This window comes from Lampris incognitus, chromosome 20 (assembly GCF_029633865.1).
Source record: "Lampris incognitus isolate fLamInc1 chromosome 20, fLamInc1.hap2, whole genome shotgun sequence".
Classification (NCBI taxonomy): Eukaryota; Metazoa; Chordata; class Actinopteri; order Lampriformes; family Lampridae; genus Lampris; species Lampris incognitus.
In genome coordinates this window covers 18,198,567-18,253,806 of record NC_079230.1, presented here as the reverse complement: position 1 = coordinate 18,253,806, position 55,240 = coordinate 18,198,567, and the positions used below count along the sequence as shown (strand labels likewise).

Here is a 55,240-nt window from a genome sequence, read left to right as displayed (position 1 = left end):
TGTAAGCATGTAGTATGTATGTACGTGTGTATTGTGCATGCGTGTAAGTATGTATTATACATGTATATACATGTATGCATGTAAGCATGTATGCATGCATGTAAGCATGTATTGTGCATGTATGCATGTAAACATGTATTATGCATGTAAGAATGTATTATATGTATAGATATGTATATATGTAGTGTATATATTATTGTGTCTATGCTTGTGTCTATGTGTGTGCATAAACACACATTTATCTATCTGTGTCTGTCGGTCAGTCGGTTGGTCGTTGGTTGATCGATACATAGATCGATAGATAGATCTACCTCCTTCACTTCTCTTTCTCTTAACTCCCTTCAGTCTCCTTACTTCTCTCCTGATCTTGCTCGACGGATGCCAACACAGTGTTGGACAACCACAAGTACACCACAGTCACGAACCTCATAAGGAGGAAAAGAGAGAGAGATAGAGGGAGAGGAAGAGCAAGTTGGAACAACTGATGTGTGGGTGACAGCGTGAATGACATCTGGTGTGTCTGTAGGGGCCCTTTAAAAGACGATGGCGTGTAAGAGAGAGAAAAATGGAAATGGGGTGAAGAAACTACTGCTGACTCATATTTTTCGCACCCCAGCAGACGAAGCCGATGACTTTTGTCTCTCTGTTTATCCCACTAACTCATAATCTCTCCACAAGATCTACATATACCTCCTCCTGTTCCCCGCTTTTCATTTCCCCTTTGCAGTGGTTCTCTATGGCGGACAAACACACACACACACACACACACACACACACACACACACACACACACACACACACACACACACACACAAAGAGTAGTCCTTGGGGAAGGGACCACAGCCTTGTTTGTCGTCTGTGAGGGGGCTGGGAGCAGATTGGAACGCGCATTGTTTCAAACCAAATGCTCCCCGCAAATATCTCCCCCTCGGAGCTCAGTGAGGGTGGGAGGAGAGGGGGTGGTGGTGGGGCGCTTGAGGAGGGGGGGTGGGTAGCGAGCATTCGGTCACATCGATGTTCGCCAGCAGAAGAAACCAAACACAACTGAGCCTGCGATCCCTGGCTTACACATGTTCTCAGTCTCTTCTCTTGTCTTTGGCCCCGTCTTTCTCACTGACTCACTACCCTCTCCATCTCTCTCTCTTTCTCTCCATCTCTCTCTCTTGCCATCTCTCTCACCATCTCTCTCTCTTTCTCTCCATCTCTCTCTCTCTCTCTCCCTATCTCTCTTGCCATCTCTCTCGCCATCTCTCTCTCACTCTCTCCCTATCTCTCTTGCCATCTCTCTCGCCATCTCTCTCTCCATCTCTTTCACTCTTTCACTCTCTCTCACTCTCTCTTTCTTTCTCTCTGCACATTTGTGTCTTTTGGTTTCTTCACATTTAATGTCATTCGTTTTTGGTTTTCTTTTCTTTCACCTCTCACCTTATTTTTCCTCTCTTTCTCAGAGCCTCGATCTTGCCTCGATCACTCTCTATCTTTCTTGGTCGTACTCCTCTCTGTCTCTCTCTCTGTCTCTGTCTCTCGCTCACTCTCATGCCCTCTCTCACGCACACACCCATACACACACACTTCATTCTTAGTTTCCAATCCCTCGTCTTTTCTTCCTCAACCTTCTGCAACTGTTTTTTCATCATCTGTATCTCTCCTTTTTTATTCCTTTTCTTTTCATTGAGACATTGCTGTCCTTCCATCTCTCTCTCTCTCTCTCTCTCTCTCTCTCTCTCTCTCTCTCTCTCACTCTCTTTCTCCCCCACAGTGAGTCATTGCTGGGACACAAGCTGAACCAATAAACCAATCACAGAGTGGTTCCTCTCTGTTCCATACCGCTAATTTGCATAACTGGTGGGCCTGCAGAGAAAATGATGACTTCTGGGAGAACCCACTCCCTGATGGATGAGAAGAAAAATCTGTGTGTGTGTGCGTGTGTGTGTGCATATGTGAGTCCACATTTGGACAAAGAAGATAGACAAAGAGACAGAAATTTGTGAACAGGTGATTTTAGCATGTGTTTGTGTGTGTTTGTGTGTGTGTGCATGCGTGCGCATATATAGTATGCTGCCGGGTGGTTGTTGGGTGTTTTTTTTTCACCGCTGTGTTTATACATACTTGGATGCATCCGTGCACATACCCATGAGTGTGCACGTGTCTTTAAGTGCCCCTGCTCCGCACACCAACGTTCCAGCTCTCTAAGTCCTCCGACTAGTCTCCCATGACATCAAATGAACCTCACTAGAGGTCTGGGATACAAACCGACATCCCGGTCGCTGCACTGCACAAAGAACACTACAGTACCAGCCCCCCAATACCATACCCGCTCCCCTGCCAAGAATGTGGCAGCGGTAATATTTAAGACGTTCATTTTATGCTCCAGCAGTACATGGGGTGGATCTGGGCATATTTTTCAGCGGGGCTTGTGGCGGGGGTGATCCTACAGGGATTAGGTGACAGTTGGAATAAGAATATACGCATAGCCAGATTTGAAAAACCCCAAAGCTGGCACAGCCTCTGTTGGGTCTCGCGCGTTCAGTGTCAATTGTCATTTTGGGATTTGAAAGTTGAACTTTTCGGGGGAGTTTTTCAAAGAAGTGTTTGCGGATTCTGGCAGCGTTGGCCACCGATTATAGTTGGGTTTTTTTTATCATTCTTTTCTTCATGGCTCGGTCCAACATTTTTCCCTGTTTAACTCAGCTTTTAGCCAAAGTGACTTCCAAGGGTGGAACGATGTCGGTGTCTTGTTCGTGGACGCTTTGGGCGGGACAGATGGCGGTTCGTAGACCCGTGTCTGTGTGGCTGGGGTCGAACGTGTCAGACTGGTTCAGCAGTCACTTCAGACCCACCATGGATGTAAATACAATGTATGGCTTGAACCCCAGGTCTGAATGTCTTACCAGTGGAGGTCATTTTGTGCCGCCGTTTTTTTTTTTTTTACATTTTCCCCCCTTTTTCTCCCCAATTGTACCTGTCCAAGTACCCCCTCCCCTCTGCTGATCCGGGGAGGGCTGCAGACTACCACATGCCTCCTCCGATACATGTGGCGTTGCCAGCCGCCTCTTTTCACCTGACAGTGAGGAGTTTCACCAGGGGGACGCAGCTCATGGCAGGATCACGCTATTCCCCCCAGTTCCCCCTCCCCCCCCGAACAGGCGCCCCAACCAACCAGAGGAGGCGCTAGGGCAGCAACCGGGACACATATCCACATCCGGCTCCCCACCCGCAGACACGGCCAATTGTATCTGTAGGGATGCCCGATCAAGCAAGGACGTACGTACGTGTGTGTGTGTGTGTGTGTGTGTGTGTGTGTGTGTGTGTGTGTGTGTGTGTGTGCATGTCCGTATAAATCTCAGAGGTCACATATCTTCACTAATTGGCCTTTCTTAGAAACAGAGGGCAAAACTGTGTTCTTTATAAATTGTAAAATGGGTTTTTCATGTGGGTTCAGATCGTTGAGCGGACTGTGAGACGCTCAGTTCACAAACGGCGATCAGAACCTTACTAATAACGTAAAATCACCAGAGGTTACAAGTTTCTCCTGTGACAGCAGCATGCATATTTAAATCTGCATTCAATATCTGTCGTCCTCTCAATTTCTTTCTCTTCCTCCCCGTCTCTCCCTTCTTCTTCTCTCTCTACCACCCGCTCCCCACTCTTTCTCTCTCTCTTTTCCATTATAATTAGTTCTCCTCCAGCCCAACTTCAGACCTTGTGGTCGGAAAACTGCATTCCGAAAAAAGAGAGAGAGGGAGAAAAGGAGAGAAAGAGAGAGACTGAGACTAATAGATGAGACAACGAGGGAAGAGGAGAGGGAGAGTGAGGGTAAGTGAAATGTTGAGAGAGAGAGAGAGAGAGAGAGAGAGAGAGAGAGAGAGAGAGAGAGAGAGAGAGAGAGAGAGAGCGTGTAAAAGACTCAATGAGATCCATTGTTCTTTTATAAAAGCAGATAAGAACACCATTACTAGAGGGCAAGTGTTGTCAAAATAGACCTTACACTTTGTATGTGTGTGTGTGTGTTTGTGTGTGTTGACACAAGTTTTTTTTTCTGAACAGTTTAGGTCCTAATACTCTGATTGTGTAGGTTAGGTTGAAAGGCAATGACAGTGATATGATATGCTTAGCTAAATATTTTCCCACAATGCCCAACAATCAAAGGGAGGGGTATCCGCGGGGTTATCATAACTCTTCTGTTATGGTTACTAGCGCTCCACTGTTTGAAAAAGTGCATTCAAAGGGTCATTTGTATACGGTAATGAAAAATAGGAGCGAGTAGGACCCGGTGATGTAAAACGTATGCATAGCAGGCACATCTATAATAAAGCCCCACAAAAAACATAGCATGCTTTAAGCCCTTAAGTGTTAAGATTTTAACTCGGGGTGCTGTATCTTGTCCCAGGGTGATAGCTTAGATATCAATGAATAAATTGGAAAATAAAAGTCTCAATTGTCCTGTCCTGGGGCGTCCAGGTAGCGTAGCGATCTATTCCGTTGCCTACCAACACGGGGATCGCCGGTTCAAATCCCCATGTTACCTTCGGCTTGTTCAGGCATCCCTACAGACACAATTGGCCTTGTCTGTGGGTGGGAAGCCAGATGTGGGTATGTGCACTAGTGCCTCCTCTGGTTGATCAGGGCGCCTGTTCGGGGGGAGGGGGATTGGGGGGGAATAGTGTGATCCCTCCACACTCTACGTCCCCCTGGTGAAACTCCTCACTGTCAGGTGAAAAGAAGCGGCTGGCAACTCCACATGTATCAGAGGAAGCATGTGGTAGTCTGCAGCCCTCCCCGGATCGGCAGAGGGGGTGGAGCAGAGATGGGGTGCAGATTATGTTTTTTTGCCAGCCACCCTCTTAAATGGACACTAACTGATCGTTTTCATTGATTTCCCATCCTCTCATCACCCTCGGGATACGCGATCCGGTTACATGATGTTGAGCTGAGCATACTTTATCAATCGGGTCTATTGATTAGGAGATTAATTTCACCTGGATTCATGATCCCAGGAGAAGCTTGATTCAGGGGAGTAAAAATGGACTTAAGTCAAAAACGTCAACTTGCCTTTTACTAACAAGCTAACGGTAACACCTCACAATATGACAGACAAATATGTGAATCTTGAAAACTTATTTTGATGTCTTGTTTGATTTTGGTTTTTGGTTGTTTTGTTTGCAAACTAGTGGTTCTCTTATCAGAAACAGAATTGGTTATGTAAACATTTGCACATTTGCATTTGACTCATTTATAACAAGTCTCGAACGGAGCAAATATGAAGAGCACTCCTAAATGAAGTATCGGGGTGGCACTTATTAATTACAAATGCATCCATCAGTCTTTTCTTGACAACTCTAAAAAAAACAGTCTAACTTACAAAATATTCGTGTACAAAATTTTTTCAATTCTCAAAATTCGCTGAATGTCAGCTACTGTATTCTAGCAGGGTCAGGTGTGGCTGTACCACCTCATTACCAGAATACACGTTCATGTCTTGCCCGGTGAGACTAGGTGTGGGTGTAAAGTTAGAAATAGTTATCTTTATCTACAGGCAGAAACTAAAATCTGCAATGCCTGTGGTTAAAACAGTGGAAAAAAAATGGACCAGTGAAGCAGGAACTGCAAGACTGTTTTGACTGTACCGATTGGAGTCTATCTGAAGCTGCAACTGACAACCTGGATAAACTAACTGACACTGCGACATCTTACATCAGCTTCTGTGAAGGCGTGTGTGTGCCTGCCAAGACCTTCTGCACATACAACAATAGCAAACTATGGTTCACAGCCAAACTAAGACAACTTCAGCAGGCCAAGCAGGATGCCTACAGTAGTGGGGATGGAGCCCTGTACAAGTAGGCCAGAAATGCACTGACAAAGGAGATCAGAGTGGCTAAAAGAAGCTACACTGAAAAGCTGGTAGTTCCCAGAAACTTGGAATGTCTCCACGGTTTTCACAGGGCTGTTGGATATTGTGAGGGGGAGCAGGGCTGAGGGGTGTCTCCTAAATTCCACTGTCATCGCTGCAGGTTTAAGCATGTTCAGCTCCAAGTTGTTCTGACTGCACCAGAGCACCAGCCGCTCAACCTCCCGCCAATATGCAGACCCGTCGCCATCCTGGATGAGTCTGATGACCATACTGTCATCCGCAAACTTCAGTAGTTTAACAGCTGAATCCTTGGAGGTGCAGTCATTGGTGTAGAGGGAGAAAAGCAGTGGGCAGAGGACACATCCCTGGTATTAGATTTAGGTATTAGATTAGCGACAGTTATATTTAGTGTGGATTTGGTGTGATTAAGTTCAGGTTAACCATCTGGGATGCCAGTGAATAATCATAATAATCCATGTTGAGTGCAAATTGGGGTTACAAGTAGATTTCAACAGATTTCCTCATTAACATTGCTATTCATCTATGTGTTGTATTTTGAGACCTGCAAAGACGTTGTATACATCCAAAGGAGTTGAATCAAGTGCAACTGGACTTGGTATATACGTTGTATACAATTATTCTGTCTGTGAGACTGGGCTGCAGCAGACCAACCTTCCATATGAGAGGCCTGGCATTCAGATCAAGCTCCTTCCCATGGTAAAAAGTTGGTTTCAAGCTCCAGGTTTCTCTCTAATGGAAGAGATATGGTTAATTAGGCACAGTTGCACCTTATTGGCTATTAAATTAATTAAATTGAGTTTCCTTTATTAATCCCCATGGGGAAATTAAGTTACTGCAAATTAACCTATCCTAGCTGTGATCTGTGGAACTAGGAGCAGTGGGCTGATGCCTTCATGCTGTGCCTGGGGACCAACTCCAGTTCTTTTCTCATTGCCTTGGTCAGGGGCACAGACAGGAGTATAAACCCTAACATGGTGGGAAGATGGTGGTGGGAACTCACGTTTGCAGCGGCTTGACCCAGCACTGACTATGCAGCGTCTGTCTATGTCTACGTCTGCATCTAAGTTTGTCATTGTGTGAAGTTTTTATTTTGATCATTTTTTTTTTTGATGGCTGGGAGAGCTGGTGTTGGATCGGCTGAGAGAGCTTGGTCTGCTGTGTCCTGTGGACGGCCCTGCTCGGAGCTTTGCCCAAGAGGAAACACCAAGGCGGTCTTGCGGCGGCCTCGCCTAGCGTCGACTGTGCAGTGGTTTTGTCTGCGTCTGCATTTGTGTCATTGTGTGGAGCGCGGGGGAGGTGTGCCGAAAGTGTCTGGCTGGGAGAGCTGGCGTTGGATCGGCTCTGGGAGCCTGGTCTGCGGCATCCTGTGGGCCCAAGAACTATGGCCTTGCCTGGAGCAGCGCCCAAAGAGGAAGCACCGAGGGCAGTCTGAAAGGATGCGGAAGCGGGGCAGGCTAAGCTAACTGCTACCCCATGCAGACAGGCAGTTCCAACAGTCATCCTGGCTGGCGTTCATTATGCAGACAGTGGAATTGTTTGGACTGTGTTCCACTGACTGGACTGTGTTGTTAACTGTTTGTGTTTTGTTTTTTTGTGGTGTTTTTGGAAATTTGGATATGTTTTTATCATTTGTGTTGCACTACTGTGGGCTGGGTGAAACGAAATTGTTTCTTTTGTGTACTCAAGTACATGATAGAAATGACAATTGTTACGTTCCCCATTAAAGGTCCAGGGGATGAGGGGAAGTAAAGAAAATAAAAAAGTGTCCCGGGGGAATAAGAAAGGTGGGAGGTGGAACCAGGTGTAAAAACAAATAGATTTATTCACAGATATTAACCTTCAGTCAAAATATAGAATGAAAAGGCAACTAAAGATGCTGGCTCTTAACTAACCAGGGTTTAACAAAACAAACTCATCAAAAAAAAAGAAACAAGAACGCTAACGCAGGTTTCACCCTCCTTCTCAAGGAGTATAGAGTCTTGACACGAGCTCACTCTCTGGTTGACAACAATGGCCCACTGGCCGTCTGTCTCTCACTCGTTACCAGCAATGGCCCACTGGCTGTCTCTCTCTCACTCTCATTGCCAACAATGGCCCACTGGCCGTCGCTCTCTCACTCTCGTTACCAACAATGGCCCGCTGGCCCTGTTGGGTGTCTCTCTCCAAGGTATATACCCAGTTGATGAGCAATTGGGGTCACCTGGGCTCAATCAGCAGTTCCACAGAAGGCGGGGCATTACCTGGAGAGGGAAAATTACAGACACGCGGCACTAGGGCCGTAACACCCCCTCCCATAAGAACAAACTCTAGGTTTGTATATGAGAGGGTAATTGTACACAACGCATGGCACTGGGGCCGTAACACAATAAATTGTTCTTGATTCTTGATGCATGTTTCTTTTGATGGTGGTGGAAACCAGAGCACCTGGAGTAAACCCACCGCAGACACAGGGAGAACATGCAAACTCCACACAGAGGACGACCTGGGATGACCCCCCCCCCCCCAAGGTTGGACAACCTTGTGTGAAGCGATTTTCTGTGAAGCGACAGTGCTAACCGCTGGGCCACCTTGCCACCCAAAAAGGCTTATTGAACAGGCTTGCAGAGATGGACAGGAAACTCGGAGTGAAGGGAGTGAGGGAAGACATCCAAGCAAAGTCTCCAATCATGGCCAAATTCAAGCACGTGATGGTGCGATTGGGCCTGAGCCTACATGGTACGAACTTGACCAGTTGAGCCATGAGGAAACCCCAGTAGGACCACCACCCAATAGTCATTGGTTTCAGTTATACATCTGTCGCTATCTTACAATGCTGTAATTGCAACATTCCCTAATCCTGTGTGATTAGTACACATGGCCATTGAAACGCTAGTTAACGGTCACACCCATATTTGCATATGAAATTGGTCATTGGTTTCGGTCGCAACTATTGTACTGTATTGTTTATAAGTGGTGGGGATACCTGCAGTCAGTTTAGACTTAAGATGTCACTTAGTTGAGTGATGAAACGTATCTGTCAATAAAAGTTGTATCCAGATGAACTGATTCAACCTTCTGTGACCCAGTAGGACCACTTCTGATTCTGCTTGTGTAGTCATGTGCTTCAGCTCCCATGAAACATGATTCAGAGAAATGTGCACTGACTTAGCCTGGGTTTGGTGTCTTTCCCAACAAGCCCTCAACAGAATGCAAGGCTGTTGGTGAATGTGGTGGGGATCAAACCTGTAACCTTTAGATGGCGGTGCATTCTGTAACCACTAGGTCAGCTGGCCAACACGTGTATTTGAAATGCACTTAGTATTTATGTCTGAGTTTGCCACTTCAAAATGAGTCCAATATGGACATTGCAGCTCAGCCAGCCGCATGTATGTAAATAGTGCTCAAACATACACCAATACATGTGTGAATGAACACACACACATGTGCACATAAAGACTTTTACATTAGCGGACAGTGTTGCACAGACACAAACAAAAGATGCACATGCCGACAAACACACACAGAATCACAGAAACCCTCAACCTGACCCTTTCCCGGCACTCGATGGATGATGTCATCGACGAGCCTAACCTGATACGGGGCTGATAGTCACCCTGATCAATAATGCAGAATAATGCCCTGAAGGAGGTGCCTGCCTCTGAAACCATACGCTTAGAAGCATGGCAGCGTTTAGGACGAGAGAGCTTCAGTCTGTCTGTTATGCTGGCAGCTTTTCCACACTACAGCAAATGTACGCTTGATAAAGTACTTTGAATCAAAAAAGGGCAGCACACAGCAGTTGTTGTGATGTGTGTGTGTGCGCGCATGTGTGTATGTGGGTGTGCACGTGTGTGAATGTGCAAATATATGTGTGCATTTATTCTTTGAACTCAGTGTAACTCCTGCACCTACTCAGGCAAACCTTAACCAGTTCAACTGTAGTTCATGACATGACCTTACACACACACACTCTTATGGTAATCCCCCCATTTCTTATCTGTCTTTATCCTCCTGTCATCATGGCTGTCACTCTCTCAACTTCCCCGTTTTCGCTCCTTTATTTTTCTTTGCATCAGTTTCATGTCACCGACTTTGATGGCTTCTTCTCCCCCTTTCTTTCGCTTCCATTTTCTCTTTCTCACTTTCTCTTTCTCTCTTGATTTTCTTCGCCCGTTTTTTCTCCCTTGCTGGTTGTCAGGCTCCTCCTCACTTCACCTTTTCACTTCACCTCTTTTACTTTCCCTGTGTTCCTTCTAGTTTTACCCTTCATTCATTTGTCAGACAGACATTTTGCTTGCCCCCCCCAGTGCATGCTGGGAGTGGAAGCGGGAGCGTGGAGTCAGTGTCTGGTCTGCAGAGTGAGTTTTTCTAACTTTCTCTTTTTTTTTGTTTCATGTTGTGTTATGTTATTGCGATGTGTATTTCTATTGGTGAGTTTGTTTTGTTGGTTTTTTGTCGGGCAGCGCTTCACTGCTCGGCGTCATGGATCTTTCCAAACTGACGAGGAAACATGGACTTAAGATCTGTCCAAGTTTCTCCTGTTCGGTGGAGCGGTGTGGGTTAGCGGTGGCGGAGGTTGTTGGGGCAGACGGTGTTAAATTTGCGGCCAGAATGAATGGAGCGGTGGTGATTTTTGTGGCTGAGGTGGAGAAGGCTAACGCCGTCATCACAAACGGCATTGTAATGAATGACACGTATGTGCCGTGCCGGTGCTGCCTCTGGTTTCACCGACCAGGAAGGTGAATTTGTCTAATGTCCCCCTGTTCACCAGAGATGAAGTGTTGGAAAGAGAGCTTTCCAGACATGGTAAAATAGTGTCCCCCAGTAAAAAAAAATCCTGTCTGGGGGTAAGTCTCCCTCACTTAAGCATGTGGTGTCTCACAGGAGACAATTATTCATGATTCTGAATAACAGCAACGAGGAGTTAAACTTGTCTTTTCGGCTGAGAATTGATGGGTTTGATTATATTTGTATGTTACATCAGAGGATATGAAATGCTTTGGCTGTGGTAGAGAGGGACATGTAATCAGTGTTTGTCCAGAGAAACCTCCTGGTGCATGGCAAAAAGCTTTTTTTTTGGCATTTTCCACCTTTATTCGATAAAGGCAGGGGAGAGAGAGGGGATGACATGCAGCAAAGGGCCTGGGCCAGATTCGAACCCAGGCCGCTGCAGTAAGGACTCAGCCTTATGTGGTATGCGCTCTACCAGGGGAGCCACCAGGGTGCCCTGGCAAAAAGCTTCTGGACTACTGGAGAGGGAACATCAGAGCAGAAAGGCAAAGCACAAGGAGACGGACCTGATATAAAGGAAAGGAAGGAGGAGCCAGGTGGGGACAACAATAGATGGTGGAAAAGGGGAGAAAGGAAGTAAAGGTGTTGGAGAAAAAGATGCTTTCAACAGTGAAGTCATCAGTGATGAAGGAAAGGAGACAAGTAAGTCTCAACAGAGCAGTGAGACAGGTGGTGGTGGTGATGAAAACATTGAAGGGGAGGAGGAGAACAGAGACTGTAAAACAGCTGAGGCTGGGCCAGAGGAGATTCTGGCAGAAGGTGTAGATGTTAATATGATGGATGAGGAGAGCACTCTGACTGTCACTCATCAGAAAACAAAATCTGATCTCACCCAATAGTGATTTAACAGCAAAGAAGGTGACAATAAGCAAAGAAAAACAGACTGTGAGGGGGGGAAATGGTGGCGTGTGAGTCCAGTGTTGAAGATTTGTTTTGTTACAGACACTGTGAGTGAGCAAATTTATGGGGTTGAGAAAATAAAACAGTTCCTACAACAACAACAAAAAAAACAAAGAACACAAAAAGAGTGAAAGTGGAAAATTACTTTCCATATAAAGTGACTTTTCCTAACTCGGTCAGATCAAAAATGAAGAGTAAAGGACAAGGGGGTTTTATTGAGCAGGAAATTTACAGAAATTTAAAGAAAATAGCGGTCGAGGTCAGGCAAGTGCTGATTGAAGATGGAGACAAATCAAGCTAAAGGTTTTCTTTTTGTCAGTCCGTATGTGCTGTCTGGTTGTCTGCTTTTTATTTTATTTTTTTCTCAATGAATGATTTTAGAATTGGCTCGTTGAATTTAAATGGAGCTAGAGACATCAGGAAAAGGAGGCAGCTATATGAGCTGATGAAGCTGAAAAGTGTTGATGTGATGTTTGTCCAGGAATTACACAGTGACAGGACCAGTGAAACTAACTGGAGGTCAGAGTGGGACAGGGAAGTCATTTTTAAGCTCTTTAACCTCAGTAAGTGGAGGAGTAGCGGTTCTCTTCTCCAAAAAGTTCCTGCTGATTTCTTATGAACTTAAAGAAGTGATAAAGGTAAAACTGATGGTGGTCAGAGCCAAGTTTGAGTGTTTCACATTCACTTTTATCAATGTATATGCTCCAATGTTGGCTGATATAGAGTTCAGTTTATAAATACTTCAAGTGACTCTTTGTGTAGTTGTAGCTCATATGATTTTTTTTTGGTTTTTAGGAAGGTAATTTTAATTGTACTTAAAATTATTATTTAGACAGGAATCATGTTGAACCTCATGCTGCCTCTTAAAGAGCAATTAACAATGTCATAAAAACACATGACTTAGTGGACATCTGGAGAAGGTTGCACAGTGAAGACAGACAGTACACTTGGGCTGATACAAGAGAACATTTTATTTCTCTGGCTAGACTAGATAGGGTTTATTGTTTTAAACATCATTCTAGCATTTTTAAGATGTGTAGCATTTTACCTGTACATTTTAGTGATCACTGTTTAGTAGTCTGCAGTGCTTTTATTACAAAAATCAAAAAACGGTGCATACTGGCATTTCAGCACCAATCTACTATGTGACACTAAATTTAAAGATGTTTTTAGCTTTTTCTGAAAAGGTCTGAAAAAAGTTTTTCTTCTTGGGACAGTGGTGGGGCTGTTGGAAGGTTAAAATCAAGCAGCTCTGTCAGCAATACATAATGAATGTCACGTGAAACATGATCACTGAGAGCTCTAGAGATTGAAATAGTGGAAATCCAAGATTTAATTGAGTCCATAGGAAATCGAGGGCGAAGTTCTCAAATCCAAAAAAGTTTTGTTAGCTGACCTCCTAGGCACTAAAGCTCAGGGAGTACTGGTTCGCTCACGTTTCCAGAGCATCAACCAGGTGGATGCTCCATCCAAGTTTTGGATTGGAGAAGAAGAATTGGCAGAGCAGGTACATTAACACCTTAAGGTAAGCTGATGGAGAAGAACTCACAGAACCTCACGGAATCCAAAGACAGGCGGTGTAGTTCTAGTCTGAGCTGTACAAAACAGAGTATTTGGAGAGTGAATGGCTGTTTGGGTGTTTCTGTGAGGGTTTGCCCACAAGTCTTCAGAGATGACCATCCTGAGCTGAAGGTTTCACTGGTTTTAGAAGAGCTGTATGCAGCCCTGCAGGGGATGGATGGAGGAAAAGCCCCAGGCATTGATGGTCTTCCTATGGAGTTTTATAAGACCTTCTGGGATGAATTTGGTTGAGACCTTATGGAGGTTTTCAATTAAAATTTTTGAAAGTCTGACTGTTTCTGAGCTGCAGGAGATCAGTCATTACTCTGCTGATGAAGAAAGTGGACCTTCAGGACATTAAAAACTGGTGGTCAGTCTCCCTCCTCTGCTCAGATTATAAAATGTTGTCCAAGGCCCTGGCTAACTGGCTGAAGCACATGATGGATGAAGTGTTTCACCTGGGCCAGACTTACTGTGTGCCTGGTTGGTCCATCATAGACAATATGTCTTTGGTCAGGGATGTTTTGGATGTCTCTAGGTCTTTGGGCACAGACTTTGGTCTCATCTCATTAGACAAAGAAAAAGCTTTTGACAGGGTTGAGCACTTTTATCTCTGGAAGGTTTTGGAGTGGTTTGGTCTCAGCCCACGTCTCATTGCTATGGTCAAGGTTTTGTACCGAGACATTCAGAGTGCGTTGAAGATAAATAGGGGGGCTGAGTGTTCCCTTCACAGTACACAGGGGTGTCAGACAGGGCTCCTCTCTATCTGGAATACTCTATGCATTAGCTATTGAACCTTTCTTTGAACCACAAAATGAGGTCCTGTATTGATGGTTTGGTTTTACCAGGTTTTAATACTCCCCATGTTTTATCTGCTTATGCTGATGATGTCATGGTCCTGATTAGAAACCATGCATCCATCCGTCCATTATCCAAGCTGCTTATCCTGCTCTCAGGGTCACGGGGATGCTGGAGCCTATCCCAGCAGCAACACCCTCACACATTCATACCTAGGGACAATTTGGTATGGCTGATTCACCTGACCTGCATGTCTTTCGACTGTGGGAGGAAACAGGGCCCCCGGAGGAAACCCACGCAGACACGGGGAAAACATGCAAACTCCACACAGAGGACGACGTGGGATGACCCCCAAGGTTGGACTACCCTGGGGCTTGAACCCAGGACCTTCTTGCTGTGAGGCGACTGCGCTAACCACTGCACCACCATGCCGTGATTAGAAACCAATCTGAAATTAATATTGTTTACGAAATTGTGTTTGACTTTGGTCTTATTTTTGCTGCAAAGGTAAACTGGAGAAAAAGTGAAGCACTGGCAGTTGGAAGCTGATCTGGGTGTTACCTTGGTAATGAAGAGATGGTTAAGAGAAACTGGGAGGGCATGTTAGAGAAGATGAAGGGAAGGTTAAACAAGTAGAAATGGCTTCTCTATCAGATGTCTTTTAGAGGAAAAGCTCTAGTCATCAATAATATTGCATCATCAGCACTATGGCACTGTTTAGCTTGTATGGAGCCACCTACTGGTTTGCTCCCAAAATTACAAGCAGTTTTAGTAGATTTTTTTGGGGGGGGTAAGATGCATTGGGTATCCCAAAGTGTGCTTTACTTACCAACGGAAGTGGGGGGGGGGGTGGTACACCTATCAAATAGCATGGCAACATTTCGTTTCCAATTTGTACAGAAATATCTGACTGTGTTTAAATACCCAGTGTGGAAGGAGTTTGCAGTAGCATTTTGAGAAGAACAGATAAATCAGGACTTGGACACGACATTGTTTTCAACGGATTCTAGGGTTTTGAATTTGTTCTCTTTGCCTGATTTTTATAAGGGAGTTTTTAAGGCTTGGCACCTTTTTTAAAAGAGATGTTTAGAGACATCAGTATCCCTGTACTGGTTACTGGATGAACCTCTGATTGGTGGATGGATGTACAGGGCAGTGGAACACCAGACCTCTATCACACACTCTGCTCTGCTGGTGCTACAACTCTCAGACAGATGGTGGATGTAGCTGGACCTGGATTCGTGAACAAAGAAGCTGTGGCTGCACTGATTGGATTGAAATCTGTTCACCATGTGAGGACCATTTTAAATGGTTGGACTGCAAAATTAAAAAAAGCAGATATTGAACTGTTGAAAATGCTTTGGGAAGGTGAGGACTTTCCAGATGAAGAGGGCTCTTTTCCAGATTTGGGACTGTTAGAAAAATTAGGCTGTTCTGGTTTATTGTTGGATGTCAAACAGAGAATAGACTTAGATCTGCATACTGTGAATGGAAAATAAATCAATCAAAAGCAAAGATGTTGTGTAAAAGTTTTAAATTAAAATAATTTGAATGGTAAAATGGATACAGTTTGGAGGGAAAAACTTGGTGTCAGCAACACTGTGAAGCCAGTTTGGAGAGTCCTCTATAAACTGCCTTTAAACAAGCGAACAGGTGACTTACAGTGGAGAATATTACATGGAGCTGTTGCAGTGAATTGTTTTATCTCTATAATTAATCACACTGTGGGTTGGTAGAAACTGTTTTTCGTTGTATTTTAGACTGCAGAAGACTTGGGGAACTTTTTGGTGTTTTAGATTGTTTACTTCCGTTAATGAGGTGTGGTCTAAAACTGCTATTTTTGGAGCAGGATATAAGAAAATTAATGCAACAAAGTGGCAACTTTTAAACTTCCTTGCTGGCTAAGCTAAACTGTCTATATATATATTACCAGAAAGAACAAGATGGAAGGAAAATTGCGTGAAGAAATAGTCCCAGTGTTCTCCTCTTGGGCAGCATGGTGGTCCAGAGGTTAGCGCTGTCACCTCACAGCAAGAAGGTCCTGGGTTCGAACCCCGGTGTTGGCCAACCTTTGGGGTCATCCCAGATATAGTCCTCTGTGTGGAGTTTGCATGTTCTACCCGTGTCTGTAGTGGGTTTCCTCCAGGTGCTCCGGTTTCCCCCATCATCAAAAAGACATGCATGTTAGGGTTTATACTCCTGTCTGTGCCCCTGAGCAAGGCAGTGGGAAAAGAACTGGAGTTGGTCCCCAGGCACAGCATGAAGGCAGCAGCCCACTGCTCCTAGCTACACAGATCACAGCTAGTTGGGTTAATTTGCAGTAATTTAATTTCCTCAAGGGGATTAATAAAGGAAACTTAATTTAATGGCAAATAAGGTGCAAGCGTGCCTAATTAACCATATCTCTGCCATTAGAGAGAAACCTGGAGCTTGAAACCAACTTTTGCTGTTGTGTGAGCTACTGGGAAGGAGCTTGATCTGAATGCCAGGCCCTGACCAAGGCATGGCAAGACGAACTGGAGTTGGTCCCAGGGTGCTGCACGGCGGCTGCCCACTGCTCCTAGCTCCACAGCTAGGATGGGTTAAAGGCAGAGCGTAATTCCCCATGGGGATCAATAAAGTATCTCAAAATTAAAAAAACAAAAGCAAAAGCTAGTTTTAATTGATTTTACAGTTCATAAATTCATGATGCCATTTTTTCAGTGATGGATGATGAATTGGTGTTTAGTAATGTTATTTCTGGGTCTTGTTAACGGTCTGTTTCTATGATTCTCTGTTTCAAAGCTGCTGTGAATTTGGCATTTTATTAACGTTTTTTTTAAAAGTAAAAAAACTCTCTCTGTGCTCTCTGTCTCTCTCTTTCTCTCTGTCTCTGCTCTGTCTCTTTGTCTCTCTCGCTGCTCTGTCTCTCTCTCTCTGCTCTCTGTCTCTCCATGTCTCTCTGTCTGTCTCTCTCTCTCTCTGTGTGTCTCTCTCTGTCTGTCTCTCTCTGCTCTGTCTCTCTGTCTGTCTCTGTCTGTCTGTCTGTCTCTCTCTGTCTCTGTCTCGCTCTCTGTGTCTCTCTGGCTATTATAAAATACATTTTATATTGATGAGTCATAAACTCCAGCTTACCCTACTTTTAGTACTTTAACTGGTAATAGTTTTCGAGAAGAGCCTCAGATGACAAAAATGTCACTTGAAGCATGTGTTGTTTTAGACATGGTCGAAGGGATGTAGCCGAACCCTCCACCCAAAAAAAAAAAAAAAAAAAACCAAAGCAACAAAAAAAGCAAAATAAAACAAGGCCCCAATAAAGAGGACTCCTGGCTGTTGTAACTGTTGGCTTTTTGCCATGGCTGCAAGCGTGTTATGAGAGAGTACAAACACAGAAGAATTCAAACACGCTTGACAGATCATCATCGAGGGAAACCCCATGTTAACTCAAAGAGGAAAACACACACACACAAACACACACACACACACAACGGAAAAATAAAACTTGATTTATTTCTGTCATCCGGGTCGTAACATGTCAAGAATCAACTGGAGTCGTGCGGAAAATGTTTCGCCATTCATCCGAGCGCCTTCATCACTTCTGATTTCCGATAAATCACTTCTCCGTTTCGGAAAAAAGAACTGATGAGTCTGTTCAAACGCGCGGCGAAACGCTTTCAAACTTGCAGTGACAAGTCCGGCGGAGTATTTTTTTTCTGTTTCACTTTGACCACTTATGTACACCGACACTACCAGATAACATTACTGCTCCCCGGGGCCGAAACAGGAGGGCCCTTGTTGGATCACTACTATAGTCACACAGAAAACGGATGCTAATTTTTTTCTTTTTCTTTTTTTTTATTCCCCCCCCTTTTCTCCCCAATTGTACCTGACCAATCACCCCGCTCTCCGAGTCACCGTGATCGCTGCTCCACCCCCTCTGCCAATCCGGGGAGGGCTGCAGACTACCACATGCCTCCTCCGATACATGTGGAGTCACCAGCCACTTCTTTTCACCTGACAGTGAGGAGTTTCACCAGGGGGACGTAGCGAGCGGGAGGATCACACTATTCCCCCTAGCCCCCCCCCCCCCGAACAGGCGCGCCAACCGACCAGAGGAGGCGCTAGGGCAGCGACCAGCACACATACCCACATCTGGCTTCCCACCCGCAGACATGGCCAATTGTGTCTGTATGGACACCTGACCAAGCCGAAGGTAACACGGGGATTTGGACCGGCGATCCCCGTGTTGGTAGGCAACGGAATAGACCACCACGCCATGCAGACACCCCAACAGAGGCTAATTTTGCCATAGCTAGCATAGCCTGTCGTGAGGTTAAGCTGAGCAGCCTTGTTCAGGGTAACCCTGCATGTGTGACTGTGTCCTCGCACATCCTGTACTCCAGTCTTCCCTCTCGGCCCCTCCGAACGAAACACACCAACCTGGATGGACTGCATGGTCGAGTCAGAATCAAGTTTTAAAAGCCAAGTCAGGGTAACTGTTTTGACTGAGCAGAAATTTGACTTCTAAATACCTAATCTATAACCTATAACTTCCCTGAATGCATCGGTCATTGAACTCACCCTAACACCCCACCGAGTTGGTGAATACAACCGGGAACATGTTGTTATTATTGTGAATTCTGCATACACAACTTGAGGCGTTGCATGTTTCTGTTTCTGTTCTGTGTAACCGTCAGCAGTCACACATATTCAGGCAAGTTTAGGTTCCCACTGACTAGATGACTGGATGGCTTTCAGGTGATGAGTAAATTTTACACCGAATTCAGTTTCACTCTGTTTTGAATCACTTTCTCTTTCTCCCTCCATCTCTCCTTTCTTGTTATGTGCCCCCATTTATCTACTCCCTCTTCTCTCTCTCTCTCTCTCTCTCTCTCTCTCTCTCTCTCTCTCTCTCTCTCTCTCTCTCTCTCTCTCTCTCTCTCTGTCTGTCTGTCTGTGTCTCCCTTGCTCGCCCTCTCACCATCTCTCTCTTGCCCCCTGTCTCTGATTGCCCCCCTGTCTCTCTCGCCTTCTCTCTGTCTCTTTCTCTCACCTTCTCTCTCTCTGCTTGACCTCTCTCTCTCTCTCTCTCTCTCTCTCTCTCTCTCTCTCTCTCTGTCTTGCCTTCTCTCTCTCTGTCTGCTTGCCCTCTCTCTCTCTCTCCAGGTGACGTTTCTAAAGTATCTCATGTTCACTGACGCTAACAAAAAAGCCGTCAGGGGTCAGAGGGCAAATGGACTGGAATGGGAAAATTAGGTGCTTGCCTTTACAGTTTGTGATAATGCATTCATTCACTTTCTTTTCCCCTCTACCCCCCCCCACCCCGTGGCTTTTATTTTCACATCCTCATCCCGTCCTGACATGGGCTGTCACATGTCTGGTCCCACAGGAGACTAATTCTGTTGACTCACTTGGCTGTATCAATCTCCTATTATCTATTCTCTGCACACCTCTCACACACACATGCACACACACACAAACACACACACACACACACACGTCTCCTCTTTGCGCACACACACTCATTCATCTCTTTCTGCCTTAACTCATTGTTTGTGTGTGTGTGTGTGTGTGTGTGTGTGTGTGTGTGAGGCTGACAGACAGTTTGGCTGTGTGAGTCAGCATCAGACCAGCTGGCTTAAGTCTAAATATTTAATCCGCCATAAGACAGTACAGTCACTGCCAGGATGTCCATCTTACAGCCGGTAAAACAAGCCTCCACACCTCTGATAACACCCGGGACATTTTGTGTCTACCCACGTCTCTCAACACAAACACCGCACTGAGCCCGGGCTCAGTGCGACCGTAGCTGACTAAATTTTCTCCTAATGTGGAAGTGAAGAGGCACAGAGCATGTCTCGCATCCTGAATGACAGTGGTGTGAAGCTCTTCAGACGTTACCTGTCTCACCTCCGCAAAGATGACACCCGGTGAAGCCGTCAGGAGAGCCGTCTTGAGGACGACAAATGGTAACACAAAACACATTATCGATAACAAGAACACATTACATGCAGTCAGAAAGGGTACGGGGCAGCAGAACCTTGCTTTTAACACTTAAGAGACCATGTAGGACGTGCAGAAGGCCGTACGCTACTCATTCCTCATTCCTTAAAGGGACAGTCTGCAGTTTATTCACGCAGTGGCTGTCCTCTCCTATTCTGCAGTTGCTTTGGTCAAACTTCCTAAATGTTGCTCACCACATTACCTGCCATTGAGAAAACTAGCCAATTGACGGGCGTCTGGGTGGCGTAGTGGTCTATTCCGTTGCCTACCAACACGGGGATCCCGGTTCGAATCCCCATGTTGCCTCCGGCTTGGTCAGGCGTCCCTACAGACACAATTGGCCATGTCTGCAGGTGGGAAGCCGGATGTGGGTATGTGTCCTGGTTGCTGCACTAGCGCCTCCTCTGTTCGGTCGGGGCCCCTGTTTGGGGGGGGGGGGGTCTGGGGGAGGGGATAGTGTGATCCTCCCACACGCTACGTCCTCCTGGTGAAACTCCTGACTGTCAGGTGAAAAGAAGCAGCTGGCGACTCCACATGTATCAGAGGAGATGCGATAGTCTGCAGCCCTCCCCAGATCTGGAGAACGGGTAGCGCAGCGACCGGGACGGCTCGGAGTGCAGGATAATTGATCCCAAAAAAAAGAAGAAATAAAACCAGCCAATTGAACTAATTTCCATTTGAGGCTATCTGTTGTCTCCATTCACAATCAGACACACCATGTCACCCCGTGGCGAGATGTGCCGAGTTTCTTGGTTGTCAGCAGAGCGTTGTATTACCACAGTGCGCCACATGGCTGTGGCGGCACATGTAATTATGGATTGTGCCTCCAAGTGCAAAATAGCATGTCCATCATGACTAATGCACATGCATGGATGCACAGAAGGACACAACGGCCACCTTTAGAAAATGAAAGGTTAGTCGCTGGCTGTGTGTTGCAGAAAGACAGGAAAATAAGAAACCAGGGTAAAACACGCAAACAAGCTTGGACACAACCAAATCACACAAGCTTGACCATCATACACTTGACCTTGACATATGCATGCACAAACAACACACACACACACACACGGGTGTGTGCATGCACACACATGCATGCACACCAGGACATCTCAAACACAAACCACTCCCACAGACACACACACATGCACACACACACACACACGCAGTCTGCTGGGTCCTTGAAGCCGTGCATCTTGTAGTACTTAGTGGGCAAAACAGTCTCTCCTGGTGGCGAAAATACAAACAAACAGCACAATGAACCTCCAGTTCTTGCCCCCAAGCACTTTTCAATTGTGTGTGTGTGTGTGTGTGTGTGTGTGTGTGTGTGTGTGTGTGTGTGTGTGTGTGTGTGTGTGATTTCTACACTTATTGGGAACATTTCCTTTGATTTTTTTTTTTCATGAATGTTTGTTCAGAACATATTTTGCATTGGTTGTGTGTGCATGTATGTGACCATGTTTCAGTATTATCATATGTTACTAGAATTTGTTTTGTATGTGTGTGTGTGTGTGTGTGTGTGTGTGTGCGCGCGCGCGCGCATGTTCACATGCATGTGCGCAACCCTGATCTGCGTCTTTGAAGTGTGTGTAGTTCAAGACATCTGCGCTCCATTGTATTATCGCTCTTTCTCCTTCTCTCTCTCCGTCTGTTCATCTCTCCCCCTATCTTCTTCCCCTCCATCTCATCTAACCTCCATCACCTCTCTCCTTCCTTCTCCCTCCCTCCATCACATCTCTCTCTTTCACCCCAAGCCCATGTCCCTCTCTTTCTCTCATCTTGTAGTTGTCTCTCACTCGCTGTTGCGGTAACACCCCCCCCCCGCTCTCTCTTTCTCTCTCTCTCTCCCTCACTCTCTCTCTCCCCCTTTCCCCCTCTCTCTCCTACCCTCTCTCTCCCCCTCCCTCTCCTCTCTCCTTCTCCCTCGCTCTCTCTCTCCTTCTCTCTCTCTCTCCCTCCCCCCTCTCTCTCTGACTCTGTCTGTCTTCCATCAAGCTAGAGAGAAACTCACCGGGAACATCAAACATGTGTTCCCACTGTTGTATACAAACCACAGGGTTTTGTTGACTGGGAAACTGCAGGGGAAGGAAAAATGCACTGGCTAAATCTGAACCTGAGACGTAAGTCAGTCAAGAGGGTTTCTTTTTACATTCTGGGTTTATTGTTGGTCACCACATGAGAAGAGAGCTGGGTTTTTCTGTCAGTCTGGATCCTGGGGTTGGATTTGACTAGAAGAGTGTAAACCTGTATTTACTCTGTTGCATCTTTAAAAGTCAAAAATCGCTAAAATCTTACAAGTCCACGCCGTACTGCATGAAATTGTAATTTTCCTCAGTCGTGGACCTCCAGTGAACTAGTGCCATGATGGGGTTTCACGTTTGGAGGTGAACTTTACAGGCTGGGACATGAAAGACGACAAACGGAGTCTATCTTTCTCTTTATTTTCTGTCCTGAAAGCGTCCCCGAGCTCCTGCTTTAGAGAATAAAGCTCATATTTGGTGACGAGAAGATGGAACGTGAGACAAGAAGAGACCGTCTGTCTGTAGCATTCGCTGTCCCGTTCCTGTCATTGTGAACTATGAGGTAGATTAGATGGCCATTTTTAACCGGACCGACAAATAACTCCCTGAGGAAGGTGAAAGCTACTCTACGACTTCAGACAGAAAGATTGAGATTAAAATCCTTTACTTTTTTTCCATGTCAGATCCGTACAGGTGTTTGTGCGGTGTGTTTACTTGTGCGTTTTTGCTTGTGTGTGTTGGAGCACGCGTGCACGCGAACCTTCATACACCGACAACCTGTTGTGCATTTTCTGTACTCCAGAAAGTTGTCGTTTTCCGATCGGGCTTCGACTGCGGATGTCTAAACACCAAACCCGCACGACTTTTGTGTATTTCCACATGATTGATTTGGGCCTCACTTTCATCCAATAGGACCGTTACTTAAGGAACGCCGCGGTTAGAGAGCCCAACTTCAAAAGACTGTGTGGTTGTGACTGCACACACATGCACGAACACACCAGTACACACACACACACAGAAAGCATCAAGTCTGTCATGTGGTTATGAGGCAGTGATGGAGCTCCAGAGGCCCCTGTGCAGGTTCAGATGAGAGATGACCAAAGGCCAGGTTCCCTGAAGACATTTTAATGACGTGAATATGGCACCCACACTGCCACCGTTAAGGGCTTCTGTTCCATGTGCAGCCCAGCGGGTGGAGCGGAGTGCTTTCATTGCCCAGGTTAAGGGTTCAACTCCCATTGGGGCCCACCTATCCCTAACATGCACACACTCAGAAGATTGCTTTGCAAGGCACTTTGGATGAAACTGCTCACCAACAGCACGACTGATGGCACCGCCTTGTTTCCTATCTCCTGCTACCCTGCTCGTGCACGTGTCGATGAGGTTTTTTTTTTTTCTCCCCAATTGCCTCACTTTTCCGAGCCGTCCCGGTCACTTGCAGCACCCTCTCTGCCGATCCGGGGAGGGCTGCAGACTACCACATACTTCCTCTGATACATGTGGAGTTGCCAGCCGCTTCTTTTCACCTGGCAATGAGGAGTTTCGCCAGGGGGTGCCAGCGTGTGGGAGGATCACGTTATTCCCCCCAGTCCCCCTCCCCCCCCTGAACAGGCACCCCGACTGACCAGAGGAGGTGCTAGTGCAGCAACCAGGACGCATACCCACATCCGGCTTCCCACCCGCAGACACGGCCAATTGTGTCTGTAGGGACACCCAACCAAGCCGGAGGTAACACAGGGATTCAAACTGGCGATCCCTGTGTTGGTAGGCAACGAAATAGACCGTCACACCACCCGGACGCCCCCGTTGATAGATTTTTAAGTGCTACCTTAGCTACCAAGCATTTACATACGTGGCTCTTGAGGTCGTCTTAACCACTATGGTCAGTCTTTTCTTTTCCTCTGCCCACCTCTCAATCATCTACCTCAATCTGCATAAACGATTAACAGCATATACGAATGACACCTTGATTTTTCTTTACCTTATATTTTATTTCAGGAGTACATTGAACAATCACTGTAACAAAACAAAAAAAAATAGGGATGGGAGGAAGAAGAAACATTCATATTCAAAACTAGGCGGACATTTTTCCTGTAAAAAGAAATAACATTATATACAGAATGAAGAAAGACAAGGTCTTCGAACCCGCCAGGTCAGCGGGAAGGGGGAAGTGTAGTCGCATGGCACTTAAAAACATAATCATACCTCGCAAGTGCTTTCCGTTTTTGATAATTAATATCAAATAAAATGCAGTGATAATAAGTCTGAGTAACAAAACAAATAATTATTAACAGTAACCAAATCAACCATATTAACATTTTAAACACTGTTTACAATATAACTGAAATAGATATTCTAAATACATCCAATATTTACCAACAACCTCTCTCATTTAGACTAAAAAAAACTAAATCTGTAATAGAATAAAAAATAGCATTTCAAATATTTTATGACAATATTAATCATACAATAACATTAATATTAGGTTATTAGTAGATGTAAATAGCTGATTTTCCCATCGCTTGCTAAAGAAAGGACTATCATACAAGTTAATATACACTATAACCTATTAACGCTCTCTTTGCTTTCACAAAATGCAAATATTTTATCAGCTACATTATATAGAAAGGGGGGGAGGCAAAATTTCACTTGATACAAACTATCATGGCAATCTAGATCTCTCAAATATAAATGTACACAAGAAAGCAGCAAAAAAATCCATTTTCATATTTTTCTCATCGTGACCAAAAAAAAAAAAAAATCAGTGGTGTGGTTGGTAGCGAGAGTGAACAATGTCTTGTCCGCGAAGTATCCGTCAATGCTTCTGGACAAAGCTCGCTCAATGACGAAGAGCATTTCCAAGTTTGACCCCGCCCCATGAGCCTCATTGGTCCTCCCAGACGTCCATTTGAGGAAGTGCCTGAGGCTTCCTGAATGTCCCAGAGTTCTTGTGACAAGTCTTATGGTTCTGTTATAGAAACCTTCCCACATCTGGGGAAAAAGATGATTCTCACCAAATATTGGACACAGAAGTCCCGATAGTTCTGATTGTGCAATCACGTCGGACGATAAATCTCTTTTAGCTATATTGAGCTTTTCAAAACAAACTGGAAAAAAGAAAGAACAAAACCACGGAAGTTTGCATTCGTAGCATCGATAGGACAGAATGTCACCGTCTCCACGTAATTCAAAATGGCTGCCCCGATGAGACGAGAAGAAAACAGATTACAAAATAAAACACAGAATGACAAAGCGACACTCAAGCAGCATGTATGAAGGTCTCCTCTTCACCTCTCTCTATCATCCCTCTCTTCTCCTTCAGTTTAAAAAGTTATGCTAGAGCTCCTTCCATAAGAGCTAATTCTCAATGTATCCCGGCCACAAAAGTGAGTCAGTGGCCAACATCATGTTCAACCTCAACATAAGACAGTAATGTGGCTTATGCATTGAAGTACAGATTCATAAAAAAAAAGCATAATTAACATTTGACCTTAATTCATTCAATTTTCTCCCATAGCTTCATGGAACCATTTGACTAAACCGTTTTCCTAAATTTAATCAAACTTATGATTTACAGTTGAGGAATTTAGCTGGTGCTGTGATTCACAGAAACTTGCATTGGTGAGTTTGTATGGGGTTGCTACCTTGCTCAAGGACACTTAAGAAAACACATGGCAGGCCATGATGGGGTGTTTTAGGAATCAAGTGTTAAACATCTTGACATCTTTGTTATGGGATGGGCTCTGCAATCTCGGGACCCATTCTCTGACCAGGAAGGATGCATAATGGTCACATATATTGGAAGCAGACAGTACTACGACACAAGCTGGCAGCAAAGGTTGATATACAATGATCAGCCAAAATATTAAAACCACTGACAAGTGAAGAGCTACTGCAACTCAAACTGCTGAAAAAGTTATTGCTGGCTATGATAGATGATAGACAGGTGTCAGGACAGTGCATGGCAGCTTGCTGCGCATGGGACTGAATAGCTGCAGACTGGTCAGAGTGCCCATGATGTCCCCTTCATGGCAAGGGTATTCCCTGATGGCAGTGGCCTCTTTCAGCAGGATAATGCACCCTGCCACACTGCAAAAGTTGTTCAGGAATGGTTTGAGGAACATGATGAAGCATTAAAGGTGTTACTTTGGCCTCCAAACTCCCCAGATCTCAATCTGATCGAGCATCTGTGGGACATGCTGGAAAAACAAGTCTGATCCATGGAGGCCCCACCTCGCAACTTACAGGACTTAAAAGATCTGCTGCTAATGTCTTGGTGCCAGATACCAGAGGAAACCCTCAGCGGTCTTGTGGAGTCCATGCCTCAGAGCTGTTTTTGTGGCACAAGGGGGACCTACATAATATTAGTCAGGTGGTTTTAATGTTTTGGCTAATCAGTGTAAGCTGAGAGACCCTCAAATTTTGGAATATAGAATACAAAACCAAACTACTCATGTAAATAAAACCATTAAAAACAAAACAGTAGGTGATGTTCTGTAAAAATAGGCAAGTTACCAGAAGGATAGTCTTTGTATATGCAGTCATTTAGAGTTAAATATCAAAAAAGATGTCTTACTCAAAAATGTCCACCCTCCACCTGAGTTTAAAACGCAATTGGAAAAGACAAGATGGAAAGTATAAGTAACATTTTAAAACAATGCAGAGGGGCAGGAGAGAAGAGATTTGGAAGGCTGAGATTCATAAGCCCCTCAGCTTGTCTTTGTCTGTTTCACAGAAGTTTGTTTTCCCTCGACAGACCTCCTCATCTATAACTGTGGCCCGAATCTCATCTCATCGACCCACCTCCTCTGCTCATTCTAGTTTGTGCCTTTATGAAATCCTCTCAATCTCTTTCATTTACTCAGCTAATTTGTTTGTTTTCTCTTCCCCAGGTCTAACTCCATCAACTGTAAGGTTTCAGGATGTTCTGATGGTACTGATGGTACTCTGGTTCAAACCCCAATACGTCACATTACAGGTTGTATGTGATGTTCATCATCTCTGAACCGAATCTCGTCTTACTCATTGCAAAGTGCTCCAATTATGAGCACCAGCTCAATGTCATGGACTCTATAAAGAGCTGATATCTAACATGGCACCCTTTTTTCTGCCAATATAGAAAAATAATAATGCCTTTTTTTTACAGAGAGAACCACCGGTGGTGCAGAATCAGTGTCGGTCACCTTCTGAAGTGTAGTGTATAGCATGAAGGACTACTGTATATAAACATGAGTTATGAATATGGCTCGAAAAACTGCCCATCCACATCGCTTCAAAATATTAGAAGTCAAAATGTCCCGTGAAAGTGTCCGTTCAATTTAGCTTTCTCCATTTGCACTACAAACTTTACATTTCAGTAAAGCCCTACTCTCCTTAAAACCATCCAAAAACTTACAATGTATATTTGCCCCTGCTAAAGGGAATCAGAGAGCAATTTTTAGCCATTCGGACTGCTCGTGGTATTGTACTGCATCATGAATCAATAAACAGTGTCAAAGCGGTCCTACCAAATCTGCAGCACGCTGATCTGTCAGACGATAGAAATGACAGAGACCTTTTCCAGCCAGTTCAGTAACATGCTTTTCCTTTGTCATGACTGGCCTCGCCACTGTGCTGTCCCTGTCATTTGACTGCATCTGTCAGGTAGTAATCACTTTGAATTTAAAGGCCATGGTATGACTTTTAGCAAACCTGATCAATGCCACCTCTCATTTCTGCCTTTCTTTACAAATCTCGCCGCAGTCCCTACTGGTCTTGAATCCAGGTGGCCCACAGAAATCCGGTTCCTCAATTTACTTTGGACCAGATTATACAGAATATCTCACTTAGTTTATCAGTGTAATCTAATCCATACAATTTCGTTTACCCTGGTAGACAACCTAAATGGTCCATTTATGTTGATTTAACACAAGCTTAATGCTAAAATGTTATCCTCATCTTTCATCTCCATACCCTGTTTCATCCATCTATCTTCCTACTACCATTCCCCTCATCTTTTACTTCTAAATTTAACCTCTCATCACTTCATTTCATCCAAAGTATCTCCGTGTGACGTCTTCCTCTCCAGTTGTGCATTTCCTTTGATACCCATACTTTCTTTTTCGATTTATATTACATAGCTTTTTTTTTACACATACTGTACTTTATGTTTGTATATTTCTTTAGAAAATAAACAAAATAGAGCATAATTAGAAGTTTTTGGCAGCTTCTTCCTATTTGAGGAAAGTCCCACTCATCATTGCTTGGAATAAGAGATAGAAGACTCCTGCTTTTCTGTCAGTTTTTCAGAAGAAACCTCAAACTTGGCTGAACGAAAGGAGGGAAGGAAAAAAAAATTCTCCAATTGCTTCTCTTTCTTTCCTTCGATCCCCTCCCTCGCCCCTCCGCAGATCTCTCACCGCTCCTCTCCTCGTCTGTCCGTCTGTCCTTCAGACCGTCGCTCCCAGCAGCTCTTCCGACTTGGCCATGATCTCATTCTGGTTGGAGTCCAGTCCGTAGAACTTGACCTTGAGCCCATCTACGGGGTGGACCACCGGCACGGTCACCACACGGGGGAACTGCCGGGTGGCCAGCTCGAAGCGGCTTGTGCTGGCCAGCTCGATGGCCAGGATGCGGAGGAACAGTGTGGCAAGCTGTTTGCCCAGGCAGGACCGGACGCCGCCACCGAAGGGCAGATAGTGGAAGCGGCCTTCCTTGTCCTCACCCCGCTCCTGGCTGAAGCGGTCGGGGTCGAAGGCGTCCACATCCTTAAAGACAGCTGAGGTGTCGTGAGTGTCCCGGATGCTGTACATGACGCTCCAGCCTTTGGGGATCTGGACGCCCTGCCAAGATGGAAGAAGTTGGAAGGTCAGTTAGGATGATGAGACTGTCAACTTGATTCTCACATCACAATATGTTTGCTTGCATCAGGAGCTCTGAACAACAGTCACACAAATAGTATGTTGAAAAATAGACTGTCAGTATTTCATATTATAATAATTCTTTATATTCATTCTATAAGATATGTGATCACTTCTGTGCATCAATCTAAAAGGTAGAACGACAGTGAAGCAAACAAGTAAAGGTGGAAAGTTGGCCTTGCCCCACCAGTAAATGTGTTACTATATTCAAGCAAAGATAGCCAAGATTTGAGGATAACAATTAACTCAAACGAAGATGGATGCATTTTTTTGAGTTACATAAAGGTTTACTGCAAATAACATCTATCTTTTAAGAAGTCTTTTAGTGTCAGTCAGCCTTAAAATCCAAAAAAGTTAAAAATTACCATTATCTTCTGTCATAGGCAGGGCCGCCCATAAGCGGGGAAAGCTTTCTGGAGCCCAGCTGCTAGGGGGGGGACCCGTAGAGGCCAGTAATAATCATATTCATCCTAAATATGAGCTATTGTAATGGCAATACTTGCCATTGAGTGTGAACTGGCTTAACAGATGGACTTTAAAGACATTATAAAGGACTTTGCATCCAGCTGTATAAGAGGCAAAGATGAAGCCATAAGGTAAGAAATCGCATCTTCTACTAGGAAATGTGTCGTGTAAGTGTAGCAGATCTTTGCTGATCTTGGTGTGTTTAAGTGTGTCAAAGAGGGCTTTTGTGGTGTGTGCTTGTACCTATGCCCATGTAGTCCCCATTACCGAGTAAGTCTCTCTGTTTAGATGTATGTGTTTAGTAAAAGAGAGCACGTGCATGCGTTGATATGAGTAAAGCATTCATTTCTGTGGGCATGCCTGATCATAAGATTAAACTTGGTTCTACTGCCACAGTTGTTCCATATTTTAATTGTTAGATGAGACTTTATATGTTAACTGATTATATCTTTAAACTAAGGCAGAATTAGTAACACTAGTAGAACAGAAACCAACTTGCATTGGAAACAGACGTTTTTGTTAGTTTATACAAATTTAAAGGAATTGTGTCACGCCACTGGGCAGACATTTTTTCTACTTGTTTTACAAAAAATAGGGTGCTAACACTCCATACCAGATTACATTTTGTTAGAGCAGGGTTTTGTTTTTGCTTTTTTGTGCAGCGCAAGGGTCACCTACATCGAGTTCGAAGGTCTGCACGGCGGTCCTGTAGCCTCCGGACACCGGTGTGAAGAGCCTGAGCACCTCCTTGATGACACAGTCCAGATACTTGAGGCTGCTGATGGTCTCCAGTCTCAGCTCCCCCTCAGGACAGAGGCAGCCATTGTGGAGGAGGCCCCGGGCCCGCAGCTCCTCCCTCAGGCGCTCCAGGACGGGAGGATGACGGAGGAGCTGCATGATGAGGGAGGTGCTGGAACTGGCCGTGGTGGCGAAGGCAGCAAAGATCAGCTCAATGGTGGATTCCTGGGTGGGGAGATGTTGGAGGGGCACATTAGTAGGTTTCCAGCATGAACACAGGCAACTTCATTAGAATAGGGGTCTACTGACTGGTATGATAATTACTCTGTATTGGACATGTGAGAAAATACCAACACGGCCACTGAAGGTAAACACATTTTCCCTTGTTTAGTGTACATAATAGTGTTATCTGCACCTAAGTGTTTATTCATTTACATTATTTCCTAATCCCTATGAAACTTTATTCTTATCGTTTAACCGCCCCCCCCCCAACCTTTTTGCTGCTGCTGTTGTGTATTGTGTGTATTGTATAGTGTATTTTATATTGTCTAATCTGATCTATTTAAGCCAAACAGAGTAAAATTCTTTGAACATGGAAACTTGGCCAATAAATCTGATCCTGATTCTGAGCTAACTCACAAATGTCTCCATCAATATCTTTCAAGTGAGACGCCCGTCATTCAGGGAAAAGGAAGGAAGACAGATGGCAGATTTACAAGAGGTCAGAGATAGCCGTCTCGCTGGTGATGGTGTGCGTCAAGCTATACCGCCAGAAAAAGATTCCACAGCATTTTAGGAGATAGCAATACCAAACAGATTTCGAGATGGATTTGGTCACCAAATTGGAAACGAGCCCCCTATACTTTACTAAAAGATTGCAAACATTCATGAAAGAAGAGCGACAAACAAAAACAGCACAGAGACGTACACACACAAGGAAGCCATGTTAAACTCGCTTGCACAATTGAAAAAGTAAATGGTCTTGATCTGAAAATAAACCAATTTTTCTTCGTTTCTGACAAGTAGAGTTTTGGAGGTGGACGTTTTGGGTCCAAGAACAACATTGACCGCATCTTGTGTTTGGCCCATTACAAAGGTCAGGGAGTAAATAACGTAGGAAACAAGCCACTGAGTCTGGGCAGCATGGCTCTCATTGTAAACCTCCCATCTGCCATCATCCCTGCCAAAACACATCGGCGTCACTGTGTGTCTCTATTTATGTGTGTGCATGTTATAACCCATCTTCTATAAGAGTTTCTCCTGTATGTATTTAAGTGCCTCTATGCATAAATGTCCCCATTGTGTGTCTGCGTGTGATGTGTTTTTGTGTGCATGACTGTGTGAAAGTGTGTGTGGTTGTGTCCATGTTGGCATGTGTGTTATATAAGCATGCGTCACAAAACGGCGGCAGGGTGCTTCGGCCCTGGCCTTGTATGACAGGGGCTCCCTCGTTTACTCTGTGTGTTTGTGTGTGTGTGTGTACAGGAGGCCTCTTTCAGACCCCCGGTGGGGGGAGTGTTGACTTATTTTTGGCCCTGGATTTAACCCAGAAACCACAGAGCAAGAGAGAGAGAGAGTTTCCACAGAATTCCTTAGAATTACTCTAATAGGTAAATAGAGGGTGTGCATGTCAATTTGTCTGCCTCTTTCTGTTTAGTGTGTGTGTGTGCTATTGCCGTGTCTGCACATCGATGGATATTCCAGTGTTTATGTCCGAGCATACAGCTGTTAGAAGACAAAGTTACCTGGCGCGCTATCGATATGTTGTGGCTCAGAGAACGAATTACAGTATTTGAAAAATGTGCGTGTTGTGTACTTTGTACTCCTGTGTGCTTATGTGCACATAAGCGTGTCTTCGTCTGCTCCTCTGTGTGTGTGTGTGTGTGTGTGTGTGTATACCTTCAGTTCCTGCATGGTAAGTTCAGTGCCGTTCTCCTTGGCGCTCTCCAGAAGGACGTCCAGCGCGTCGCTGTAATCCTTCCCCTGGGAACACAGAGGCTTCTCCCTGATGGCTTTCTCTATGCCTCTCTGAAGGGTGTCACGTGCACGAATTCCCTGCAGACCCGCACACAGACAAACACCAAAAAGTTTAATCCGATGATATCGCTCATTTCTCTGTCCTCACCAGGGAATCCGGCACTACAACAGCATTTCAAGATAAGTCCGGGGCAGCTCACAAGTCTGACTCTCAGTGTGTGCATGTGTGTGTGTCACCCTCCCTCAACCCCTCTGCGATCTTTACAGTCTATCAGTTTATGCAACTCTTAATTTGTTTTTAGGATCAAATCCCACCAGAAGCTAATTTTCTTCTCTCACTTCTTACTCCCTTCTTGCTCTGAGCTTTCCTGCTGTCTTAGTGAGGGGGAAAAACCATGATAGAAAATACGTTGAGGAATGAACTGACCTTACTCCTGGGACAAAATTTTAAAAAAAAATCCTCTTCGTCTCATATGTCTCTATTTACATTCTTTTTTTTTTTTTAATTTTACAAATTAGGAATCTAGTTGACACTCTCGTCTAGAGCCATTTAAAATAAACAGAGACAGCAGAAGACCGGATTGCCAACATTTAAATCCTCCCGAGAGGAAGGAACACTGCAGTGAAAGCCTCAGAAACGTAATGATTTATGGAACAATTCTAGCGTTCCAAGAATAAATGTGTATCACAGAGATTTGGTCGAAAGAAGAAAAAAAACAGGTAAGGTTAAAGGGAGAAACTTTTTTTTTGCATCATTTCCAGCAGTCAGCTGGGGGAAGACTTGGCAGATGGGGGCGGGGGGGGGGGTGCTGAAGACACACACCTTCCTGTAGCCGGTGAATGGGAGATCTATGGGCAGGGAGAAGACGTTGTCCACAAAGTCCTGGAAGGTTGAGAACAAATGTCTCATCTCCTCCTCCGACACCCTGAAGCCCAGCAGCACCCTCACGGCCATGGTGAAAGACAACCGCTGGCTCTCCCTGCAACGGGAAGAGAGAGGGGTGAATACATTGCAGGAAGGGAAGAGGAGCAGATGGGGGGGGGGGGGCATAGAAGACAAGGAAAGTGAGGAGAAGAGAGGAGATCAGTGCACACGGGCCCAAATGCGAAGCAGGTTATGTCCTACCTGTAGACGTTGATGGGCTCTGGGTCTGAACTCCACAGCCGGAGGCTCTCTTGGATGACCTGCTGGATCTTCGGGAGGTAGGACTCTAGGGCCTCATGACTAAACACCTTCGCAAACACCTGGAGAGACAGACAGAGGGAGGGAGAGGGGAAGGAAGAGCGAGAGAGAGAGAAACGGGTGGAAAATTCATTATTCATATTATAGAAGTAGTAGTCAGATGAAGATCTCCATATTTCATCCAAGGTGGAAACAAACACACAAAACAAACCATCAGATTCACTGAGAATAGGACTGATTAAAGATAATACGCTGTCTTTGTCTTTCAGCAGGAATAAATCTTCTCTCTCTCTCACACACACACACACACACACACACATTAACTCTGTTGACATGACACTATCAATCCTCAATCCGTGTCTGAGCGAAATGCCATCAGGTGCAGTTGTTAATTCACTTTATCTGATAATCTCACTCATTTCAACTAATTCACCCCCTTTTTCTCCCCTCCCACTCTCTGTCCCCCACCCCTTTCTCCCCTCTTCCTCCCCTTGCACCCTCTCTTTTTAACAGTAGAGACTTATACATTGTGCGTGTTTTCCCCTGTAGTCAGCAGAATTGCAGAGAGCGAGCGAGAGAGAGAGGATGAGGAAGAAAGTGAAGTTTTTCTGGTCACTCATAGCATCCCTTTGTATGAATCAGTCACTAGTGCTGGGCTTTGTTTTGACAAATAACATTACATCTGATTTAATCCCAAGTACTGCCCTAAGACATTCTTGGACAAGCTTTAGAGTAAGAGGTCATGTTTCTTACAGCTGAGACAAATGGTAGACTAGAGGGGAGATGGAGGAGGAGAGGAGATAGGAAGGAGAAAGGAGATTTCTGGTAGGTTGAGTCCAGGTTCCTGGTGGGATTTAAACCCAGAGGGTTCTTGGTGGGATCTGAACCCAGACCAGCAGGAATATGTGTGGTTCCAGAGGCCGTTTGTCTTCACCACTACCTCGCCTACGGTCCCGCTGTCTCTTATTTTGTCCCATGCCTCATTGCACCCCCCCCCCCCGCCTCTTCTCTGCTTGCTGCATTTCCCCAAGCCTGAATCCCTCCCTCGGTCTTCCCTTAGCATGAATGAACAATAGCCTACTGAGCCGGTGGTGTGTGTGTACTGTGTACTGTTTATGTGTGTGCTTGCATGTGTATGAGAGAGAGTGTGCATGCACCAATGTGCAAGTTTGCCTCTGAATAAGTGCATATGTAAATGCATGCTTCTGTGTGTGCATGTGTGTGCACACATGTCCCCCATGCTTCTCTTACTGTGTCTTAATGCTTGCATGATTGCACTTCCACACACAAGGGTGCCTGTACGCTTTTGTTTGTCTGTCATTGTATTGCCTTTATGATTCAGTGTGTGTCTGTGTGCATCTGCATGGCTGTTTGTGTGTCTGTTAGAACCTGTGGGTGTCAGTGTGAGCATGCATGTGTAGGTGTTAGCATGCTTGTGCATGTGCCTCTGTGTGTGTGTGTGTGTGTGTGTGTGTGTGTGTGTGTGTGTGTGTGTGTGTGTTTCAGATAGGGAGTGGTGAGTGCAGATCACAGAGCTCTCTAAGACATTAGCAGCCCTACATTTCCTCTACTGCTGTGCCCCGGGGCCGCCGGTCACAGATCAGCTTACATGACCTACTCTCAAACCTCAATCACAGGGGATTACACACACACTCTGACCTCAAATCAGCCTGCAAAACTACTAATCCTCATACTGGAGAAGTAGTCAGTCCCTTAGTTGGCCAGTTAGTCAGTAAATCAGTGATGTCAGTGAGTTGATAGACTGACTAACTAACTGCTCCTTCATTTATTGGGATGCTTACTGTATAGTCCGTAAGCTGTAAGTCATGCAGTCAATAAAGTCATGAGGTACCTTTTAGCCAGTCTACAAATCATAAGCCAAATTAGTCAACCAGCTAGTCATTCAGCGAGATTGCCGGTGAATTGCCAAAAGGAAATGCACACAATTTCATCACGAGGGCTAAAAGATGCATGCCAGTTCCTACAATGAACACAGACGGACTACAAGTCGACTGGACAAACACACAAACTATCTACTGGGTTGGGTCGTATAATACGGTAAATCAAGCCTTTTTGTTCATCTGCGATGGACATGTGTACACACACACACACACACACACACACACACACACACACACACACACAGAGTCTATAAAGCAGTAGCATTGTGCTACCGTAGAGCCAGGCAGTCAGTCAGGCAAAGGGCCAAGACTCGGAGAAGGTAACTACAGGTTAGACAAACATACACACCCCCACCCAGACACGCACATGGCATCTCCCTACACAGCCTGGCTGCCAATCAAACGGGGAATTTTTTTTTTACATGTATTTTATTTCTTTTTAATGCAGTGTCACTCTGGGACATTCCAAATACCACACAGGATGGGGGAGGGGCGGGATCATACGGCAGGCTGGTGTTTTGCTTGCACCACAAAAACGTGACTGTCTTCTATGCCTTGGGAGTGCAGACACCGGCTAAGAGAAACATATGGACACACACACACACAAACACATTTTGCATAGAAATACACAATAATATAATCGTGCACACATTCAAACTGCCAGGCACAGAGATTGTTACACGATTATACACACACACACACACACACACACACACACACACACACACACACACACACACACTGTCAAAGACAGAAGGTCTCTCTCACTTACTCATACACACACAGTCACACAGAGACATGGTCGTCCTAATAACGTCCATATGTCTTAAATTATATGAAAGTGCTGGGAGCTGCTGGTTCCACAGACACGTAAATACTCCTTTATTCTTCTCTCTGCCCTCCTTATGCCATACCTCCCTCCCTCCTTCTGTCTGTCTCTCTCTCTCTCCCTCCCTCTGCTCCCACCTCTTCCCGTCTCTCCCTGCCCCTTCATCCATCGTTTTTCTCTTTTTCCTTTTTCTCTTTCTTTTTCTTCGTCAAACAAGGATTCCGTCTTTCCCTCTTTCTTTCTCGGGTCGAAAGCTTAAAAGAAAATCATTAAAGTTGAATTTCTATTAAGTTATTAAGCAAGAAATTGTTCGGAAATTGTTTCAAGCTCTGAGGAAAAAAAGTGATGGAAGTCTGTTCTGTTCACAACTCTTGTACTTGGCAACCTGACTTTAAAACAATCAGAGGCTGAGTATGAGGCGAGGAAAAGCATCATTTTCTGGTGATGGATCTTTACTGGCCGTTGCAAATTAACCAGCGGCCGACAGAGACTTCCACTCAACGCCATAATACTCAGGATTTACTAGACTGTAAATCAGTATCCTACATATACCTCGATGTTTTAACCCGCGCAAAACGGTGACATCATCAAATGGTGCCAATTTTAGCTAAGTGTCACTCTGCCCTCCTCTCTCATCCCCCTGTTCTCCTCCTCTACCTCAGCGTCATATGTTCATGCTTACTTTGATTCGGCTACAGGGAAATAGAGGTGAGGGTGTGCATCTGTGTGTGTGTGGGGGGGGGGGTACAAAGAAGAAAAAAAATTGAAATGGAAAAAAACCCCTTAGAAATCAAGAGAAATTTCACCCGAATTATGATTGGAAAGCCCTCTACTGGTGATGGGCAGAACAACAGGGTCTTGTACAAGAACACGAGCACACAAATACACACACACTATGCTTAGCTATGAGAAAGTGAGGGGAAGAGAAGATGAAAAAGAGTAGAGACTGAAAGGGAAAGAGCCCATTAACCTCACACAGCAGGAGAATACAACATATTGTGAGAGAGCACTGGAAGGACGAAGCAAGACAGGTAGAGAGGGGGGGCGGGCGACAAGACGAGGGGAGAGAGTGAAAGAGAAACGCATGTATACGTGATGTGCAAAAAAGAGGGAGAAGACAAGATATGAAAAGGATGGAGTGACCACAAAATCTAGGCAGAGGTCAATCTAAATCTTCCTCCTGCTATCCTCTCTCTCTCTCTCTCTCTCTCTCTCTCTCTCTCTCTCTCTCTCTCTCTCTCTCTCTCTCTCTCTCTCTCTCTCTCTCTCTGTTTTCTCACCGTCTGTCACTCCCAGTCCTAAATATAGGGATGTAGGGATCGTTCCAGAGAGAAAGAATAACAAGGGAAAGAAAATATGGAGCAGACAGATGGAGGGAAGAGGACGAAGGAGAAAAAGAGAGAGAAGGTGTGAGGGTAAGAGAAGAATGTTAGCGGCGAAGGAAGAGAGAAGACAGCTAGAGAGAGAAAGAGAAAGAACGAGAGAAAGAAAGAGAGAGAGGTATGTCAGCGGGAGTGAAAATAAGACCTGGTTGCCACAGTCAACATTGTTTCTAAGAAAAACTGTGTGCGTGTGTATTTGTGTGTGTGCGTGTGCGTGCTTCTGCACACACCCAAAAGATTCTTTCTTGGACTCTTGACCCTAGAGACTGTTCCTGTAGTACATGAATACAAGGTCATTGCCAGTTTTCCACTGCGAGGCCAGACAGGGCCTACCAAGGGCCAAGGCCAAGGACCCCCCCCCCCCAAAAAAAGACAAGTGATCTAGAGACGACGAGGGGGAACAAGAAGGGCAGAGGTCATGTAAAGACAACGGTGATCTCGAGGAATGGTTTTTTTCCTCAGTAAAAGAGGTGGATTGTTTGACTCGTGCAAAAAGTGGCAGCTTGGGTTTGAGGATTCATACCCGAGGTTACATTTTCATGACCATTGTACTATTTAAATCATACCGCTCGGTACAGAACAGGCGTGGATCGTAGAAAAGCATTTCCTCTAGTGCAAATTTCAAACCATGATGTTTCGCTAAGTCGAGTGTCTCACACTTTCCCAAACTGCACTGAAAATAGAAGAAATAAAAAGGTTTTTACATCATGGAAAGTATTACTCACTGAATTTATTCAATGAGCAATATTGTTCATTCGATGTCTTCGAAAAGGCTAAAAGACAATCGGTCTATTATACTGGTGACTGTAGCTGAAAAAGATGAATTTCTACTATAAATCTTCTTGTTACGCAACAGCCCAGCAGAGTTGGCACTGCCTACATTGAACTTGGAGAAGCAAGCCGCGGTGGAACAAATTGGCTTGATGCTGAATTACGGTGATGAAACCGGATCGAAGCACGAGGGTGAAACTACCTTTCACCGAGTAACGCGACTGTTGCGTCGGTCACGGGACAAACAGCGAGCCTCTGCTAGCCAGGTGGCCGGTCTAACAGAAAGAGAGCTAGCAGGTGAGCCCCATGCTAGCTGCTTGCCCTGTAGTGGAAACCAGGCCACCGCGGCTCCCTCGGTGAGCTAGTTTGCTGGTTTAACATGGGGTTATGTGGAAACTGGCTGGCGCTGTTGATCCACCGGGGGCGATGTGCTGTGTGAAGATTGTTTTTCCTTAAGAAAACCACGACGAGGTGAAATGAACACATAAACACGCATACATATGCACAAGCACGCGCGCACACCTAGGCTAAAACACAAGCATGCACAGTTTTCAAGTATCCACCGAAGCGTGCACATATACACACACACACACATATGAACGCAAGGGCGCATGTACACAAGCGCAAACCAACACCCTCATGTATGCTTTCGAGAATAGCTTGTGCACTAATATACACACACACACACACGTGTATAGAAACACACACCAGTTTTGGTCCAGTGGGTCAGAAAGTAAACCGATCGTTCATTCCTCCACTCAGTTGATGTTGCTTCGCTTCTGACTGTTGATTTAGTTTTATTACCCAGAAAACATTGTGGAACATTGCCCAAACACACACACACACACACACACACACACACCCACACCCACATGCATAGGCTAGCATGCACGCACACCTCTGAACAAAGCCTGAAATACATCCAATTGACCTCTTTACCCTTCTTGCCATTCTTTCTCTTCTCCCTCTGTTATTTTCTTTTTCTACCCGATTTCCTCTCTCCTCCTCTTCTCTCTCCCTCTCTCTCTCTTTGTCTCTGCCTCGCTTGTCCTCTATTTTCTCTCGTTCTCTCTCTCTCCCTCAGTATTTCATACTCCCCTATAACTCTTCCCTCCGTTCATCTGTCTGTGGCTTCTCTATCACGCCATTTACACAGGTGCTGCAGAGTGGCCCAGGCGTTTACTGCGGCAGGTTAAATACCCACAGAAGCCAGCATGTGCTGAGGTATCCATGGGCAAGACACGCAACCTCTACCAATCCCGGCCACAGCAATTCACCACGAAAAACGACTTAGATGGGAATGCAGCTTAGATGGAAGAGAATCGAGCATGTGACGGAAAATTTGTCAAACTGAATCCCGTTCTGATTTGACATATCCAAGCTGGGAAAGTGAACGGGAAATAGCCTGTTAGAACCCCATACAAACACACACACACACACACACACACACACACACACACACACACACATAAGATAACTACTGTTCAGTTAAGGTATTTCAGGCCCCGTTGCTTGATGACTACAGATTGTGGCCGTACTGGGAAACTTCCAGTTGAAAATGTGTGGGACGGATGGACAACAAGGGTGGAGCGGTGCAGGAAAATGGGCTCATTCACCTTTCCCTAGATTAGCAGAGATTAAAAAACACTATGTATATGTGTGTCTGGTAGCTAGTCTGTCTGCCAGGTCTGTGCCAAATAGTTAAGGTGTGTGCACATATGCTTCCATGCACTGTGTGTGTGTGTGCGTGTGTGCGTGTGTGCTTGCGCATGCTTATGTGCCAGTGTTTTAGGCCCCAATGAAAAGCCCCTCTTTGTGCAGTGTCAGAGGCGGCCTTCCTAATCAGGGGTCATTACATGAGGTTAGTCTGGGGGGGTCTCCAGGGAGAGCTAAAGGGATCAGGGCTGAGATTAGACCCAGCCGAGTCCTCATCGTCCCTGGGCACTGGAACAATGAAATCTGACCAGCCCCACCCCTCCCTCCCCCATTCCTTACCTTGGAGAATCCAGGGATGGAGAGGGAAGGGGTGGAGAGAGAGAGAGAAAGAGTAAAAGAGAGAGGAGGGAGATTTACAGGAAAACCTTGGTGTGTGCACGGGCTTACATGTGTATATGCATACAAACACACACAGTAACCATAGACTTTGTTGTGATATGTGTGTTTTTATTAGTGTGTGTGTGTGGGAGGAAAAGGAAGGTATGTGCCCCCGGGACAAGGGGATAATAGGGGAGGGAGGTAAGTGGCTGATTACCTGAAATGGTCCTGGCAGTAAGAGAGAGGGAGAGAGAGGGAGGGAGAGAGTGAGAGGGCATCAGAGGGGAAGAGTGTAGATGCCCAGACAAAGACAAAGAAAAGAAACAAAATGGAGGGAGACCCAAAGGAGAGAGGAAGAAAGATAAAGCAAATGAGATGGGGTAAAATAGAAAGGAAGAAGAGGTATTGGAGTGAGGAAGAGCAGGAGACAAGAGTTAACGTCAGAGAGAGAAGGCGATAGAGAGGGAAACAGGAGGAATGTAGGAGAGAAGACAAAAGTAAATGAGGCAGTATCACCTGGCATCAAACGTTAAAGGCCAGTTCCCCCCCCCCCTCCCCCCCAGATAAGTGAATGGACAGAGGGATAGGGAGCATCGGTCTCACGCTTCAGTGGCTAGAACTGCTGAGCAGAACGAGAGGACCGTCTAACTTTTCACCGGTAGTCTTCTCTTCGTGTGTGTGTGTGTGTGTGTGTGTGTCGCGCACTCATGCACACACCTGTTTCCTACCTTAACCCTCATGCAGTGTATGTTTCAAATGCCATTATCAAACTGAGTTCATATGTACCTTGCATGTGTGTATGCTTGTGTTTGCGTGTTCATAGAAAGGTTGTGCGTGCTGTGCCATATGTGTGTACATGTGATGCGTGCGTGTGCAGACGTGCACGCATGTCTGGACGAGCGTGTTGTTCCCCCCCTACCTTCCTCCTCTTGCGGTGGATGTCTCCGATGCTGTTGGCCAGTGAGTTGGGCCCCAGCAGGGTGGAGGTGCTTTGGGGCCAGTCCACCGTCACCAGCGTGTGCTCCCCCATCAGAACCTTCCGCACGTTTTCGGCGCCCGTCACCCGGATCAGTGGACGGCCCAGCAGGTGGGTCTTGAACACGTTGCCATACTTCTGTCTTCGCGACGCGTGGAAGCCCGAGCCCTGCGAGAAGGGAGAGGACATGAGTGAGGGGGAGACAGTATGTTGGAAGTGTGTAGAAATACAATAGTGCAATAATACTTTATTGCCCTGGTTTGGAAACGGGGTTTGCCAAAAGCACCTGTGTAGAGCGCAGAATTCAAACAGGCATCTGTGAAAACACATCTTTGGTTGTTTCATGTAATCAAAGTTGCATTTTGAAAACTCCTTCTTGTCGACCTTTATCTCTTGGCCACTGGGAGATTTCCAATACAACCACAGTCTTCTACTTTCGGCCACCGACAGCTGCCCAGTAAAACCACAGCCTTATACTGTTGACCACTGGGAGCTGTCCAGTACAACCACAGTTTACTTTTGGCTGCCGAGCGGGATGAAAAAAATAAGGGTGCCGGAGGGGTTTATTGTCAGCAAGACAAATAACATCACACAATGAATGACTCAGCCAGGGGATGTCATCTGATTATAATAAATTGCTGTCTGTATTACTTTCCAGTTACTTTTACTTTGTGGATTACTTTTCTTGGTTGAGCAGACAAAGTTGAAAAGAAAGGGGGGGGGACTCACGCACGGCGCGCTAGCAGAAACCAAACGTGCCGCTGTGTGACAAAACCCCGGCCAGATTCGGAGACTTTCTAGTTCCCTGTCGCAAGAGTGGGGTCACAAGAGGCCGCAGCCCGGCCCTGTGCCCGCTGAGGCATTGAGCTCGGCCGTGTGTGTATTAGCATGTCCATTAGTGTGTGTCTGCAACAGCCCGAGGTGTGAGATTTGAAGCCTGAGGGGTGAGAGGTAAAATGGATTAACCCAAAGAGGTGTTCACAATAATCACCTCTGTCACACCCGCTCATGCACGCGCGCACACACACACAAACACACACACACACACACACACACACACACACACACACATACGAGGCAGCGCTGCCAGTCAACAGGGTAATCCACGTATGATTTAGGGTGTGTGTGTAAAACCGTGTTTGTGTGTACAGAAAAGAGGTCTTGCATGGATCAGATTAGATGGCCTTAAAATGGGGAATTTAGGAATTTAACCGAGTAGCTTGGCTTTTAGGATTAGCGGCATAACCCACAGTTTAGCTAAACACACAAACACACACACATATACACACACACAGGTTAAGGTTAGCGTGCAGATCAGAGTCTGAGGGCTCATGGGGCCCCAGGGAAAGCAAGCTAATGAAGAAAACAAGCGGAAGGAAAGGATGGATGGATGGGCGGATGGAGGGAGGGTTAAATGGAAGGACGAAAAAAATGAAGGAGGGCAGGAAGACTGGTAAGAGCATGGGAGTGATGCATGGATGATGGATGGACGGACGGATGGATATTTTGACAGAAAGATGGGATATGGGGGTGAAGGCGGAGATACAAATTCATAAGAGAGAGAGAGAGAGAATTAAGCATCTAAGTCTCCAGGGGGTCTCCGCTAGCGTCAGGTATTGACGGGAGAGAAAGAGAGACGGATAAGTGTGGACTGTCCGTCTAACGTCTCTGAGACCGGGTGGAGTGTTTGGGGATTTCCTGAGTCATATTTCACCTCACACCTTCTAAATTTATGTTGGAACAGGGAAATTCCACCCTAAACGAGAATTACCAAAAATTGTTGTGACCCCGGTGGTTCTCAATCAGGTCCTCAGGTACCACCTGCCGGTTCTCTATTCTGCCAGGTGGTTCAGTGCTTTCACCTGTTGTGTCAGGTAGTTCTCACTTCTAACTTGTGGCTTTTTTTCCCCTTCTTTTTCCTTCCCAATTGTACTTGGCTAATTACCCTATTTTCCGAGTCATCCTGGTCGCTGCTCCACCCCCTCTGCCGATCAGGGGAGGGCTGCAGACTACCACATGCCTCCTCCGATACATGTGGAGTCGCCAGCCGCTTCTTTTCACCCAACAATGAGGAGTTTCACCAGGGGGACGTAGCGTGTGGGACGATCACGCTACCCCCCCCCAGTTCCCCCTCCCCCCTGAACAGGCACCCCAACCAACCAGAGGAGGCGCTAGTGCAGTGACCAGGATACATACCCACATCCGGCTCCCCACCTGCAGACACGGCCAATTGTGTCTGTAGGGACGCCGAACCAAGCCGGAGGTAACACGGGGATTCGAACCAGTGATCTCCATGTAGGTATACAATGGAATAGACCGCCATGCTACCCGACACCCCTACTTTGTGGCTTTTTTTTTAAAACATTGAACAACAGGCAAATATGATGAACCACCTTAAAGCAGGAGTACGATGGGTCAGGGAGGACCTGATTGAAAACAACTGTTCTAATACTGCTGAGATCATCGTTTCTTTAATGACAGATTTTTTTTTTGGTTCTGCATCGCAGACTCAGTAAACTTGCACCGTTTTAATTTGCCTTTAGAATATGACAGCAGTCAACCTTTGACATTCATCGAGAGATCTGTCATGTCAGATGCTCTTCAATACTAAACGAACATCTCGCATTGCACACTATACCCTTTATTATAAAGCTACACCCAGTTTTATAACTCATTTAAGTGTTTACCCCTCGGGTCCGAGACAATTAGGGCGGAGAAAACTTACACTAGAATGAGTCCTGCTTTCCACATTTGTGCTATTTTGGGGTATTCATTCGCTAGCTAATGGAAACCATGCGACTACTTTACCCACAAAGCATCACACGGCAAAATTAGAAGGTACATTTCTCACACAGGTGGCAGAGAACCAGCTATCACCGGCAGTTTGAGCGCAAACCCCCTCTGCCCATTAAGATACACTGGAACCGAAACCGTTTCACACTTTTATTATGTGAAATTTGTTACACTTCAATTAAAGGTAATTGTATCCAAGTTTTCTTAACACTTAGGCAAGCTGCCCATCAAATAAACGACCCGCTAGCCAAACTAACACGACGTGTGTATAAAAATAAAATGGTTCCATGAGTTTTTGGCTCCGAGGACAAGGAAAATATATTAGTTTTCTTGTCTTGTGGGGAGAGGAAAACAAATATGGGACTCTAAATGGGTCACAGGACTACGTCTGTGACTCATTTTGGGTCCCGGCCCGCAGTTTGAGAAACCAGGTACTCAAGTGAAACCCCAGAGGATCTCAGTCAGAGTGGGTTTGTGAGCCGCCTCGAGGGGCTGACCTGGGTTCAGCTTTGACGTTGACCTCTAAATAGTACAGGTCACAGTAGAAAGAGCTACACTGACCCCCAAACTGTAAGAGGTCTTTTTCAGTAGGGAAAATAAATCAGCCTTAGGGTGGGTTACTGTGTTACGCATCTATGTACACACACACACGCACACACACACACACACACACACACGCGCCCGCACACACAAAGTCAAACACACTCTCGCAGCCATGTAGTCACATACACACAGATATCATGCATGCATACAAATGCATACTAACATACAAAGACAGAACAAATGAAACGTGAAAAAATATAAACATATACCATCAACTCAAACCAACATGAGAACACACATGTTATTCACTTGGCACACACATGTAGGGAAGCACACACGGACACACATACCCCTGCATGTAAATATTCACATATATACATATGTAGTATGTGGACATTCACACATTCATGTACCCGTATGCACACACACACGCATACATATGCACGCACGCACACACACATATATATGCACACATGCACACACACACATATGCATGCACACACACACACACACACACACACACACACACTGACCAAGTTCACAAAAATGTCCTAAATATACAAACATGGAGGGGCCTATGTAATTGCAAATTGCCGTGACAACACTAACGGGTTTGACCCTGGTTTACTCTTGGGGATTGAGATATGTATGGCTGTGAGGCAAACACTCACACACACACGTGCAGAAACACACACACACTCACACACACTCACACACATTCACTCACACACGCACGCGCGCACAAACACATGAACGCAGTTAACGTGTAAACATGCATGCAAGAACACGGTCATGCTATGAACCGTGAGTCCCACATAAACTAAATGGTCTGAGCCCTGTTCCCTCTTTATTCTTTCTGTCTCTGTTCCCCGCTAACTCTCCTCCTAACTGTGTGTCTGTAGCTTTCCTCACTCATTCTCCTCCTACCTGTGTGTCTGTAGCTTTCCTCACTCATTCTCCCCCTACCTGTGTGTCTGTAGCTTTCCTCACTCATTCTCCTCCTTTCTATGTCTGTAGCTTTCCTCACTCATTCTCCTCCTACCTGTGTCTGTAGCTTTCCTCACTCATTCTCCTCCTACCTATACGTCTGTAGCTTTCCTCACTCATTCCACCTTTCACCTGATGAATATCCTTCCATTTTTCTCTTTCTTTCCTTGCCCTCATCGCTGTTGTTCATTCTGCCCTAACTGCCCCCCTGTACCTGTTCTGTACCCCAAACTACCACCCTCTCTCTCTCTCTCTCTCTCTCTCTCACTATCGCCCCCTTTCTCCGCTACATCTCCTTCTCACCGCCTCTCCCTCCATCTTTTCCTCTGTCTGGGTTTCACTGACATCAGAAGTTGTGTTATCTGCCACACTGGTTTACGTTTAAGGGGGATTAGACATTAAGAAGAAGAGGAGATTGGATTGTGCCAGAACTTTACTCCTGTTTCCTTCTCCACTTCCCCACAGTGTCAAACAAAAAATACTGAGGATGAGTTGATTACCGGCTCTTACTGGATCAGCATGAGTAAATACGAATTAATCTTACTTCCTTTTTATGTAGCTTGGTGTCTGCCTATCTGTCCATCTGTGTCTGCTTTCCATCTGTTCAGTGGGTTTTGGCATAAAGAGCAACAGTGGATCTGAACTAGAGAAAACTGTCTGATCCATGTTTGATGCAAGTGTGTGTGTGTGTGTGTGTGTGCGCGCGCGTGCGCGCGTGCACGTGTGTGAATGGACAGTTATTTTTAGGACTAATTTTAGCTGGTAGTTTGTTTCCTGTTCACTCGAGACGAGATGCATAAACACACGTTTTGCCACAATCGACCCGAGTGTCAGTGTGCACATGCATGTGTGTGTGTGTGTGTGTGGCGATGCAAGCAACTGCTTGCACAAATATAGCCTCATCTTTTGCACATCTTGAATGTATTCTGGCACTGATGCTGGTTTAGCATGCCGGCAGATCGCTAGCTGTGTGTTTGGGCTCCGCAGGTATGTAGCTTAGGCTTAGCACAATCTAAATTCAGGCGGCTTGGAAGCCGAGTGGTTAGCCCAGCCAGAGGGTCGTAGATTTACTCTCAGCTCTCTGATGTGGCTACGCATGTGCTGCCCGTGTTTGTGTGGGTTTCCTCCAGGTACTCTGGTTTCCCCCCACAGTCAAAGACAGACTGTGTGTGAATAGGAGGCTCTAAATTAGCCACTGGCATGAGCTAGCACCCTGTCCACGATGTCTTTCCACCTTGCTACCAGTGCCGGCTGGGATGGGCTTCTCCTGACTTGGATCAAGTGAATATAGAAACTGAATATGAATCCAAATGAAAAAAAAAAATTAAATACAGAGCAAATGTTCTTGAGTAAAATATGGGAATGTAAAAATTAAAAGTGATGCTCATTGGTGTTATGTTGTTGAGTCACACCTGCACATCTGATCCCAGCAACAGTCAACGTGTCCATCCCAGTCACCTATGGACACCAAGCCCTAACCTGCTCCAGGAGGGGCGGGTGGGGCTACCTGATGTCACCTGACTTCTGAACCCTGACTCTTTGACCCCTTAATAGACATGTGTGAGAGGAATATAAAAAGGGACTCAGCACTGATAGTGCACAGGCGACATCTGGGAAAAGGTCTTTAACATTTCTGTATTAACCATAAAATATTGAAAACCTTTGGGGGAAAAAAAAGCTTTCCTTCATTCCTCTGTTCTTAACTAATCGATGCATTTGTGATAGAAGTACGTGACATCTCTCTGTATCTGTCTCACTGTCTGTCTGTCTCTCTTTCTAACTTGTTTCTCTCGCTCATTCAGGGTACAAACTGTTGACCCGCACTGTTTTCACAGCTCCTGTACACTTCCTTTTTCGGTGGCGCGCACACACAGACACACACACACACACACACACACACACACACACACACACACACACACACACACACACACTCTTTCTAACTGGCCTCTGAGTGTGTGTGTATGTGTGTGTGTGTGTGTGTGTGTGTAAGAGAAGGGATGTTTTCCAAGCTACAGTTTGCTGCCACATGGATGTAGAGTGGTTTAGTATGTCTGCCTGGCAAGCCTACCTACACACACACGCGCGCGCACACACACACACACACACAAACACACAAAATCCACTTAAAGGGGAGTTCCTCGGGCAGCCAGACAAGGCTCCCTTTCACATACTGCTACTGCTACTAAGATATAGCAAGAGAGAAGTGAGCTGACTGTAGAAAGTGGTGTGTGTGTGAGTGTGTGTGTGTGTGTGTGTGTGTGTGTGTGTGTGCTACGTGTGCAAGTATGGACAAAAGTAAGTTACACTGACATACATTCATAAGCGCACTTTTGTGTATGCATACACATACACTAACACAGTATACCCTAGGACTGATGACTGATAGATGTGAGGTAGGTGTGTGTGCATGTGTTTGTGCATATGTGCATAAAACTACTACTAAAACAATCACTGTGTTCCACAAGTGCTTTTGAATGTGAATGTATTATGCAAGTGTTTGTATGTGTGTGTGTGTGTGTGTGTGTGTGTGTGTGTGTGTGTGTGTGTGTGTGTGTGTGTGTGTGTGTGTGTGTGTGTGTGCCAGGGGTGTGGTTTGGATGACATTTTGCTTGAAGGTGAGAAGTGTACACCCCTTTTTCGTCTCGGGACCCAAATCTGGCAAAACACACACACACACACACACACATACACAAACACACACACACAGAATGGAAAAGTCGTGATGTAATGACGCCACACTTCTCTTGCAGAGGGACACGTACATGACCGCATGTGGGAATGCAGACAAGCACACACATGCACGCGCGCACAAACAAACACACACACACAGACACACACACAGACGTTGTGCAGACAGCATGTGCACAGGCGACATGGGCAGACGAATTCACACTGATTGCGCAGGCTTAAACACAGCTTAAACACACTGTTCCCCAACTATAGTGAAACATAGGGACTCTCATTGTAAGAACTTACTAGTTTAGCAAACCCCCAAACCCAAAATTGCTACCCACAACATTATGCCTGATTTTACCGCGGAGGTTACATGCAACAAACTATTATGTGAGCTGAAACCCATAAATACTTTTCATTGAGTGATGGGTTGAGCATAAACCTTTTTATTTTGCTTTGCTTTGCTTGAACCGTTACCAAGAAACAAAATGAAGTACAATAGACGCTTAATGTCCTTTTGATGGGATTCTGGACCCATCCGTACTTAACGGCGAAAAGTAGGGTGTTGTAAAAACATCGCCATCCAATAATATTGGATTATTTTGGGTCTGGATATGCCACACTTACACATTTCTGATGAGGTGAATTTTGGTGGCTTTGAAATTGTGATAAAAACAATGCTTGAATTACCTCGTTTATTCAATAAAATAATCTGTTGTCGCCGTCCTTCTGCTTATGTCAGCGCTATCTTATCTTGGCAGTATTGCTGATGCGGCATTGAATTTTGAGGGGGGAAATGTTCACGTCCCACCGCCATTTAACTTTAAAGATTAGCTCTGTTGTTGCTATGGGTTTGTTGAAACCTCAATGTAGCGTCATCACGGTAGCTAAACTGAGCTAACTACGGTTAACTTACCTTGAGGCAGATGTACTGTAAGTGCACCTGCTGATAGTTTCTTTTCTAAGATGAAGGCGTCGTCTTCCACAACATATAATCCATTGAACGCACTTCTAAGGGTCATATTTGACTTCGAGGAAAATAATATAACAACGCTCACGTTGCTCTGGACAACAGGTCTGTTTTACGGTTTCCTCGACAATACCTTTTTTTCTCTACGGTAGCAGCGTTGGGAAGTCAGCGGAAGTGCAGATGATTGCTAATTGCCAATTGGTGGATCGGGGTGTCAATCATTCTCCTGATCTGCGAGTGAGAAGCGAGTACGTCTCTCACCTGTCTCTCGCGTCAAGAGATCAGGAAGTGCCAAATTGAACGCCGCTCATTTGAAAGAATTCAGATTTTCTTGATAATTTTACGACAGCCGAGTTCGCATTTGTGATTACGACGAACTCTTCCTCCAGCCCCACCAAGTCGCAGTCCTTCAGGAGTCAAACTCGCCATCAAAAATAGTTTGCCACTTTGGCTCGTGCCTTGTAACCTTGGCGATGACAAAACTCTCTGTCAAGGCGTGACTGTTAGCTCTTGCTTGACGTCTCCATTTCTGGAACGGTGCTGAACGACAAAAAAATAAAATAAATACATTAACCTTAAGATAAATAAGGTTAAGGTTGTGAGTATGACTATGTGTGTGTGTGTGTGTGTGTGTGTGTGTGTGTGTGTGTGTGTGCTGCCAGTCCTCAGGTCAGGACAGGGCTGTTCTTGTACCAATGTTGTCAGGTTCTAAATAGTCCCTTTTATAATTTCTGAACACAGATTTATCAGATATTTTACAAGAGACTCAATAAAGGACTAGGATTTTCCACACACACCATCAAATCATACACACTCTCACACCCACACGCACGCACACACATAGGCACAAAGACCCTAACACACAGACAGGCAAACAAGCACACACAGAGACATACTGTACACTCGTGCCTCTACATACATTCGCATAAACGCAGGCACAAACTTACACATACTAACACTTACAAAGTTGCTATTTCTCTCCCCCCCCCCACCCCCTCACACACACACACACACACACACACACACACACACACACACTGGGTACCTCGTCTCTCTTACACACAACTTCCATCTCTCTGTAGAATTTCTCTCCAACACACACACACACACACACACACACACACACACACACATGCACAGACACACACACACATCGTCTAAGCAGAGCTAGCAGTGTGCTGGCTGTACTAAAAATACCCGAGCCTGTTCTGTTGGGGTTGGCCCTGGGGGCGAACCTGGGCCTGGGCTTATAAATGTCCTCTTTGTAGCGCAGTGGAAATGTCCAACAAATGACTCTTTTATTAGGGCAAGACAAAAAAACGCAGCTAATTATATTTACTCAGATCAAACGCCGGGGCTCACCCAAGACACACGGGGGGTTCAGCTTGTGGGGGCTCGAGAGTATGTGTGTGTGGGAGAGAGACAGAGAGACAGAGCGAAAATATGTGTCCAAGGCAGCATAAAGGGCTAAGAGTTTCACCTAATGTAACCAGAAATATTAGTATTCAGCCTTTAGAGAGCAAGCGGCGTGTGTGTGAGGGAGAGAGTGAGTGAGGGAGTTAGAGAGAGAAGGTAAGAGAGAGAAAGTGTGTGTGCGGGAGGAGGAGAGGGGCAAACCTGAAACATGAGAGTTCAGCCTATAGAAAGCAGGTCTCGGGTGTGTGTGTGTGTGTGTGTGTGTGTGTGTGTGTGTGTGTGTGTGTGTGTGTGTGTGTGTTGTGTGTGTACATAATTGCGGGGAGAGGGACGTCTGGAGTGCCCTACTTAGCTTGCGGCCACTGCGACCCTAGCCCAGAGAAGCGGCTGAAGATGAATGAATGAATGAATGAATGAATGAATGAATGAATATTTGTGTGTGTGTGTGTGTGTGTGTGTGTGTGTGTGTGTGTGTGTTGTGTGTGTGTGTGTGTGTGTGTAAAACAAAAGGTGATGTATTATGCAGAGGGATCATCACACAGCCCCAGAGTGTGTGTGTGCGTGCGTGTGGAAGGAGGATAAAAAGGAGAGATTAAAACCAAAAAAAGACAGGAATAAGTTCAGTAAATGTGAAAGAAACAGAATGTAACTCTCAGACCCGCGGCTGTTTCCTCCACACACACAGAGAGAGAGAGAGAGAGAGAGGAGAGAGAAGAGAGAGATGAGAGAGAGAGAGAGAGAGAGAGAGAGAGAGGAGAGAGAGAGAGGAGAGAGCGAGCGAGCGAGCAGGGAAGGGCAGAGTCAACGTGGAGAGAGATGGGCTGAGGGAAAGGGACAGTGGCAAGACCGCATTAGACGACAAATGTCCTTGGACCCCTCGTCCGCAGGTCCGGTGTCCAACGTGGCCTCGCACCGTCCTGCTGTTGGGTTTGGGCTGGTTAAGCAGTTTTGTTTCTTTTTTTTTCGACTTCAATGATTCATCGAGACTGCGGCGACGAACCGGCTTGAGAACCGAAAGCTCAGGACCATCTGGAAAGGTGCCATTGAGCAAAGAATGAATTGCAATCGAAATGATTAAAAAAAACAATGAGGAAAAAAACCTCATAGTGAGATTCATTAAGCGAGCACACCGGGAGAGAAAACAGCGAGGCGAGTCTCCCTCCCGAGGCTCCTTCAGAGCTCGGATGGTGAGCAGATCCTCCTCCACACTAAAGAGATGATGAGCATCACCGAGCAAAAATGCAGTAATACTGCATGGAGATGCAACGCAGGGCTTTAACACACCCTTTGCCCTCTCGGCTAATGGGCGCCTGCTTCCTTCCTGCGTCACTCGTCCCGCTGACTGGTCTCCGGCCCGTCCACATGTCGGCGATAACAAAAGACAGCCTATGGCACGAAACTGAGGCTGCTGTTCCTCTGACCAGCCGTCCCCCATGCTGGATTCCTGCAACGAGGAGGCCGTCGCAGGCTGAGTTGTAAGATCGGGCCAAGTCCACGCCGGTCGCAGGTCGTCGCGGACAGTCAACACACATGGCCCCCTCAGCGTCTGGGGGTTTAGGGTCCCGACTGAGCCTCAGACCAGTTGGAGCCGTCACAATTATATTGTAACGTGCATGGATAAGTAGACACGTTGGTCCTTGGCTGACGGGTCGGACTCTTTAGTCGACTGGTTAACGTTGTCGCTTGCGGTGCAGGAGATAGCGGTTCGCGTCCCGGCTGTGGCGACGGTATCTTGGACTGCCCCCCGAATTCGCTACAATATCAAACCTCTTTGAGTTTTATGACTCGAATCTCCACATGCGTGTCAAGTGTGAGCTCGCCCGATGGAAAAGACCAGAATGTCTCGCAAAGTTCGACGGTTAAATGCCTCCTCTTTTCTCCCAGCCGGATGAGGTTAGAAAAGTCGTGATGCGAGTTTGCACGACACGCTCACCTCAACACACTACGCTAACCGCCAGCTGTTCCAGCGGTGCTGCACGGCCACCAGTGAGAGACGCTGGTTTAACTGGCTGCTCCCAGGCCAGGTCTGTCCTGCACTCCTCCAGGACAGCACCCCACTGCTCTTGTCTTCCCAGCAAAGGCAAATAACCCTTGCCATGTCTCCTAAAGGTCAAATGTCAGGGCTAGTTTCAGTCCACTCTCCCCCCCCTTTTCTCCCTAGTTTGTATCCGGCCAATTACCCCACTCTTCCGAGCCGTCCCGGTCGCTGCTCCACCCCCTCTCCTGATCCGGGGGAGGGCTGCGGACTACCACATGCTCCTCCCGATACATGTGGAGTCGCCAGCCGCTTCTATTTCACCTGACAGTGAGGAGTTTCGCCAGGAGGATGTAGCGCGTGGGAGGATCACGCTATCCCCCCTGAACAGGCACCCCGACCGACCAGAGGAGGCGCTAGTGCAGCGACCCAGGACACGTACCCACATCTGGCTTCCCACCCACAGACTACGGCCAATTGTGTCTGTGGGGGACGCCCGACCAAGCCGGAGGTAACGCGGGGATTCGAACTGGCGAGCCCCATGTTGGTAGGCAACAGAATAGACCGCTACACTATACAGACGCCCCCTTGCGTTTCAGTCCACTTCTGTATCAAACCACACTTTGGGTCGGCCAGGTCAATGCCAATGTTATAATCAAATAGTAAAATCATCGTTTTTTTGTTTTGGTTTTGGGGTTTTTTCCGGGTTTATCACCTGCTAGCCAGTGACTGGCTGGCGAGTGGTGACGTTTAGCTGCAACCCAGACTGCCCGTGTACATTTCACACACAGGCCGAGGGAATCAGGCCGATGGGAGGCCGATGTCATCGCCGGTTCTCTGTTGGCAGCGAAAAGAAAAAAAGAAAAAAGAAAAAAAGAAAGAGATAACGGCGCCTGGTGACCTGGGTTTCCCACGCTGGCTGTGGTGCGGGCCGGGAGTCGGTTCACTTTGACTCGGTTCAATTTGAATTTAAAATGGATTCAATGAGACGGCAGCCAAGGAGAGTGGATGCACAGGGATATGCAAGAACAGCGAGGATGGAAAAAAGAAAAGAAAGGAAAAGAGAAGAAAAGAAAAGAGAGGGGGAAAGCAGGTCAAAGGCTGTGAGGGAATTCCTTCTTGCTTTTCTGCTGTCATTCATTTTGGTGGTGCCAGAGATACGAAGGCGTGAGGTTGTGTGTGTGTGTGTGTGTGTGTGTGTGTGTGTGTGTGTGTGTGTGTGTGTGTGTGTGTGTGTGTGTGTGTGTGTGTGTGTAACCATGCATGTGTATGGGTTTGTGCACAAGTGCACATTTAGTGTGCACACATCTTTCTGTGTTTGTGTATATCTGTTTCTTTGTGTGTGTGTGTGTGTGTGTGTGTGTGTGTGTGTGTGTGTGTGTGTGTGTGTGTGTGTGTGGTGTAACAATGTCCCCTGTCACTTAATTGTCACGCTCTCCATCAAAGAGAGAGTGAGAGAGAGAGAGAGTGCGAGGGAAGCAAAATGGGGGAGGAAGACAATTTGAAGGTGAGAAAGACGGGGAGACATGAGAGAGAGAGAGAGAGAGAGAGAGAGAGAGAGAGAGGAGAGAGAGAGAGAGGAGAGAGAGAGAGAGAGAGAGAGAGAGAGAGAGAGAGAGAGAGAGTGCGAGGGAAGCAAAATGGGGGAGGAAGACAATTTGAAGGTGAGAAAGACGGGGAGACGTGAGAGAGAGAGTGAAGAGAGAGAGAGAGAAGCAAAGGGATGAGAGAGAGAGAGCGTGTACAGGAAAGAGCTAGGTGGAAGGAGAGCGAAAGAGAAGGAAGAAGAGGAGGAAAGAATGAGAGAGGAATGAAAAAAGCGGAGCGAGGGAGCAAGAGTGTGAGAGAGGATTTGAGGGAGAAAGGAGGGAGCGAGCGGGTGCTGAGCGTGCTTGGTTAAAAAAACGGATTAAGTAAAAGGGCTGCGGATAGTTCAGCCAAAAGAACTAATAGAATAGAGGGAGGGTGAAAGAAGAAAGACTTAGAGGGGAAGAGCAGGAGCAGGGGGGGTGTTAAAGATAGAGAGAGAGAGGCGTGATGGGAGAAAGGAAGAGAAGAGAGAGAGAGAGAGAGAGAGAGAGAGAGAGAGAGAGAGAGAGAGAGAGAGAGAGAGAGAGAGAGAGAGAGAGAGAGAGAGGAGAGAGAGGGTTGGCCCCTGACCCAGGGACATTATAGAGAGGGAGATTATGGTTGTTCAGAAGCCTCTGAGCAATCACCCCGGGACCCCCTGCTAATCTCCTGGAACACACTCACACACACACTCCACACACACACACACAGACACACACACACACACACACACACACACACACACACACACACACACACTAACAAAGGAACAGATACACACAAACACGAAGATGTGTGCCACACCAATGCGCACTTATGCACAATCCCGTACACATGCATGGTTAAAGACACACACACACACACACACACACACACACACACACACACACACACACACACACACACACACACAGACACACACACGTACAGAGCACAGCACATATATCCATGTTGGTGCACGCACTCACACACAAACAAAGAGGGCTTAAGGCTCGGTACCCCCCTGGAGACGAGGGTATTCTTGTGGGGGAATAGAGGTAGGGTATGGGGGTAAATGGATAGAGCCAGGGAGCAGTGTGTTCCCGGGGTGAAAGAGGGGGCAAGGGAGATCAGTGCCAGTACCTACTGCTAATCTGTACAAACCCTGAGGGGAGGAGAGGAGAGGAGAGGAGCAGAGAGGAGAGGGACGGAAGAAGAATAGCAGAAAATAGGTAGACGTTGGCTGGACAGAGAAATCGTAGATAGATAGATGGATG

At 46.0% G+C, this 55,240-nt stretch overlaps 1 protein-coding gene across 1 annotated transcript; it reads right to left on the bottom strand.

Annotated features, from left to right (window-relative positions):
• Positions 1-23,876: 23,876 nt before the first annotated feature.
• LOC130130471 (cytochrome P450 26B1) lies at positions 23,877-41,244 on the bottom strand. Its single transcript, XM_056300181.1, has 6 exons — positions 40,999-41,244; positions 33,106-33,224; positions 32,803-32,959; positions 31,902-32,057; positions 29,943-30,227; positions 23,877-28,721 (listed from the first exon to the last, which is right to left on the bottom strand). The coding sequence occupies exons 1-6, from the start codon at positions 41,242-41,244 to the stop codon at positions 28,329-28,331; spliced, it is 1,356 nt and encodes a 451-aa protein (XP_056156156.1). The 3' UTR covers positions 23,877-28,328.
• Between the last annotated feature and the right edge of the window lie 13,996 nt (positions 41,245-55,240).

Coding starts and splice junctions, on each gene's coding strand:
- LOC130130471 (XM_056300181.1), bottom strand. CDS start 41,244: ATGTCCTCTCCCTTCTCGCAGGGCTCGGGCTTCCACGCGTCGCGAAGA. Junction 32,960..33,105: donor GAGCCCATCAACGTCTACAG/GTAGGACATAAC, acceptor TTCCCGTTGCAG/GGAGAGCCAGCGGTTGTCTT. Junction 30,228..31,901: donor TTACCATGCAGGAACTGAAG/GTATACACACAC, acceptor CTCCCCACCCAG/GAATCCACCATTGAGCTGAT.